The sequence below is a fragment of the Ostrinia nubilalis genome, chromosome 14 (assembly GCF_963855985.1).
Source record: "Ostrinia nubilalis chromosome 14, ilOstNubi1.1, whole genome shotgun sequence".
In the NCBI taxonomy this organism is placed as follows: domain Eukaryota; kingdom Metazoa; phylum Arthropoda; class Insecta; order Lepidoptera; family Crambidae; genus Ostrinia; species Ostrinia nubilalis.
In genome coordinates this window covers 6,241,897-6,313,985 of record NC_087101.1, presented here as the reverse complement: position 1 = coordinate 6,313,985, position 72,089 = coordinate 6,241,897, and the positions used below count along the sequence as shown (strand labels likewise).

The 72,089-nt window shown below is 35.4% G+C and overlaps 1 protein-coding gene across 1 annotated transcript; it reads left to right on the top strand.

The window, feature by feature from the left end:
• The first annotated feature begins 59,124 nt into the window (after positions 1-59,124).
• Positions 59,125-71,551, top strand: LOC135078034 (galactosylgalactosylxylosylprotein 3-beta-glucuronosyltransferase I-like). Its single transcript, XM_063972582.1, has 5 exons — positions 59,125-59,474; positions 59,891-60,044; positions 60,931-61,062; positions 65,343-65,564; positions 67,330-71,551. The coding sequence occupies exons 1-5, from the start codon at positions 59,287-59,289 to the stop codon at positions 67,492-67,494; spliced, it is 861 nt and encodes a 286-aa protein (XP_063828652.1). The 5' UTR covers positions 59,125-59,286; the 3' UTR covers positions 67,495-71,551.
• The last annotated feature ends 538 nt before the right edge of the window (positions 71,552-72,089 follow it).

Genomic DNA, 72,089 nt, shown 5'->3' with positions numbered 1-72,089 from the left:
GCACAAAACTCACATGAGACTATTTTTATCTCCATATTGGTTTTGGTCCACGTTCGGCAAACATAAAGCAACCTTCAACGTCATAGCGTTCATTATTTTTCAATATCCCGGCCGAGCTGCAAACTCTACCTTTTTTTTTGCATTTGGCTCCATTTTTTTCATGGAATCTTCTGTTTTGGGTTTATGCAGTTTCACATCATCCCTTTCCTGGGAAATACGGTGAAATATTTAAAAAAAAAAACAGGATTACTAGTAACTAAAAAGACCTAACAGAGGATGAGGCAATTTATTCAACTATATGTATTGGTCGAAGATGGAGATCAGTTTAGAAAATGTAGAGAAGGCTTAAAATAATTATTTCGTCTCATCTCATGAATTCTCTAAGTATTACAAACCCTGTTATTTCAATTTGTCATAGCAATCATTACGACTAGTTGTTATTGTATAAACACTTCATTTGTTTTACTAACTAATGATAATATCCATCGTGACACTGTCATAATGTTTCAGATGTGACTGTGACAAAACAGTTAATGAAAATGTTTTTCTATTGAAAACATAAATAAATGAAATGTCTTGAATCAGACCGGAATATTATGGTTTCAGTACTTAAGACGACAGCATATCAAGCTTACATAGAGTGGTAACGTTGATGAATTAGTTTGTGTAACCTTTATTTAGATACTTATCAAAAGTGGATAGACATTTGAACGAAATCAATTTCTTAAGAATATTCAATATGTAGATATGTACCTGTAAAATCTGTTCAAAACTTACGTCAGATTTCAGCTTTATCAGAGGCCCTATTAATATGTACGAGTATATACAGTACAGTCACCAACACCTTAGACAAATTTGAGTTTCAAAATCGTACCTTATTACAACTACCACAGTGAAGGTTAACATGCCGCTGGATGTACATTTGCGGCAAATCCTATTCATACAAATATTCCCTTTGTTTTTAGTAAATTAGGTGTAATGCACAACGCCGTGAGTCGGAGGAAATTGAATAGAGATCTACTTAAATGTACCCTCAGGGTGGGAGTGCCTGCTATGATAGAAAGCCTTACGTTACGTGGGACGGATATCAATAGTGTATGTCTTTATTTGAGCGTGTGGTTGGGCTTAAATCAAACGGGAATTTCAGAATTAACCTGTTTGTATTGCTATTAGTTCTAAATTTGACCAAGAGATGGCACTGTTTCGTTTTACTTCGCGATATCGTTTAATTATTAATCCTTGACAATATTACTTAGTAACTGACGATAAATATCCCTCCTCAGTAGCTAGTTTTAATTTTTACTGAGTTCATATTGATTTCATGGTAATTGTTTTGTTTTGAGACTATCAGTGTAGTAAATAAATACTGTTTCATGTCACAAGCCAAATGTCTAGTTGTTGGAATAGCTCTGTGTGTTGTACCTTTTGTGACATGTTTTCTTACTTGTTACTCCTACATGCTTTGCTTATTTTGTTTATCTAAAGAACTCTACACACTAAGCCTGTCGACAGCCAGGCTACTCAGTGTCGGTAGCTTTAGGTAGGTTTTTTAAAAGAATCATGTCGACGACTTATACTTTTTATGACGAAAATCATGTCGGCGGGTTCGCTGTAGAGTCTATGTAGACTGCATTAATTTCTTGGTTTATTATAAAACCGACATCGCTTCAAGACGTTATGTTGTGGTGGTTGCACCTAGGTGAAAGATATTTCAATTTCCAAGCTTGCTGTGAGCCAGGAAATTATAAATAAAAAAGTGCTTTGCATAATGTTTTTAATTTGCTGTGGCGACGGTAAATGGGTAAAGTATTTTATGCTCACAATTTTCAGGGAACGTTCAATTTTCCTTGGTCCCTGCGTCTTTGGGTTTCTAAGTAGGTAAATGGTTTAAAATGTACTGTTATTAATTTAGTAACTTGTCGCAGAAACCTTATTCTATCTCATTAATTTGCATCCATGATAACAAATTGAATTAAACGTAAGCTGTAATAACTTGGTTAATTATACGCATAAAAATTATTGCAATGTCCCCAAGTTGAGTATCAGGGATAAAAAGTTTTATTTGTACCCTTTTTGTCTTATTACGAGAGGGCCAAAAATGGGCCTTTTCATTTTACGATCCCAACAATTGTGATGAGACCTCTATAAGAAAAGCTTCTAATATACGCGAGACCGGACCACGTTATTAGGTATTAGACCATTGGGTGTCGTGTTCCGTACTCTTTAAAGGCTGATTTACACGCATGTAGATAACTAAATTTTAACTTAACTTTAAGTGATTAATTGCATGTAAACACAGAATTTACTAGCAAGTTGAAATTTAGTCAACAATTAAATTTTAACTTGAAACATGTCTGTGTTTGCATGCAATTTAATCACTTAAAATTAAGTTAAAATGTATTAATTTTTCCAAGCTTTTCTTACGGTCCCCTCTCGGGCTATAACTTTCATTAATAAGAATTTTCATGTAAATTACAAAAATTAATCCTATCAATAGCAATGCTTATTCATTTTTTACCACATAATAAACCATAGCACAGATAACAAAAATCATAGTAATACTTAATTGAACATTGAGGACGGTAACTGCGCTGACAACATGATTTTTTGCCGATCTTATTTCAAGTAAATACCTAAGGGACATTCAACGAAACACAATAAATGGTATCTCCTGATTGGATCCACGAGATTCGGTCCAGTTTGTGAGAAACATTTCTACCTTTTAATTTTGCAATTTTTCTCCCTTCGTTCAATAACGAACGCTGAGAAACAAGCAAAAGCTACAATGTTTTGTTTTCTTCAGGTTTATTAAAAATATCATTGATGGCGGCATTTTTAACATTACAAGTTTGAAGTTTAGGTTATGTTATTTAACTTATCATTTTAAAATGATTCTGGTAACAATTAACTGGTAAAATTTTTTGAACTGGCTCAAGAAAAGTGACTCAAGGGGCACTGTTCAGCCTATACCAATGTGCGCACTTTATGTCCATACTGATTACAGCCCGCCCCAACTGTCGGCCGATAAAAAGTCGATAGTCTGCGGCTAGACTTAGTCTTGTTTCCAATTGTAATCCTATCTCATCTTTAATAACCAACTCAGCACATTTGTATCCTAACGTACTATATCTGGGGGCACGGCAGTGCCCCCGCCAAGTCGAGCGCGAAGCAAACACTGCCGTACCATCCTTTACTGGAACCATTTCGCCGCATTTTCAGGCCCCTATTTGAGAACCTCTGGATTAGACCAGAACGCAAAAATTTTCGTCATCTAGTTAGCTATAATCATATACTTAAAATCCAAAATTTCACGTCTGTAGGTAGTTTAGTTCCGAAGTTAAGCGAAAGCAAAGTTTCGCATTTATGACACTCACTCACTGATGATCATCAAAATAGAACTAGTACTTCCCATAAACTCAGAGAGCTGAAAGGTACAGAGTTAGGGTTTAATGGCCACATAAAGGGAAAACTATAAAAACTAGGAAAATCGAAGATCTGGAGTAACACCACATTCATAATCAATACTACTAGCGCCACACCGGCCACCGTGGTGTTCGCCTGTACCGCTCACCGCTAGATGGCGCTAGCACTTTAAGCGTCGTTTTTCTGCACCGCGGTTTCCAGATTTTTTTCCTTTCTAGACCCCCCCGTCGATTAAGTTGAATGTTGTGTAATTTAAAGGACATTGTCAGAAACCGCCTTAGATTCCTGGGCACAGCAGTAAAGTATCAAAATTAATCTCTTACTTTTTGAATACTTAAATATTAATTAGATTGTAACGGACACTTGAGGATTAAAAAATGAAATAATAAAAGTATTTTATATGTATTCCATAATACTATGACGACATCCGGACATTTTAGGGCGTGGCCTGCTCCATATCCTATGAAGTTCCATAATTTGTGTCGATAAAATCTATGTAAAATCGGCACAAGGCAATGCCGTACTTCATTGTTAGGAATCCATGTAATAGTGATGTTGACTGCGGTCATCATAGACAATAAGATACCGATCTTGTAAATAAAATAAATCGTCCAAATTGCTACAGTATGACTAGATTTTAATTAAAAGTTAAAAATATATTGCACGATACTACAAGAAGCTATCTAATGTGTCCAACTGGTCGAAGGTCATGAATAAAATAAAAAGAATTGTGATCATAACACTGAATATAGACAATGACAACAATATGGGATCATCTTTAATATATCTGTTACAGTTTCAAAATTCGATGAAAAATCCAATGCCGCTTAAAGTGAGAGAAATGTCTAAAGTTCTAATAGAATTGAAAGTTTTATTCGCTCAAAATGCTTATAACAATAATTGGTAATACATTTCAAATATTAAGTACCTTTATAATGTATCTGTTACGGCTAAAGATAGGTGTGAACATAAACTTAAGATTAGCCGGCTAAACTTAAGTTTATCTTTGATGAGGTGTTAATGTTAGTTTCTTCTATCCTTAGCCGGCTAAACTTAAGTGTAACCGCAGGCCCTTGGCTAAAAATGTAGAAGGAAATTGAAAAGGAAACAATGTAATAATGTTTACTATTTTGACACGAAAACTTTAATAAAAATAATCACTTTGATTACACATCGCACCCTTAATAATGAATGGGCACAACTCCAAAATTCGGTTTTTTGGGAAAAGCCAAAAAACCAATCGGCGGATCGCGGTTTTTTACATAATTGGCTCTAAAATCTTTATTTTATCAGCTACAACTTTCAAATTAAGCATACTTCATCACTGGTATCTGTTATATAATTTGACATGAGACATTTTTGAAAATATTGATTATGAGTATGTAAAAAAATTGTTTAAAAAAATATTTCAAAGTTAGGCCTTTATTTTACTATTTCTGTTGTTGTGATTTTGGGTATTACTTGTACTTGTGCCCATCTAATCCTTAGGCTGAATTGTTTTATATGGAATATTCCCTAATATTGCTCTCTAATATTTAAAAATAAGTGTATTATTCGATTTTTATATTGATTTACGCCCAATAACATTGGGGACAGTTATTGTGCGGTATAGTAGCTTATAGCCAATTCAGTATAAGAGTAGGGTGCTGAATACTAGAAAATTATTAGATATGTCGAATTAGATTAAAATAAAGACTATTAGCTATTTCTCTGAGAAAACCGACATGAAAATACTAATTTTATGCATTCAAAATATTTTTACTTAGATAGGGACTCTTACCCTATAAAAAATATGCTTTTTATCAAATAAAGAAAAAACCTACAAAAACTTTTTCTGTAAGGTTTTCTGTTATGGATTTGTTCAGGATAATCACTTATTAAAGTCCAACAGCCAGTACCTTGGTATCTTTTTTCCACTATCCTGCTGTCCTGGTGGAAGGAACCGTTCTCCTTGTCCCTTACTATAATCACCCACATTATGTGGGAATCAGTGTGCTTACCATGAGTTTACGTTAGGTGTGCTCGCTAGCGACTGCGTAAAAAAATGACATTTAAATGTATGACATATTGTGCAGCGCCCCTAGCGGCTACTTTAAAGAAATAAAATCTTCATAGAATTTTTTGACGTATTCGCTAGCGAGCTCACCTAACGTAAACTCATGGTAAACACACAGTTCAAATGGCTATTGTAAAAAATACAATTTAATACTCAAATTGGCGTGTGTAATTTTTTAAGGATTTTAGCACAATTTTGAACACAAGAATATCTATTCTGGTGTTCTAACATTCCCCAAAAAATATTTTACTACTAAAGCACCTTAGCCATGCTTCAGATTCAATTTGTGTTATATGGTTTACAAATACAGTCTTTTATAAGAGCACGGATTTGCTGTCCATCGAAGATAGCTGCTTTTAATTTTTCCGTACTCATCATCATTTTGCTTTTGATCATTTTAATGATTAGAAAGCTCAATACATATCTTTGGCCCTCCAAATAGAAGCCCTTTACGTCCTGCTTGACTTCAGTATTGCAAAGAGTCTAGGTACACAAGGTTTACGACGATATTGGACACCCAATATTTATTATTTTGTACAATTTTTATCCCAGAGTATGCTTGGTTTGTTATCACAAACTCCGTGATCTTTTTTCTTTGCTTTTGTGTACAATATTTGCCAAATATTAATAAAAACTGGTGTTAACACAAGATTACATTACGAACTCACATTTTTAAGACAAAAAGCACTTTAGAACTTAAATTTAGACAAACTGAAAATTTCAAGGTCTAATAGCTGATCAGTAAAGTTGTAGTAACTTAATACGTGAAAAGATAATTTTAAAATAAATTCGATGTATCCTCAGTCCTCAGAATCTGAGTGATTAATTAGCATCAATTTATGTGACCGTAATAAATTAAAGAATATAATTATAAATTATAACACTAACATATTATTATTAAAGTAATTCACCTTTTGGCTGACTAGTGCGTTTATTCATGAAATAAACAAAGAATAAAGCCAACCCGAGCCCCGAGCGAACGTTAATAGCCTTAACACGTAGGTATGTCTCTTATTTTATAAATCATTAGTTTATTTGTCGGGAAGTATTTCATAACCACCGCTTTATTTCTTAGCATCGCGATAAAACATTCTAAGGCTCCTAATCAACCAATAGGTATGAAAATTAATACCAAGAAGCAAATTACTTTTATAGGAGAGTTATAAATTTAACTACAAACACCCATCCATGGTCCGCCTAACTAAAGTTAAAGTTATATTTTATAATTTTCTATGATTAACGGGACTTTATCAATGTAATAAAAATGAAAATGTAACATATTATTAGAAATATATGGAATTAATTAGACTTAGCTCACTAACACTTACTTAAAAGTTTGTCACACAAAGGCACAACTCCAAATTGGACCACAGTCGCGGGGGCCGGATTCGACAAATATCGGCATGTCTCTGATTCAGCCCTTCTAGCGGGAAGATAGATGAAAGTATGGAAGGGGCACAAAATGTAGAACTCTTTAATCTGATCATTGTTTTCGATTTCTGTGAAAGCCATCTTGTAGAACTGACGAAAATATGCCTCTCTAGTACAAAAAGTAAAAAACCAAAAATTTTGAGTTGTGCCCCTATATTATTAAGGGTGCGACATGTACTTTTATGTACCTATGTAGGTATTCAAAATTACAATTATTACAATAACAAATTATTAATTACTTAAACCAATATCTACCTAATCATTAAAATAAAATAATAAGGAACCATTTGGTCATTACAGAATCTTCTGTAGGTATTTATAATTACAAAATAAAAGTGCACGCGCGTTGCCTCCCCACCGCCCCCTCAAGCCCTCCGCCGGGTCCGCCGGCCTGGCGCGCCCATCGAACACATTTTTAGCCGTTTCGTTTTGGCTAATGTGCACATTAGCCGGCTAAAGATGGAATATCACGACGCAAACTAACATGTTATCGAACTTTAGCTGCTTCTCGAAGATAAACTTAAGTTTAGCCGGCTAATCTTAAGTTTATGTTCACAACTATCTTTAGCCGTAACATATCTATAGAACCAAAATGATATCCTCTCAGCTTGGAAAGGGAAAACCCAGGATTGGGAGAGCGCTCCAGGCAATTTTTAGAACATTTCATAGGTGGTAGTAAATAATATTTATTTTATTATTAAAATTGAATATTTTGATATTGATAAAATTGAATATATCTTTCGATTCAAATACCGAATATTTTTCAATCGATAATAATTATCGAGAATTGTTAATAATATTCAATTAAAAGTTGTTCAATCCCTAGTCATGCATAGACTAAGACGGTAACCATGGAGATAGTTAGTTTGGTAAGTCACGTGTTAAATGTCAAGAGTGGAAAGTAAACATAGGATTCATGTTATTTATTTACGTGCAACATGGACCTATAAAAAAAGTCGGACGGATTCTCATCAACAAAATACTGTGACATTAGGATACACCAGCTTGCCTGTACGTACAGGCCGGCACGCACACATTCACACCCTGATACACCACTTTGAGTGCAAACTTCACACAGTTGACACATTTAAGCAGCGAAAAAACAACACGAATACGACATGTCTTGTGTGATGAAATTGTGTAAAAACCGTTCTGTTCGAACAAACAAAAATTAAAGAATCACATTTCACAGGCAAAATAATAATCCAATCACTTATTTCGCGACATTAAAATATTGAAATTAATTGAAATCAAACGTCATTCACTCGAAAAAATAATACGCCAAAGACCAGTGTTCTCAGTTATTTACGTGGGAAAATTATCCGAAATATGGGAAATTAATAATAATTTTAGGACTTTTTAGTTATTTATTACGCATACTATGGAAATAAGATAATTTATCATAATAATTGTGTTTTAATGGGATATATTTTCATAGGCAAATTTGATCTTTCCCAAAAATGTGGAACTGCAAAATTCAAATTTTCTTACATTGATTGCAAGTCAGTGTCAGGATGTATGTTAAAAAAAATCTATCAGAGATAATAATAATATATTGATGATGCAAGATTATGATTATAATGTACACAAGATTCGTAATTTGTAACTGCGTGAATCATTTTTGATCAACATTATGTACATAACTACATACCCTGACACACTGACTTGCAAACAATGTAAGAAAATTTGAACATTGAAAATTTCGCACCTACCTCAATGCATTCACCTTTCATCCTTTTAAAATGGCACGGAATAATTCTGTCTACATTTCCAAGTGACATCTGCCGATCTATGTTTTTCTTAAAATAAATGGGTAAAATGTTTTGGCTAACATGGCATCCCTAAATTCACTCACACAATAGACAAACGCCATAATTTTGAGTCACAGTTTTGTGTTAGCGCGAGTTCCGTCCGCCTTTGGGGCCGTCCATAAATTACGTCATCGATTTTTTCAGATTTTAGACCCCCCCCCCCCTACAATCATCCTATCGTCATTTCTTAATGACACCCCCCCCCCCCCCCCTTCTCCCAAAATTGACGTCATTACCAGTTTGACAAAATTAAAACATTGCAGAGAGAAAAATAGGGTATTATATGATTAAAACACTTGGTTATAGAATCACCTTTTATTATTTTTTCTTTGGCAATAATCATTGATATAATATAATATAAAAGTAAAAAATAGGGAATAAAAATATTATATATTATTATTCCCTATTTTTACTTTTCTTTGGATAACTCCCACGGAGTTTTCACCCATTCTTTTAAATTCTGGATCACGGGTAATATCTCCGTATCCTCCCGATATACGTTTTGGCTCGATTCATCCACGTCTTCAACCCACTCAACGTCGAGTGCCTGTCCCGTTACGCCGTCATGCAACTGTTGAAGGACTTCTATTCCTCGCCGTCCCAAGATTCGAGCACTACGACGAGTAGTAGGGAATTTAGTGCAATGATTTGTATGGAGACCCCTCCACTTTGGTATAGAAGGCTCATTTTTGCACCAGTTGTTCAGTGGCGGGGCAAGACCTAAATTTGATGTGGGCAAGACAGATTTCGCGAGGTCTTGTTCTGTGGCGACCTGAAGACGGATTTTATGAAATAATAAAAAAAAACGGGTCAATGGTCTATTCATTGACAGTTTCTGATTTCTTGATTCAGTGATTATTTTTAAAGGAATTGTGCGCCAAAGAATAATGTTTGTCACTTAAAACCGTGTTGTTGCTTAATTTTGTGTCTGATTATGGCTGAATTTGTTTGGAAAAAAAAATTTAACTACATTGTTTAGCTATCAATAATTTATATTTATTTAATAGTATTTATAAGTTGAATTTGACATGTGAGCAAAATTTTTGATGCGCGAGGCCCCTTGTTCCGCGAGGCCGTAGGCGGTGGCCCACGTCGCCTACGCCTTACGCCGCCACTGCAGTTGTTCTTTGGGTGCTCCTGAGTAGATTTCCGTCGGTAGACATCGGGAGCCCCCCCTGTGGTAGCAGGGGGAGGGGGGGCAAGTTTCCTTCTGCCGCGCTTCACTTTAAGGCCCATATCTTCAAAACTATGGGTATTAGGGCAAGTGTGGTGTCATTTTCGGATAATTAAAGGATGGCGAATTCATTTCTAGAACAAACTTTTTGCCTTTTCATACAAAAAAATAGAAATATGGAGTAAAATTCACAAAAACCAAAAAGTATTTTTTTAAATAAACGTCGTTTACTTTTAAACCACTGGAGATAATCTAAAAAAAAAAATATGTCCTGAAAGCTACATTTATCAGGATTATAAATATGCACAATTGTATGGTACTTTTTTTGAAAAAAGTAGGTGAAAAAAATTTTTTCTTCAGGACACAGCGGGCGAATTTTAATGCCCGTCGGAAAAAAAAATTATTTTATCCATGAATTCATACTATTTGGTTAATAAGCAAGTAAAGATTATTATTTTAGAATTTATTTAGAGTTCCTGGCACATCATGCTACCATGATTTGTATTTTTTCTTCAATTAATTTTGAACTCTATGTGTAAGACATAAGGTTGAAAATAGTTTAAATACATTTTATTATTGAAAATATCATAAAAAGAAAGCACTAAATAAAGAACTTGAATTTGTCTAAACGTCTAATGATTATTATTATTATTATTATTTTAATTAACATTTTTATTTCTACATACTATTGTACCAGTGATAACGGAAAGGTAAGTGTGAGGAAAGAGAGGATTGATATTATCATAGTACGGGAGATTATATTTAGCACAAAGGCTACGGCTGTGACCATTATAGTTGTTTTTTCAGACAGCACCAGCTTCTGCACTACTTCTTTCCAGGCAAGCTTCGGCAGCTACGGGCAATTGGTCCATGTAGGCTCCATGTTGCTATCGATTCTGGTCCACCCCCAACCAGTCGGGTAAAGGGAAGACTGAGTCGGTTGCTTGCAACTGACCCTATACGCGAACCCCTTGAACCAACTAAATTTTAAATAATTTGAAAAAATCATAAGGACATAATTACTGCCCTTGATATACTGATACAAAACTGCCTAGGTCGGTGGGCACTTACAGCACTCGTTCATAGTCAAGCATGTAGTAATAAACACAGTGAACGTTTAAGGAGGTTTGCTACAGTATTTCAAGCTGAATTCTACGCTATAATTATGTGTGCATTAAAAACAGGGGTGTAAGAAACGCAATATTTACATCCGTAGGCAGCACTCAAATAAAACCATCGCCTCAGTGAAGGTTGAGTCTAGAATTAGGTATTCTAGATGCAATCTTAAAGATGAACAAACTCTGAAGGCATGATAAAGTGTCCCTAATGTGGGATACCTGGACATACACGGATCGAATGCAATGAGAGAGCCGACAGTCTAGCGAGACAAGGGTCAGAGACGATACCTATTGGGTCAGAACTGATAGTAGGTACCTTTATCTAAAAGCTTAGGTACCTCATGGCCATAATATGGCCATATCCAAGAATAACAGGGCTGAATGGGAAAGCTCCAACGATATAAGCCTCTCCAAATCATTCCTAAAGGGAAATACAGGGTCATGAAGAAAACTTTTCAAAGGTATGCCCAAGCAATTACAGGTACGCAAACTGGGCATTATGGAACGAATCACATGTCCCAAAAAATGGGCCTAACAACAGAAGCTCTCGAGCATGTGGAATACAATGTGGAGTCCATGAAACACTTAATACTGTAAGGATGGGTCTGCTTAGGTCAGGATATCCGGCATCAGAAGACTATTAGGTAGCTTTCACTCAAACGCTTAATTCACTTTACTAATGGATAGGATTATTTTGGATGATAGGGAATAAAAAAGGGAGAATAAAGATCCTAATGGGTCGCTGTGGACTACGCTTAGGTGTGACCCTACATAAAATAACCCAGACAGCTTTGTATCAGCATTGGCTACTGGCAGTATATCAAGGGGTTAGCGTATAGGATCAGTTGCAAGCAACCGACTCAGTCTTCCCTTTATCCGACTGGTTGGGTGTGGACCAGTCGATAGCAACATGGAGCCTACATGGACCGATTTGCCCGTAGCTGCCGAAGCTTGCCTGGAAATGGTGAGATGTAAGTGCAAGAAGTAGTGCAGAAGCTGGTGCTGTCTGAAAAAACAACTATAATGGTCACAGCCGTAGCCTTTGTGTTAAAAATAATCTCCCGTACTATGATAATAATCAATCCTCACTTTCCTCACACTTACCTTTCCGTTATCACTGCAGTGTACCATGGTACAATAGTATGTAGAAATAAAAATGTTAATTAAAATAATAATAATAATCATTAGACGTTTAGACAAATTCAAGTTCTTTATTTAGTGCTTTCTTCTTATGATATTTTCATTAATACAATGTAATTAAACTATTTTCAACCTTATGTCTTACACATAGAGTTCAAAATTAATTGAAGAAAAAATACAAATCATGGTAGCATGATGTGCCAGGAACTCTAAATAAATTCTAAAATAATAATCTTTACTTGCTTATTAACCAAATAGTATGAATTCATGGATAAAATAAATATTTTTTTCCGACGCGCATTAAAATTCGCCCGCTGTGTCCTGAAGAAAAATTTTTTTTCACCTACTTTTTTCAAAAAAAGTACCATACAATGGTACATATTTATAATCCTGATAAATGTAGCTTTCATGACATATTTTTTTTATTAGATTATCTCCAGTGGTTTAAAAGTAAACGACGTTTATTTTTAAAAATACTTTTTGGTTTTTGTGAATTTTACTCCATATTTCTATTTTTTTGTATGAAAAGGCAAAAAGTTTGTTCTAGAAATGAATTCGCCATCCTTTAATTATCCGAAAATGACACCAGACTTGCCCTTATACCCATAGTTTTGAAGATATGGGCCTTAAAGTGAAGCGCGGCAGAAGGAAACTTGCCCCCCCTCCCCCTGCTACCACAGGGGGGGCTCCCGATGTCTACCGACGGAAATCTACTCAGGAGCACCCAAAGAACAACTGGTGCAAAAATGAGCCTTCTATACCAAAGTGGAGGGGTTCTTGCACTAAATTCCCTACTAGAGGGGCCGCAGGACCTCCAGGTTCCTGTTCCATTAAACACTGAAACAAAAAAAAAAGACTATATTAAGCACTTTATCGCTAAAAATACTTTTTTGTACCTATGTAAAACAATACCTGATCCGGGGAACCGTGTACATAATCTTTTATATTCTTTTTGTGCTCCTTCATGGAGGTTTTTGAAGCAAAGTAAGTACCACATTTCGAACAGCATCTTTCTATTAGCTCGCCTTGTAACGTAGGACAGTAGAAGTCATATGGAAGTTTCTTAAAATGTCCAAGAGGTACTTCCACTTTCAGTGCTAACTGAAGGTAAAGAGGACAGAAGCTGGCGTCCTCTTTTAAAGGAGGCGCTGCTTCCAGATTTGATGTAAGCAGCAGGGGTGGCGGCATAAATCCATCAGGGAGGATCTTGCGTAATTTGCTACGTGACATTGTGCAGCAAGCCAGATCTGAGCATTTGGAAATCTGTAACATATATTGAGACTCCATAACGTGCTTGGTGTACCATTCAGGTCCAGGATGGGTGCCAATCTCCGGATCTGGTTTATCTGGACAGATATACTCTGCCACTACGCTTTCCCCGTCTATGACCATCTCGTTCCAAACGTTAGCAAGCGTTTCCCCAGCACATTTAAAATTCTTTTTCTCTAAAGCGACGTCTGTAGTGCGCCGCTGGGTATCGAGATGACTGCCAAATTTATCGTGTGGAATTATTAATCCTGCAAGCTGGTGACTGAGTGGTGCCATTCTCCTTTCAACACGGTTAAACGCACTGCGTCCAGGTGCATTGCATGCTATTGCAATATAGTCCAAATTGTGGTCCAAAAAATGTCGCACAGCGTAGGCAATGACTTTTTGGTAACGGGGATTTTCGTCAGGACCTCCGTCAACAGTGAAAATCAGCACTGGCTTCACCACACCCGAGGGTGTTTTCAAAATACTCTTAAAGTTGTCAAGAGTCAATAATCTCTCGAAGTCTTGGGCGTGTGTTGCTGCAGTTGAAGACGAGTGTTTTCCACTCCTAATTGCTATGTATGTTGGGCCGCTATAGGACACTCCGTCAGGCTGGCCAATCGGCTTTGTTTCATTAACCCGGCATCCGGCATAGACACTTGGGATCAACTTGTGTCCGGGTCCGACAACGAAGGTATGGTCTGGTAGGCGGACTAAGTAGTCCATATGCATCATGAAAGGTGCTTGCTTGTTAGCAGCAGTTAGGCCGATTGGTACCCTTGCTTTGTCGTCCTGAGATATAAAAGCTGAATCATCTCCAAGCAGAGATGCAAGACATTCCAGTCTTCGGATGGAAGCGACGCAGAACGCAGTATCTGGGTGAGACTTATGATAATCTTCTTGAGCTCGAATCAAACGCACTGGAGCTGTTTTAACATGTCTTTTGCCCTCCAATGATCTGGATTTGCAGGGTATGAGTCTTATATATGTAGCTGAGCGGGAAATCTCAAAACCTACATCAGTTAGTTTTTTGTGTAGGTCATCCAACGTGCGACAAGAACGAATAATCTCGCTTCTACGTTTCTCATCCACTGAACTTCCATACATGGCGATTTCGGTAATAGTTTTTATTAAATTGTCTTCATTTTCCAGCCGTGGGCGACCGGGATGCTCGTGTAAAGTTATTATCGATTCTGATCCAGGATTTGTAGCTACCAAAGCTTGAAAAGCTTCTTTTTTCTTTTTCCTATATTTTTTTGATGCTTTTTGGTTACTTTTTAGTTTCTCTAAATTCATAGTTTCCTTTTTTATTGATTTCTTCGCCTCCTGAAGCTCAGCATATCCACTTTCAGTCAGTAGTCCCCGATTTTCGGACTGTTCCAATTTGCTAATTGTTACTTGCAATGCAGCTATGCGAATCTTGCTTGCATCTTCTGCGTGGGCCTTGTAGGTACGCGATTTCTTCGTAGTGCTGCTCTCATCCTCATCAGATGATAGAGTTTGATGAACCCTTTTCTGTTGGCGAGCCCCTTTAATGTCGTCATCCGAAATGTTGACCGCATACCCTTGCTGAGGGCTACCACAATCAGCACCGATTGTGAGTGGAAGAATAGCTTCTTTGGATCCACCCTGAAATAAAAATCATTCTAGGATCAAATACTGAACAGTATAACAGTTCTCAAGATCTTGGGCAAAGCAACTGGATAGTTAAGTCTATTTGAAAGAATTCAAAATTATTTACAGGTTGGGCTATAGCGTTATCTTCCAGCACAGTTGAAGATCCGAGCGAGGAGGTAGTTGGGAGCAGTGAGGACGAAGGAATCGATGCTAGGGACTCGCCAGAGAACGGCGCTATTGAAGTGCTTGCTTTTGCTTTATCCTGAAAAACCCAAAATTAATCAAGGTCATGTTAAATAGGTCAGTCTATAATTCTCAGAATATACTTTAGGCCAGTTTTCAAAATTCTGTTGGTCTGTGGTGTAAGATTGAACGGTTCCGAACAATTATTATCTGGAACAGTTTCATCATAAAATCATAATTTATAACACATTAATGTACGTTCAATCGCTTAGTTTGAAAGAAAATATTGGGTTGAGAGGCTCTTATTTCTTTTGAACAGTCTAATACGTAAAAATAAAATATTTAAATTTTTTTTAGACTAGCTTTCAGTGGTACTATTATACTATGTTTAAAATTAATACTAATATTATTCTATTATACTATGTTTATCAGGGATAACGTCGGCTTGTAAAGGTAAAAAATTTTTTTAAATTGGTCCAGTAGTTTCAAAGTATATTTGGTACAAACAATCAAATCTTTTTTTACCTTTACAATACCTTTATAATATGAGTAATTTTTGACTTACTTTCTGTCGTGAAAAAAAAGACGTAATGCTTTTGTTTTCCTTGATGGCCGGTAGGTAAATCTATTAGTAGGTCCGAAATTTTCCTTTCTGCTGCATTAGCAAGTTCCGTCCGCTGTTTCTTTGGGTCAAATTCACTCTTCAGTTTACGCCATATTTCATCGCAAAGCTTTTGTGCGGCTTGAGGGGTTTTATCAAAATAACGTCTCTTCACAGCAGAAAACAATCGCTGGTGCACTTTTTGTAAGTCAATAACCATCGCGGATCGACTATAGTAATAAATAGGAGTGAAAATAGTTTTCTGATTTTGTTTAACTTTGCGTTAAACGCGTGATGACAAAATCTGCGCGGATAAACGTGTTGCATCGTTCACGTTCGTACTCAGATTGACAGCGAGCGCAGGCCGCACACAAAGGAAGCCGACTTAGGCCTCAGCCGCGAGTTTAGCGGGCAGCGGGGCGGGAGCGGCGGCGGCGCGGGAGCGGGGCGGGCAACGCAGACCCGTTCTCGAAACAAGCGGGCAGCTCGCGCGGCGCTTTAGCGGCGAAGTGTTGTGTTCGGGGTTGTGTTGTCGAGATATTTGTTTTTATTCGCAAACGAAATGTCTGAACGACGGCGACAATTTTATTTCGATTCAATTTATTCCTAACGCTCGATTTATTGTGGGCAAAAGAAGGAGTGCGCTGCCCGCTCGTTGCCCGCTCCCGCGCCGCTGTTTTCGAGAACCGGTCTATTTGATTTTACGCATAAGATCCTGCCGCTACCGCGCCGCCGCCGCTCCCGCCCCGCTGCCCGCTAAACTCGAGGCTGAGGCTTTATAGTATAAAACAAAGTCGCTTTCGCTGTCTGTCCCTATGTATGCTTAGATCTTTAAAACTAAGCAACGGATTTTGATGCGGTTTTTTAAAATATAGAGTGATTCTTAAGGAAGGTTTATATGTATAATACATGTAAAGTACGACGGGCGAAGCCGGGGCGGGCAGCTAGTATTATATGTAATATTATTGTTAGAGTATTTTATCTGTAGTTATTACTGTATTTGTGTACATCTATGTTGCATTATGTATGTTTATTATGAGTTATTTTAGTATTGTACGCGCCTTAGCCGCCTCTCACATTTGCAGTCTCACTTACTAGGTGTGCTGGAAGAAATTTCTTTTTAGAAATAAACTTTTTGTACGTGAACAATAAACTATAAATAAATAAATAATAATGACGTCAATTTCGAAACACCCCCCCCCCCCCCCTATCTATCATTTACCGTCATCCGCAGACCAACCCCCCCCCCCCCCCTAATTTAGAATGACGTAATATATGGACGGCCCCTTTTTTTATAGGTCCATGACGTGCAAAATGTAAGTAAGTAAATCATAAAAGTGGAACGCCGAGCTATTTCCAAAACCCGTCCAATATTATAATACAATTTGGCTGCGACAACTACAATACAGAACATCTCCCAAATCGATGTGCATAAAATAATATAATACAATACTAGTAAGTAAGAGGTTATGATAACAATATTGCTATCAATAAGTTTATAGAATTGGTCCGCCAGGAATAATTGTTCTTACATAAAGATTTGTGTCATTTAGAACCTAGAAAGTATTATTTCGGCACTGTTGATCTAACGGCGAACAATGTATGGAGAACGAACATTGTCCTTTGGTTGATTTCGTTTATTATATCGTGAGGTTCGCTAAGGTTAAGTTATTATTAAAACAATTCTGATTCGTTGTCCATTTTAAAGGTCGCTTTGTTTAATATCGTAAAAAAAATGTCGATAATATTAAAGGACGACGACGTTAAATAATTATGCCACATTCTACAAAAAGAAGTGAAATCCCACCAAAAACATTCTGTAAAAAACTAGCCAAGTCTCGATGGAGCTGCTTGTTTATCTCTAAAAAGTAATGAAATCTAGACCAAGTCGTGCCAAGTCTATGGTTCTTTACTGCGATTTCTTTATTATTATAGTTAATGTTGTGTGACTTGGCCGTTGAACAATCTTTATAAGGATAATCAATAATCATGCGTAAGTATTATTGAAATAAGCAGCTTTATTAAGCCTACAATTGATTGGTTATTAAATCAACGTTTTCCAAGTGGCAATATTCCATCGTCAATGGGTAGAGGTTCTGGCAACAGATTGGTGCAATGGTGTCATGGAGCACCTGGTTTTGTACCCTTAAACGGCCAAGTCACACAACATTAACTATAATAATAAAAAAATCGCAGTACCATAAACCACCATAAACCATAAACCATAGACTTGGCACGACTTTGTCTAGATTTCATTACTTTTTAGAGATAAACAAGCAGCTCCATCGAGACTTGGCTATTTTTTTACAGAATGCTGTTCGGCTGTTTATTTTACGGTGAAACGTACGTAAGCTTTGATTTTATATGCAAAGTATTATCGCATTAGTTAAACTGTATTTTGTAGAGATAAAAGCGGCTGGTGTTTAAATTGAAACTTGATTTTATTAGTATTGACTCTTCTACGTATTACTTACTTACTGTGAACACAGCATAGCTACAGTAAGCAGTAGATTAAAATAGCTTTCACCCTTTCGCTTGAACAGTCAAGACAGCGCATCAGGCTGTAGCAACTAAGTAGTAACCTGAAAATAGTACTGTAACCTTGGAAATACCTGAAGTTTTACTTAATCATGCTAATTATAATAGTTTTGGCTACAAAACATATAACACAATTAAAGGTCGATGAATAAGTAATACCACTAATGCTATTTAGTTCAATCTATTCTAAATTAGTTACCTCCACCGTCTACTGTAATCAAATCAGAATGTTAACAATGACGCTTCCACCATTCACGACTAAATGCATTGAGCCCACAGTGTTGCCAAAATAGCAGCGACCAATTTAAGCGGGCGGTCCAATAAGTAGCAACACTGAAAAGCACTCAAAACATTAAATATGGACGCCCCTCGCCGATTCATATCAACTGCCGCACAAATTAATGTCTGGACGAAGCCCCTTTGCACTGAATAAGGATGTGCGTTTCAAAATAAGAATCGATTAAACGTCGCAGGTAAAACAATCGATAAAAATGTATTACGTTTGGAATTTTGGTTATTTTCTTGGATAAAAGATTATTAATATTTATTGTAATTTAAAGATTAAAGCCACTGGAAATAAAAATAAAAGCCACTGGTATATTTAAGATACTTTTAGTGCTCTTTTTCCTTTTTAGCGATCGTTTACTTAAGAAGTTAAATGTTTTACATAATAATGTTGATGTAACGAGAAAACCTTTTAAGAATTTAGAGAAAAATATATTATATATTTTTTTCTTTTTTATGCAAAACAAGGCAGGTATTTGATCACGATCGCACCTGATGTTAACACTTAAGGACTCGCTAATGGGTCTAACGGACCCAGTCCTTCAATTTTTGTGTAATAACTTTTAAGTTTTGACGTTTGCGATGTTGTCGCTCTTAGTACCTTTCCACGACACTGTAGCACGGCCAATAGCGGTCGTACTCGACAAATAGCCCACTGCATGTGGGTGCTACAGACGAAAAAGGTGTTTTTGAGTCCGCTGGACCCGGTAAATAAAGTGATTTTTTTAATGTTCTATACTAATTTCTCATTAATTGTTAATTAGTATAAGTAGGCAAATCATAGTACTTTACGAAAATATACAAGGCATTTTTTTAAATAATTAATTACAGAAATTTTCAAAAATAACCTTAATTTTACCAAAAAACCTTCAATTTCTTAAATAAGTTGTTATTTTAGAAAAAGGCAATAAATATTACCATTTGATTTACTATTGTCTTTGTTTATATCATATTATCCTTCTAATGAAGTAGTTTTCACTTTTACTAAGTGTTTTTGAAAAATACATAGGATTTTATATACTGGGTCTAGCGCACCCGGTAGCGAGTATGGATGTTACAAATTAAGGCGCGAGTCCTTAAGTGTTAAGTGGGATGCAGTCTAGTATATACTCTTCCTCTTTGCTCTTCCCGTACCTATCTTTAAGATCTTGTATAAAAAAATTGTAGTACCATTTACAAACGAAAGACGATTTCCTTAAAAATACGTCATATTTCATAAACATCGATATGTTATGTTGACTTCACTAATGAAAACAAACGATAAATATCAAATTCCGTCCCATACTGTTCAGCAAGTCCTGTATCGAACATTTCATATTAGTTTCTGTCGGTCGGGAACGAAAATATAATTTAGTTTGCGGTTACTAAAGGTCACTGTAGACGTAACTAGAACTTAGTATTTGCGAAAACTGAGGTACATTTAGGTAATTTACTCGTACTGCGTTAGACAGTTTTGCAGACTTTTATACAATGTTGTTAGTTTAAAAAATGGTAATTAAACGAATGTTAAGTAAATAAACTAGGGCACAAAAATCAGAGCATGTTGCTTCATTGTACAAATTAATATTCAATTAAACCTATTTTTGTGTTATGTAACTTATTATGTTGTGGTTGACAAAATAAATAGTTTCATTAAATATCAGGCTTATTTATTGTACTTAAATTAATAAAATTTGTTTATTCTCCGATAAAGTGAAAACAAAAACTCTTTGCTTCATTATTTTAAAGCGATTCCCTGGATTTTACGAGTACAGCGCACATTAAATGATGAACGAAAAGCGCGTAATTTACGTGCATTACGAACTCTATGTTGGTGTATTAAGAGTCACTATATTGTTTTAAAAGTAAATTTTAAAATGTAGCAACGCTGAATAATGTTTAAATCTATTTATTACAGGGTTTCGAAGAGTTATACTGAACGCCGACATCCGTACAATGGCATACGACCTACAACGGCGTGAATTTCTTCAAAATACGCCTACCTATTGGGAAATTCGAATCAATGTCAATTTGTATTAGGTCCAATTTCGCCTGTCCTCCCTGCGAGCAACTCCAAAAAAAGTGATTACATGGCAATTTATTGTGGATCTTTTTTCACCTACAATTTGAGCAAAGATATGCCGAGCTGATTTTGCATCTAGAATGAAAAAATGCTGATTCATTGTGAATTTGCTGAATATAATATAAAAGGATAAAGCCAAAATTATATGAGACAACTCAAAATTAGAAGTGACAACAATGATGTTAATGTTAACTAAAGACACTTTGGTGTCTTTACTAAGTCAGTTGTTTAAGACGGAAAACGCAGCTGTTTGTATTTAAAAAATCCACATCATCTTACCGGATTTTTGCTATTCAACTTTTTTAATCCTCAGACAACGCTTTGTACAGAAGAACTATAAAGTAGGTAACTTAGTACAATAAAACCTAACGGGCAAAGCATTTACTGAATTCACAAGACGCACACAATAGGGGTCGAGGGAAAATTGAAAAACCCTGTAATTTCCACGTGACACACACGAATGGCGTACTTTTGTATAACCTTACTATTTCCAAACGTAAGTACTTAAGTTACATTCTTAGAAAGTACTGCTAAGTATCTACTTTGAAAGTTGAGAATGGTTCGATAAATCTCATCAGGAATGTCTGAGAATTAAGATGACTGGCTTTCTGAAGATTTTTCAACAAAGTTTACGAAACTGTTCAGTTAGTTTGCGTTAGATATAAGTTTTTTTAATGTATGACCTTATTTAGTTATTAAATTTTTAGCGTTAAGAGTCGCATCTCAAACTAATTTGAAAATTATAAATAACTTAGGCAGTTCGATTTTTTCAAGTTATTTATAATATGACCTTATTGTCAAAAAGTTCAAAGATAAATATTTATTTGGTTTAAGTACAGCGAAATATTTAATCCTAAACTAAATTCTCTGAAATATTTTACCAGTTGGTTAGTCTTTACAGTTCTTTATCTATACTTGTAATGTGACATTAATAATTAATTTAGTTTTCAATAAAATATCTCATACATTTTCTCTCGTAGCGTCGTAGCATTACTACGAGAACTACGAGTGATAATTTCGTAGCTACGAAAGATTGTAGTAGGTACGTAGCTGTACCACATAGTAATGCTGTACGTACATTGGATTGGAACATAGTTAGGAAGGTCTTCTTCTTCTTATCCATTACGCTCTTGGCAGAGCGGTCGTGGTCACGTTGAGGCGTTGTTCACATCGGTTGTATAGGCGGATACAACTCTCCGCACAATCTCCCTCCATCTCTCTCTATTGGGAGACTGTCTGGTGCAGTCACATAAGTTAGGAAGGTGCATTTATTGCAGGTTTTAATTTACTCTTCTGCAATCAACCCGTAAATAGCTTCATAATAACCGGCTACCCGTTCGGCCATGATTAACGGAACTCCGTAGTAAAACCTATTTAACTAGAGTGACCTTTAATTAAATTGTGAACTCTGTTGATGAAGTTCTGTTCAAACTGTTTCTTTATGTTTATTAAGCTGAAATAAACTGGTATTAATTTTAATAGTTTCACTTCTCTTTGACTGTATGTTCATAGAGATTTATTCATTTCAATCAATGAGTTATTATTATAATAGATTATTCGTGATTTTAATTTGTTACAAAATTAATTAGCTTTGTTAACCCATATCACTTCTAATCACTCTGCGAATAAATTGTAATGCATAAAGTTTTAAGTATATTAAGCTTTCAAGTAACATTAATATTCGAGTGTACAAATCATTAATTTTAATTAGTTTTAGTGTAAAATAACAAATGTTATTTTAGACTCTTTGATTAAAATATCTAACAATAGAAATACCAAGTCTCGTTATGTAAAAAATAATAAGTGAAAAAGAACTCTAGCGAATAAATAATTAACGTCACAGTGAATTCACGGACAAAATGTTCACAAAATTGTAGTGACGTATCAAACGAGAATGTTTTTCGTGAACTACGAAGCTCTTTTGTGCTGAAAATGATTGAAAATCAAAGAGCGAGTTTTAAAACAACGTCACTGTTGTTAATGACATGTTCATAAAATCAAGGTTCCAAATATTAATTTGCTTTTAAGTCAAAAAAGACGATGTTCTACAGTCCATAATATATCAGATTGTACATTTTGTTGAAAAATAACACCTATTACTACTTACATAAAATGCCAAGGTGGGTCATAATGTGCTGTCGTTTGTACACACGACAGCACATCAGGCTACCCATTTTTGTTGCAAACTCGCCCCTATTACAACTGCACAAGCACCCACAGTGGTTACCTTGACGTGCCGTCGTCTGTACCTACTATACAATAACCACATCTATCTTAGGCTGAGTTGCACCACCTTATTTTAACCGTAACAGTGACAATAACCGTGGCTTTTTGTTTGGAGTTTGACAGATTTTTGACGTTTGTCAAAGTTAAAGTAAGTTGGTGTAACCCAGCCTAAGTGATTGAGAGATCATTGTCGCGGCACTAGAAATGTACGCAGTTTTCTTGTATTCTTTCCCATTCACTCGATTCATATTAGACGGTTGTCAGTGAATTCAGAACAGCTGAAGTGGCATAGAGTCAAGTACGGTAGGTACTTAGGCAAAGACTTGATGGTTGGTAAGTCCTTCAGTATAAAGTATGCTAATGTAATGGAACTTTACTGATTACTTTACTTTGATTGATTACGAGTCGTTCTGTCGTAAATCATGAAATACTATAAAGTACATGATTTTTAGATGAGAGCGGAAATAATTATCTAGGTCCACCTTCCATTTACTTTTGGAATATAACACATTTTAATGATGCATTAGTAAAACTTGTTTCAAACGTATCAGTTTTTATTGAGATTATCCCTTTTTCGCAAGAAAAGGGATCCTTAATCCTTATCCCATGTTTTGTATCTCTATAGCAAAATATAAGTATTAAGTTCTGATATTCCATTCCATAAAAGGACACTCACAGTTCTCTAGAAATACTAGCAATACTATTTTCAATGTATCATATTTGAATTATGTATTTGCAATTTTATTTACATCTGACGGATGCGCGGTGCACGAAACTCAATTGTATGCGATGGATTGGTAAGGAAATTGCGTGGAACTGGGGCAACGTAGTCTGACTATAACTGCTGGTTTTATTTAAATATTTCTAGTCAGTTATCTATACTAATATTACAAATGCGAAAGTAACTCTGTCTGTCTGTCTGTCTGTCTCTATTTCACACCTAAACCACTGAACCGGTTTTGATGAAAGGCATAGAGATAGTTTGAGTCCCGGGAAAGGACAGAATAGTTTTTATCCCGGTTTTTGAAACAGGGACGCGCGCGTTAAAGTTAAGGCCGGGTAGCAGTGAAAATGGCGAAAATGAGGTTTTCATTTTTCATTTTTGAGGTACTAAACAGTAAAATTAAAGGCTAAGATTTTATTTGGGCATAGTTGAGGATATTTTCTAGGGCTATTAACGGATGGAAACACGATTTGATGAAGTTGACTCGATAGAATAAATTCCCAAAGTTACCTCTATTCGTTTTCTATTTATGGTTTTATTTTTTAAATAAGCGATTTGAGATTCTGAATCTTTTACTAAACTAAAGTTCAGAAATAACTTGAGGGCTTTTAACGGATGAAATTTTTATATTGCCTCTTATTTAGTTACTATGTTAAAAAATGTGGAAAAAATCGCCCATGACGGCTTGGACAATCTCAATCAGTCGCGCGGTGGCGCTTACGGAGGACGGACGCGTGTCAGTTTTTTGGTCGTGACAGTTCGCGATTTGTCAATATTTTTGACAATGATGACTTTGATGAGTCACAGTATAATAACATCAGTGTTACTGGAGAAAGCTAAAATTTTTGATAATTAAGAATTATGAATTTTGTCTACTATTGAAATTTAAATCGTTGGTATCCTTTTAAACTAAGACCCTACTCATGATACATAGTACATTCCTCAAATATGAGACAAAACCAATGAGTTAAAATTACATTTTAATAGTACCTACATACAATCGTCTTACACTCTTTAGAAGAGCACAATGACACAAATAAATAATAAAAATTAGGTCAAATATAGGGGCAGCTGCACGTCACTGAAAGACGATTCTGTACTCGGCATCTGGGCTGGAGAACATGAATCCTTGCTTACAGATGCAGATGTAAATAGAGTTATAACTGGACAAATTTTACATGAAATGTTTAACAGAAATCAGTTAAAAGACACATACATGGAATACCAATAAGGTTGCGGAGGGAAAGCTACCTATTATAAACTAGCGGCAGCCCGCGACTTCGTTTTACCCCCGTTAGATATGATGTTTTACCTCGTTGTTGATAGATGGCGTTTCACGGCTTCCCCCGAATGAATATTTACGAACGTCATACCGTAGTTTGTCCAGTGCTGTAGATTTTAACCAATGACGATAGATGGCGCTTTTTAGACACGTCTTATTTATTTATTGAAATTTATTTGCCACATATCGTCATAATGTTAATCTGGGTTATAAACAATAATACCTACTGTGAAGTTTCAACAAAATCCGTTCAGTAGTTTTTGCGTGAAAGAGTAACAAACATCCAGACATCATGACATCTAGACACCCAAACTTTCGCCTTTATAATATTAGTAGGATATTTCACAATCCAAACTAATGATATTATTTACTATTTAGCATTTACTTACAGTAAATATTAGTTTGGATTGTGAAATATTTAAAATAAAAAAAGAATAAAACAAAATAGGGTTTCAAATTACCTATCTATATCTAATATTATAAAGAGGTAAAGTTTGTGTGTTTGTATATTTGTTAAATTGTAAGGGGTAATCTCGGGATCTACTGAACCGATTTAAAAAAAATCTTTCACCAATAGAAAGCCACATTATATCTGAGTGTAATAGGTTATATAAAAACCGAAAAATTCCACGCGGGTGAAGCGGCGGGCGGAAAGCTAGTTTATTTATAATTAAGAAAGAGCATAATTATTAAAGTCGAAGTCAAACATTCTTTATTTGTGTGGACCTATATTAACGAGAGATTACAAGGCGTCAAATATTTCAAGAAAAAAATTAAAAACTATATTATAAAGCTAAATTTTGCTCTCATGGAGCCTTTACCTACTCTGACAAATTAAGACTTAGAGAAGAAACTAATAATAAAACCATTTAACTGTCCTGCAATGAAAAGCTTGATCGGGTACAACACCTCAAGTTATTTCAGAACTTGATTTCATTAAAAGACTCCGAATATCAAATCACTTAGGTATCTAAAGTCAAACGATTCTGAAATGTCAAGTGGCATAAAGTTGGGACTAATGAATAACCCATTAAGATAGTAGCGCCCTCCTGTCAATGACATACCTGGAACGATAGAGTATTGGACAACTAATGAAAATGCTTTGTCCTAAATGACTGACGGATATCGTAGAGACCTGAAAGTTGGAAGGTGTGTTCTTTGTATGACGTAGGCATCTCATAAGAAAAGATTTTCCGAAATAGGGTCATGAAATGAAGGTGGTGAAAAAAGGGGGCAAAGTTTGTATGGGACAAAGTGATTCCTTGGTTCAATCTACTTGAAATTTAGTTTAACAATTCCTTAATATAATTCATGAAAGACGTAGAAAGTAGATGTAGACGGGTAGAAAGTAATTTTGGCAGTCATTTTCTTCGAAGTTGATATCAATACTACTTAGTGCCTTTGATTTAATTACTTTTTATTTTTACGAGTGTTTGAAAACTCCATGTCAGATTGTGTTCAATGTCAAGTGAAATCTCAAATTGAAATGTCTCAATCTCAATGAGGAGACTTTGTATTTATTCCTAGAATTCCCCTAACACCGTCAAATTGCCCTTTCGAATTCAAGACAGTGCAGTTTCCCATCAGTCTGCTTCGTAATGACTATAAACAAAGCTCAAAGTCAAACTCTAGGGACCTCTGCTTAAACTCCCATGAGTGCACAGAGGTAAGCAGGTAACCGCGTGTGATGCTCATAGTAATTTTCGATACAGAACCCCGTACATACGTCATACATATTATAGAAAGAAAACACCCAGACCAATACAAACAAATATGTTTCTGCAATTTTAGTATGATATTTTTATTTATTAATAAACAAAGAGACTGAACAAAATTAATGCGTGTTCTGATTAATGTTATTAACCACATGCAAAGCGTCGTGAATTGCAACAACTATAATTTACTAGCTTTCCGCCCGCGGCTTCGCCCGCGTGGAATTTTGTCTGTCACAGAAAAACATTATCGCGCGCGTCCCTGTTTCAAAAACCGGGATAAAAACTATCCTATGTTCTTTCCCGGGACTCAAACTATCTCTATGCCAAATTTCATCAAAATCGGTTGCGAGGTTTAAGCGGGAAAGCGTAACAGACAGACAGACAGACAGAGTTACTTTCGCATTTATAATATTAGTTGGGATTATCCAAGCTCTAATTAATCGCTACTAAGAGTAACTTATCATAAAATGTTTTTCCAGTCGCTCAAGCTTCCAAGGGCCTACCGATAGGTCGGGTGACGTAATCTTGAAATTTTTTAAGCCGGCGCAGAACTTCCAGAAGGTCAGACGACGCCACGGCCACTTTGAACCGTGTTTACTTCTGCAGTTATATTTCATATTTATTCGATTCTAGAATATATTCCCAAAAAGTCTGTAAGGTGTTTTAATTTGTATCACTTGGATATGATTTGTATTAGAAAGTGTTGTGAGTGTGACGCTTGAAGGGAAGGAAGTCAACCTAACCTAACCAACTGCGTATTTCTATACTGTGTAGCTGGAAATTGTGGCGGGAGCTCTTTGGCGCGCTGTCTTCGGCGAAAAATTGCGCGCGCAGATTTTGACAGCGCGAAATACCTACTTTAGCCGAAATACCAAGCCTTAAGGCGAAGCCGCGGGCGGTAAGCTAGTTTTGATATAACTCCAAAATTTTTATGGTAAAAGTAATGTTTAGTGTTATGATTAAAAAAACAAAGCTCTCATGGTTAAAACAAAGAAAGATAATATTATGTTTGCAACAAAAGTAGTATGATTTAAATTTTATTATTATCAAGCATGGTTTTACATTTCTTTTCGTAATGTTATTTGGTTACTGTATAATTTTATAGCATTAATAGGTTTAAGTTAGGGTTTCTGATTTCTCGACCAATTTTTTTTCTCGAGTTTCGGGAATTCTCGAGGCCAAAGTCTCGAGTTTTCTCGGGTCTCGAGTCTTGTAATTAAAACTGTTAAAATCGGTTAAAATTTAATAAAAACACAGGTTTTTTTTATCTAATATACCTACTTTTATTGCACAACAATCAATATTAGAATTTAGTACCACTTTATTTGGGTAAGGAAAGAAACAAAAAATAAAATCTTCATTCATAATTAATATTAACTAATAATAATCATAATTTAGTAATTAAGTAAAGGAACAAAAATCATAAAATCGCGTGTACTTTACCTAAGGATAAATAACAATAAAAATCTGGAGCTACAATTGAATCACTTGTTTTCCAAAGAACACAAGTCCAAATTAATAGCAAAATTACGATAATAAACAAAAAAACAATTTAATAAATTTTTAAACTTAAAGATAACGACTTGAATAAACGTATTTACGAGTACCTAAACTAACAAACAGTTAACAAATTTTTCAGTCTTTAAATCAGTCAGTTAAACAAACATAATAAATTACAGCATACTCGTAGATGAACATTATTAGTTTCGATTGAGATCATTACTTGCAAACAAATTAGTTAAAAAAGAAAAGACTAGGCCAGCCTAAAAGCAACGTTAACCTATTTAATAATTAAAAACTTCCTTTTGTCTAAGAAAATAGGCTTTCAAGAATATTAAAGCTTCAAAATCGAAACTCGAGAATTCTCGAGCTCCGGTAATTTTTTTCTCGTCTCGAATGAAGCCAAATTTCTCGAGTTTTCTCGAGTTCGAGAAAGCTCGAGCAGAAACCCTAGTTTAAGTGCAATTGAGATAATACTTATTTATAAACTTTTTGTCTCAAAACATATTTCTAAACTTAAAGAAAGTCCTTTATGTTCAGTCAGTCTTAAGTCATGACATGAAAATTGGACTTAACAGGCCCTTTATATCCATATAACCTTGGCTGTAATAAATTGTCGGGTAACTGTCCCCAAAGTTGTCATCATTATAGGACTAAGGCGAAACGGGTCCGATTAATAATGCTCTCACAGCAATTTAACTAAAGCCGTCTTTAATTAAAATCATATTTTTTATCAGTTTCATTATACAAATACCTACGGCATTCATTTGGTTACCTTCATTGACTCAATCTGAGACATCTGTGCCTAGATTGAAAAGTCCCCATCTTCTAAAGAAAACCGTTTCTATACTTGGAATCTTGCAATTTAATACAAAGATAAGGAAAATTAACCTTATTTAATTAAGGGCTGCATTAAAAGTAATATAAACTGAACCAAAAGTAATTTTATTTTTCGTAGCGTTAGTATTACCCAAGGCTTGGTATTTCTGCTAAAGTAGGTATTTCGCGCTGTCAAAATCTGCGCGCGCAATACTTCGCCGAAGACAGCGCGCCAAAGAGCTCTCGCGGCTACACAGTATAGAAATACGCAGTTTAGAAATACGCAGTTGGTTAGGTTAGGTTGACTTCCTTCCGTTCAAGCGTCACACTCACAGCACTTTCTAATACAAATCATATCCAAGTGATACAAATTAAAACAACTTTCAAAATTTTTGGGAATATATTTTAGAATCGAATAAATATAGAATATAACTGCCAAAGTAAACACGGTTCAAAGAGGCGTGGCGTCACCCGACCTTGCGGAAGTTCCGCGCCGGCTAAAAGAATTTCAAGATTACGTCACCCGACCTATCGGTAGATCCTCGGGAGCTTGAGCGATTGGAAAAACATTTTATGATCAGTTACTCGTAGTAGCGATTATTTAGAGCTTGGATAATAAATTATAGTTGTTGCAATTCACGAAACTTTGCGAGATGGTTAATTACATTAATCAGTACACGCATCAATTTTGTTCAGTCTTTTTGTTTATTAATAAATAAAAATATCATACTAAAATTGCATACATATTTGTTTGTATTGGTCTGGGTGTTTTCTTTCCATAATTTATGTATAACGTATGTACGGGGCTCTGTATCGAAAATCACTATGAGCAATGAGCATCACACACGGTTTTTAAATGTTGCAAAATTTTTATAAATGTTGTGCTTTAGAGAGTCGAGAGTATAGCAGATAATTAGTCCGTCGTGAGCAGAAATTTGTCCACTAATAGCAAAATTCGTTCAAATTATAGTTTTAAAGTTATTAGGAAAAAACAGATTTTGCTGGGGTAATGTTTGAAACATTACCCTGGCAAATTTTTTTTTAAAGTCGTTCTATCCCGGAACCAAATACATGGATAGATAGCTCTTGTTGCGTAGTAATTTGTCCACGAATAGCAAAATTTGTTCGTGTTCCGGTTCTCAAGTTATTTAGAATTTTGCTGGGGTAATGTTTTGTGATGTCCCAGATCTCGTAAATGGCTCAACGCAGAAATTTGAAAAAAAATACCAATGATAGACCTTAATATGTCCAAATTAGTTCAAACATTAGTCATTGATTTGAATGATAAACACCAGTGTAATTAAAAGATTTCGAAAATCAGATAAAACGGATTTGTGAGTAAACCAGTACTCTTACAATCGAATAAAAAGGTGTAGCATGTACCCCTGGTACACTTTTATAACCACAGTAAATATAAATGATGTGGCTTTGCGCAAAAGAGAGATTTCAATAAATCTAATTTATTTTAACAGTCTTACTTTCGTGGCCGAATACGCGATTCCCTTATAACAAGGGATAATGGCATACAATGGACAAATTAAAATGTTCCTTGAATAAGCTATCCTGTTAATTTCAGCTTTATATTATATTACGACTTATAAGAAAGTTATCGAACTGCAAAAAAATATCAGGAATTCTTCTATAAGCCGACCAAATTATAAAGGTTACAAAAAAGTGACCGTTCCATACATAAGGCTTGCCATCTTAAATGAACGGTAGGTATAATATCGAGGTTTCGTCAATACAGTTGCGAACAAAGGTGTTTGTGTAGTGTAGTTGAGTTGAGAGGTCAGATTATTGAAATAATAAAACGAACATTTTATTATTTAAATACATTTTAAAAATAATTTACATTACAGATAACAATGAGAGGATGACATTGCAAGGTGGTGCCAGTCCAGTCTTAAATCCGTTGATATATGCTGCATCTGCCATGTTTTTGGCTAAAAGATTCTTCTATCTTGCAGCTTAGACTTTTATTACAGACCTTAGACAGTATTTTTGGAAAACTTTTACGCATGGTGGAGGAAGGGACGCTCTAGAGACTCAAGTCTAGAAGGAGTTACATGAACTCCAAGTTTTAAATCCGTTGACATCTGCTGCATCTGCCATCTTTTTGGCTAGAAGATTCTTCTATCTTGCAGCTTAGACCTTTAGCTACAGACCTTAGACAGTATTTTTGTGAAAATTCTTACTCATGGTGGAAGAAGGGACGCTCTAGACACTCAAGTCTACAAGGAGTCACATGAACTCCAGTTTTAAATCCGTTGACATCTGCTGCATCTGCCATCTTTTTGGCTAGAAGATTCTTCTATCTTACAGCTTAGACCTTTAGCTACAGACCTTAGACAGTATTTTTTATTATTTATTTGTGTCAGTGTGCTCTTCTAAAGAGTGTAAGACGATTGTATGTAGGTACTATTAAAATGTAATTTTAACTCATTGGTTTTGTCACATTTGAGGAATGTACTATGTATCATGAGTAGAGTCTTCGTTTAAAAGGATGCGAACGATTTAAATTTCAATAGGTAGACAAAATTGATAATTCTTAATTATCAAAAATTTAAGCTTTCTCCAGTAACACTGATATTATTATACTGTGACTCATGAAAGTCATCATTGTCAAAAATATTGACAAATCGCGAACTGTCACGGCCAAAAAACTGACACGCGTCCGTCCTCCGTAAGCGCCACCGCGCGACTGATTGAGATTGTCCAAGCCGTCATGGACGATTTTTTCCACATTTTTTAACATAGTAACTAAATAAGACGCAATATAAAAATTTCATCCGTTAAAAGCCCTCAAGTTATTTCTGAACTTTAGTTTAGTAAAAGATTTAGAATCTCAAATCGCTTATTTTAAAAATAAAACCATAAATAGAAAACGAATAGAGGTAACTTTGGGAATTTATTCTATCGAGTCAACTTCATCAAATCGTGTTTCCATCCGTTAATAGCCCTAGAAAATATCCTCAACTATGCCCAATAAAAATCTTAGCCTTTAATTTTACTGTTTAGTACCTCAAAAATGAAAAATGAAAACCTCATTTTCGCCATTTTCTCTGCTACCCGGCCTTAATATTGCGTTTAAATCAGCCTTGCTTGCTAATTATTTTCGCGGATTAATGTACCTATACCCGTGAGCCATTTTCTTTTAAATATTTTCTCCTAAGTCTTTTGCAGTGAAAACTTGCTTTGAGATGATACTTCTGCTTCACAAAGGAGAAATGTGTACGATACATAAGCTCCTTAGAAAGTTCTAGTATCCTTGCGATAGAAAGTGCAAGTTCTACTTGATGGACCGATAAACTGATAAGTGGTGCGCACTGTTTGGATTTAGACCATGCTAGAGCTAAGCAGAGGAAAGTATAATAATAGTAATATTATGGGCAGATAGTACGCAGAACTGACGGCCGATGGGGCAGCAAGGTTCTGGAGTAGAGGCCGCGTACCAGAAAACGCAGCGTGGATGTTCACCCACAAGGTGGACCGACGACATCATAAAGGTAGCAGGAAGGCACTAGACGCAGGCCGCTACTAACCGGGCAACATGGAAAGCATTGGGGGAGGCCTACCTATGTCCAGCCCTGGACGTGCTATGGCTGAGATGATGACGATGATGATGAGTAATATTTTGGAACTAAACCATTTTTTATCTTTTGTTTTATCAAATTAAGGCTGAGTTGCACCACTTAACTTTGACAGTAAATTTAACGATAACCGGTGCTTTTTGTATGGAGTTTGACAGATTTTTGACGTTTGTCAAAGTTAAAGTAAGATGGTGCAACCCACCCTAAGTATCTTATTACCTCTTTTCAGTGGATCCAAATCGAAAGTGCTAAATCCTAGCTAGACCGGATTTGTATTGCGGCCATTAGGAAGGAGCGTGCACACGCGACGCACTCGTGATAACAATAACAATGGGGCTATGCCACAGTGTATAGGAATGCAGTAGCATATCGTGGTTGATGACGTCAGAAGATAATTTAAAGATTAAGGTCGTGGTCTTCAGGAGTAGTGATTATGGGTGGATGATTCTTGACTTACGCCATCTCGTCATCTTTCATTGTTTGTCAACTCGATGCAGTGGATCCCCCTACTCTACCTACGGCAGTTAGCAGGGGCTACAGCAGTTTTAATCTGGTCAGTCCATGACGCGGCCTCCACTTTGAAAATCCTCACGAAAATGTAGCGATACTTTTAGATATTTAACATCATTGTACCTTTCGTTTACTTGCTGAATTCAAACTTCATAAGTCTAGGTCTACGGTGCCGCTCTGTGGATATATTTTTTGTACCTACAGTGTACTTAAGCGTAGTGTTGTAATTTAGGATTTCACTGCAGACAGATAATACTGAGTTTATTTTAGCTGTAGCTAAACGGCCAAGCCCCTAAGGAGACGTGAGCTGAAAATTTCAAACTGCCCTATGAGTTTTAGTAAGATATCATATCATATTTTTGTTAGAGTAGAAATAGTTTCCTACCGCTTAACTTTAGTACGAATGTAGCTCTTATTATAGTTACGTTTTTCAATGATTTCTTGTGTATTAATATATTAAACTTCCCTTTAAAACCACTAGGTAAGAGAGGTGCTACACGGGCGCTGTGGCGGCGCAACGTCAACGCCCGTGTGCCATCTCTTCAAGCTGAATATGCTTGTGTTGGTAGTAGATTCAACACTAATCCAGCAGACGATGCGGATTAAACTAGCGTCCCCTCAAATCGGCAGTTCGATGCGTAAGCCATACTTTTTTCAAAGGTCCTAAGTCAAATGTGCCAAATACTGAATATACCACATTTATGATGAACGAAATCGGATGAAGCTTTTATTGTATTTATTTATTTATACTTTTGCACATACAACTGTACAGTGGCGGACTTAATGTCAGGTGGCATTATCTGTCAGTCAACCACAGGTCGAGTAGAGAGACTAAGGCGGTGCAATAAATATGACGTTTAGTTAATATACTTACACAGCATTAGATAAAATAAATAACATAAGAATACATACCTATTAATATAATTATACGAGCATTTTGATATAAAATGTCTAATATTGCGTTAAAATAGTCGAATTTCGAAACGTGATGCGTTAAAATATGAACTAAAATGTAATTACAGTCTCCATTGTTGTTTCGAATATAATTTCCAGCCACTAAAAGCGTACAGTCGCGTTACAAGAAACCTTACACAACTAATTGCGAGTGAAACACAACGCCCTTAATAGGCACACACATCTCATAAAACGCGTCGTGAATTATTGAGCCTAAGCTAAGTACACGTTCTATCCCCGTCTGTACTGCATTAACAATAAACATTTTACTCGCGACTGTACAACAGAAACGAGATACAATTTTTCCTCTTGATGACGAGGAGATAAAGTTCAAAATTGGAACCAATTTGTTTTAGTCGTTTAAGGGTAAGCGTCCACTGGATCATTAAGAGTCGTTTCAAACAATATCTTTTTTATGTGTTATGGCTTTGTTACAGAATTTCGAGCTGGATATGACGTCCAACATAGTGATGCTCACACGAAATGGTTATTTTAATCGGATATAATCAGTTTTTCAAGCATTTCAATACTTTTTCAACGAAACTGCCATCCATTGAAAATTGATATTTTTACCAACGTTAAAAATGAGTGAGATAATATTCTGCTCCCAATAATTCCAAAACAAATGAGCGTTGCGGTGGCAGGCCGTTTTCTGCGGTCGTGCCACCACAAAATAAGCTGCAGTAAAGTAACTTCAAGTGGTAATGGGGTATGGGTAGCGCATAAATCGCAAAGTTGGAATAAACTGATGGCTGCTGCGGCAGAAAAGTTTTTGAACGAAGACTATTCGGCAAAAAGCGTTGCGTAGATCTACAACCACACACCTAAGTGCTAGAACCGTGCGTGATTCAGTGTCCTTACCATGAGTTTACGTTAGGTGTAGATGTAAGTACTGGCTAGCGACTGCGTAAAAAAATGACATTAAATGTATGACATATTGTGCAGCGTCCCTAGCGGCTACTTTCTAGAAATACAATCTTCATAGATTTTGACGTATACCTAACGTAAACTCATGGTAAGTATTGTATTTTGAATAACCAATCAGATTCCTTTATTTTCACATGTCCTCTCAGCTTAGCTTCGGTTCGGAAATCCGATTGGTTTATTCAAAACACGTCTGCACTCCGCTTTAGTGGAAAAATGGGCCTAAGACTAATAATAGATCTCCTACGTGCTGTTTTATAAAATCCTTCCGATGTGAGTGCACACCTCCCTTTAAGACGAAGCAGATTCGTTATAACAGACAGGTGAAATTAGGCATGTGACGCCGTTGATTCATATTAACAATATCGCGGATTAGGTCTCGGGGCGTCATAACTTTCGGCTTCCAGATGTCAAGCTCGTGAAGTTAATAAAACATGGTTTGAGAAATTAAAAAGCTTTATTTTTAAACTCATATTTTTAGAAATGGACATGTTTTTAGCTACATAATAAACGATGATAATATACGATTACAGAATTTTAGTTTACGGTATTGTTTTAAAAGCAGCTATGTAATTTGTATGCTATCTCTACTTAGCGGAAAACGCAGCGTGGGACGTCCACCCACAAGGTGGACCGACGACATCATAAAGGTAGCGGGGAAGCGCTGGACGCAGGCCGCTACCAATCGATCAACTTGGAAAGCATTGGGAGAGGTCTATGTTCAGAAGTGGACGTCCTATGGCTGAAATGATGATGATGATAGCTCAATGGTGTTATTTTTTAAACCAAAAAGGGAACGCTTGGTTATAAAATAATATTTTTAATATTTAAGGTAATTTATAATGCAATTATTTGAATAATCTATTCCGGTGAATCTTCAAAAAAAGATAAAAAGTTTTACAAAGAAAACAGGCCAAGGTTTGATATCTCCAAGGCTTCAAATTACAATCACGAAAAATCTCAAAGGGCAGAAAGAAGCCATAGCTATTACATTAATTTACTTGCTTTCTCCTTCATCGCGTAATTCATTACCGAGGGTCGCTATAATTATGTAGAATACAACAAGATCCGATTTTAATTAGTATGGCATTTCCTTCTTCTTGGTCCTTACCATGAGTTCAAAACGTCATCACTAGCGAGTGCGTCAAAAAAAAAATCTACGAAAATTTCAAATAACAACTAAGGGCGCGTCTGTCATTTTATGATATTTTTTACGCAGTCGTTAACAAAAACACCTAATCTGTAAGTAAGCTCATGGTAAGCACACAGTTCTTTCTTGACAAACTAAAAAAATTGTTTTAAGTTTCGAGTGACCAGTGTGTGGGTTTCTTTATGACGTAAATAAACTAAGAAGAAGTGGACCTAGATTCTATAAGCAACTCAATGACGTAGGCCGGAAATCGAATACACAGATAGATAATGGCGTCAAGCCTGTTGTAAGAGCTACAAGAAGCTGTATAAAACATTGGTTTTATTACCGTTTAAACCTAATTTATTTTAATAGAAAACTTCATTAGAACAATATTATGATTTATATTTAGAACAAGGTGTTCGCTTTCACAAAAGGTATTGGAGGCCTATTCTTAGAAATTTCTAGAAATATGTACAAAGCAATTACAGGTACAAACAAAAGACATTCTAATGTAAATTATTTACAGGATAAAGTTAGTCAGCTTACAAACACTAAACTATACTTTAACTAGAGTACCTAATTGAAGAAAGTCTAAAACTAATATATTCAATTAAATGTCATTTACTTCATTCTAAACTTCATTACATAGTTAATCGGTTACATCGTTAAACCGGTCTGAGTAAAATTTAATAGAGTGGGACATAGTAGAGCGCGTCCAAATATTTGCAGTTCGACTAAATTTTGTAAATATACCCTCCACTCACTTATTAAATTCAAACTCTGTGATAGGTACAGCCAGGTTTTTTCATAGCAAACATGTTATTTATTTAGCTTTCGTTCAAACGCTAAGGTGCGCCCTAAATCTATACATATAAAGCGAAATACCATTCGGGTATTTCTCATCGCCACGGTTCTCATCGTCACCTTCGTGGCGAATTTTATTTCTAACTTATTTCCACTTTTTGTAAACAAAAATTGTAGCGCTTGATGTACAGATTGTATTCTCAGTAAATCAGTCAAATAGTGAGTCTCGTTTGGAAGCTTTAACGTTTTTAATTTTTTGATGCCACGAAAGTGATTCTACACTTCACAGCAAAATTTTTTTCAAACTTTACTACTGTAAATGACTCCTAAGTGTTTATAAAACATATATTTTGTCTTATTTTCGTAGATAAATAGCAATAACATAATATAAATAGGTACCTACTTAAATACAAGATAAAATTTTACCGATTAGGTCACAGACCTACTAAGTTACAAGATTCTACGCAATTGGTTTTAAGGGTGACACTGGTGGCATTCTGAAATGCTAAAGAAGCAAAACACGGATTATCAGTACCTCAATAAAAAAGAACTCTAACTGATTATCAGTCCCTCAACAAAAATATATTTTTTATTTAGGCCAGAGGGCCTCGTATTTTTGTTGTACAACTTTGAACTCAAACTTCAGATTAAATTTATCTTACAAACAGATACACAGTCACATATACAGACATACATACAGTCATACAGATAGACAACAAAAATACGAGGCCCTTATTTATTTATTGATGTACTGATCTCTACTTTACCACGTATAATTATTATTATTAAAATATTGTAAAAACATAAACACCAGTCACTATATTTTAAAATAAACCAAAGCAAGAAATCACTTTCGTGGCCTAAAATCACCTTCGTGTATAAAACACCACGAAGGTGATGCCACGAAGGTGACGAAAATTTTAGTTTTTTATGAATTATCCTTAAATTTGAATTTAACGGTTCAAGTCGAATACTACACAAATAAGCCTAACATGTTAGGTTTTCAATCGCAAAGTTTCAATTAAATTGTTCAAATTTTAGAGGTAGAAAATATTGTTCAAGCAAGCGACGGTATGTCTATGGACAATCACTAAAAGCTACGTATTTCTTTCGCAGAGCGACGATCGACCTATCTCACCTCCCCAATGGTCGAAGCGTGACTGACGTTAACCTAATAGAACGCTGTGATTGGTTGCTGGTGTTCGGTTTAACGGCAATCTTGTATTATTACTCAAAATTTTAGGTACCTAAAATCGTGTGACCAACGTATTTCGCTTTCTCAATTCAAAATAATTATAAGAAGATATTTTTTTGACTATTGTGTGGAAAGTATATTTAATTACGATGATTTTAGTATATGCTACACACAAATTGAATGAAAATTGTGAATGCAGTAACCAAATGTTTCATTGCAACCGAAGGTGTGACACGATGAGAACGCGAAAAATGACCCCGTTTTTTTATCGTTTCATGTGATTTTTTCGTATTATTTTTGCTTCTATTACGATAAAATTTATTTTGTATGTAGCTAAATAAATATTTTATCATCTGATTTCAAAGGTATTGTTCTAACTTATACCGTTTATGAACTATTATTGTGTGACCATCAAATTTGAGTGTAAATGAGAAGTACCCATTCACTAATTAGGTAATCACGAAATCTCAGAAACTATAACACCTAAAAACTTTTGACATGTAGGTTCCATAAAAGGTAAGAACGGATTTTACGGAACTCCACCCCTAAGGGAGTAAAACGGGGTCCACGCGTAAGAAGTCGCTGGCGGCCGCTAGTGCAAAATAAACGGTGTGGTCAGGTACCAAGATGTCCCATATGTACCTTACAGTAATAATAATATATTACATGAAAATATAGGATAAAATTCTTGCACTGCTCAGTGTTCAATGTACATTCAAAATGGTATTTCGGTGATGGACATAAAAAATACTCTGTCTTGGACAATAAATTAGTAGGCTCGGCAACTTTTTATCGAAATACAAAGATGAAGTCACAAGTAAATACTCGTTTAAAATAAGGTACTTAACAATCTCAAGAAGTTAGACCTCAAACAACGAAAAGCCACAAACTCGGCGTAAATATAACTTCAAACCGTCACGATATCGTCTACCTCCGGAGTGAGTACTTCGTAATTTCATCCCGGTGTATCACGTTAATGCGAAATATAAAGTATGCATACTTTTGATTAGCAAGGAGATTGAGTTAGAAGTTTCGCGAGACTTGTGTGAAGTGTTCTTAATATCGTAAAGATTACAAGGCGCTTGGAAATTTCATAGCATTTCATACGCTTACGTTAACAAGCTGAGCCGATTTTGTGAGGAGAAATTATAAATAGATGCTCGTTTTGTTTTGAAATATTTGGTGCTGTATACTTTTAGTTATTGGCTAGTATTAGGTAAATTAAATTTTAGGTTGCCGTGTGGTTCAGACTTAGTGCTTCCAAGGGCTTGTTATGATTTAGTTGTTCTCCTCTCCTGCCGAATTCAGCAAAATGTTCCCACAATACATGAGGATAATAACTATAGTTACATTTACTTCCCACTATGCCATCTTTTTTCACATGCGATCTTTATAAGACCCTTAAGGTATTCACATTGCTAAAAGTCAAAGATAAGGAAGAGAAAAATAATTCTGGGCATAGGGTTAAACAGTAATTAACTATCTAAAAATAGTTATTTAATTTTTAGCGTTAAGAGTCGCATCTCAAACTAATTTGAAAATTATAAAGTTCATCCAGTGTCTAAGTAGCTCAGCTGGAAGAGCAGTCGCCCGGCAAGCGGAAGGTCGTGGGTTCAATTCCTGCCTTAGGCAGTTCGATTTTTTCAAGTTATTTATAATTATCTAAAAATAATTTACAAATCCACAAACGTTAGTCTCTGCCTCGCACAGTTACGATGCATGCTCAAATAAACATACTAAAGTCGATTGGAGTTGTTTGCACGTACGCCCTCCAATCTCAAGCTAATTTTCTCGCAGAGAGTGTCCTACATATTTGTACAGTGAGCAGCATTCATATATTTTTCTTATTCCCTTACAGCTAAGGGCGAAAATGAGTTTTGTCGATGTTGTACGGATATCGTATCACGATTCACGCTCCTCACATTCTCACGCACATTTATGTCCTTATCGGACTGAATGTCACGTCAAGTCAATAGTATTGTCTAATTGATTTGATTTGCCTACGCAATCCGTTTGAGGTCACTTTGGTTTCGCTGAATGAAAAGTTGCGAATAGGCCTGGTTACATTAACTTGACATATTCGTATGTAGCATTCTCAAGCACCTTAAATTTACATTTAAATGTTATCAGCTGGCTAAAAAAATAATAAGATAAAAGGGGCCAGTCTTCAAGGCGCGAGTAAATAGGCACCTGTTTGTGCCTAGGTACATACGAGTACCATCCTAGACTGCACCTCACTTCACATTAGGTGTAAAATTATTGTAGTCAAATACATACCTGCTCTGTTCTGCGACATGTTGTCAAAAGTCTTCGTGTGTGGAGTTCGTAAACAAAGACAATAGATATTCTTTAATTTATAAAAGTACTATATTTTACATGGATGCTTACTTCAATTTGTATTTTCACCTCCAAGATTTTTCACCTTTTTAATACATCAGAAATTCCCTTGATTCTGTATTTTTGCGTAGATGATACTCAATTTGAATTTCCCTCCGAGCATTGTATTGTGCCTTGTGGCGAATTTTAAATCAAAATACTTCACAATGCATGTCTAATCATGAAGATGTTTTAAGTAATTAATATTTTTGATTAAACGATAATTATCAGAACATATACTAGTGAAGTTTTTTTACAGTAGGATTAGGTATACGTACTCAGTTACGAATACAGAGTCAGTTTAATTAAATAATGTTCAAAATTTTAAGAATATCTAAGAACGACACTTTCATTGCTTACCAATGTCAAAGTCGAAAATAAATTGGAGAATATTTTTTACTACAAAATACATAGATCTCCTCTCTCTCCTTTTTAGGGTTCCGTAGTCCTAACAAGGAACCCTTATTTTGAGTCGGTTAATAAGATGCGACAGTATTCATATTGATGTGCGTCTGTTGTACTCGTACTTTCTCGTCTGTACAGGCCGAAATGCCCTTAAAATGATCTCGCATTCTAAAATTAATCTCGTAATGTCTCATGACATTATTAGCTGTATTACTCGTCTAGACTGCTTTTATCAGAAAAATAACTTAAATTCTTCGAAACTTCAAGTAATTTCAACAATAATAACGCCGTCGGTGACTCCTCTCGTTAATTGAAAACTTGCTAAAAATTTATCATTAAATGCTACAGTAAGAAAAATATACACGATTTGTTTTTCTAATCGCTTGGATGTTATGGAGTAAAGAAATAATTGGGGGAGGCCTATGTTCAGCAGTGGACGTCCTATGGCTGAAATGATGATGGTGATGAAAGAAATAATTAAGTAATTTCGATGTTTGTGAAAATCATTATTTAAACGTAATTTGTTATTTTAATACCGAAACTAAATTGACGATTTTTGTTTTCTTTTTTAATTCTAATTAAGAAAATATCTACAAATATTTTTATGAGTAGCGATTGTTGTAACCATACAGAATACAAACATACGCCCGTAATTCCCAATTACACATTACTATGAGGTCTAACAGTGGACGCACAGGGTAACACACAAACCAATCACAGCGCTACATTAAATGGTGAGCGTCCGATTTGCTGCTTCACTTAAGCAAGCATCGTTTGTGAATACTGTTAAAATCAAAATCAAAATCAAAAAATATTTATTCAGTTTAGACCACAAGTGGCACTTATGAACGTCAAAATTAGTTACGAGTTAGTTACATCCGAATTCAGATCGTGAATGCCATGTATATGTCGCAGGCAAATTGTATGATTCCGCATTTTACAAACGGCGTCGTCAGTTTACAAACGCTCGCTGTTCTGTGAAATGCCGAAGGCAAATTGGCGACTCGTTCAATTGATAAAATTTCGACTATGATTGTTGCAATAGGGTGACCATCATAAAACACATGTTGGATAAATCGGACCTTATTCCAGTAATTCAAATTCTATTCAAATAGACAATATCGATCTTTAATTTGGTACTGAATTTTGTCTCGACTACCATGTCCACTGTCCCTATGAATATCTAACAATATTTATTTATTTGATCACTAACAAGGTTACACTTTAGCGTTCACATATCATAATAGTCTTCCATAGGTATGTTTTCCGTTGGGCTCTCAGGGCTGTCTTTTTTCAGAATAAGATAGTCCACATGGCCAATACTCGCACATCATATTTTTTATACCATATAACATTCCGCAGCAGTCCTCCGAGCACCAGATCCCATTGTCACCTTAGCGTTTTTTACATGCCTGATAACCTCAAAAACGTTTTCATTTGTCCACGGCTTTTTCACTGCTCCTATTTTTGAATCGTAAAATAAATGTCTTTAAAACAATAGTTTTTTGTGAAAAGTCCTTTGAATACGTAGAATTTGCACTGTTTTCAATATTTTTCTGTATCACAACACCACTACTCGACGCCATTTTTCTTGTTTTGATTGGCAGCGCCTCGCGTGGTAAGAAAAAGAACTAAATTCTTCAATTTGCCGCGGCATTTTGTAAACGGCGATTGAATTGGCTATCATATTTTGTGGCATATTATAAAGTGCCAAGGCAATTTACATTTTGCCTTCGGCATTTCGTAGAACAGCGAGCGTTTGTGAACTGACGACGCCGTTTGTAAAATGCGGAATCATACAATTTGCCTGCGACATATACAACAACATCTAAGTTGCTTAATTTACAAAGAATAGTGCTAACCCCTTTTGGGTACGCAACCCTGAAACTGATTTCAATCCTTTCCTTGCATAATGATTTTCATGTTGTCTGTTTTCATTAGTTACCGGCCCAGGCATGGGCCTGGTACTAGTGTTGCCGATGCGTAGGAGATTATCGATAATTCTACCGATATTATGCTCCGGAAAAAATATGATACAAAACCACTGAACCTTAATAGTTGTAGTGTACTAAGACATCGATACTATCGATGGTTATGAACCTAAGCCTAATTAGTTATAACGCTAATATACCTAATTACGATTACAATGAATAAAATCTACCGCAGAAAAAATACACAAAAGGTTAAGCTAAATTCTATGTTGATTACAAATCCCTCAGACTAGCGAACACAAAGTTTCAAAAATGTTCAAAACCACTACGACAGTTTAAACTGCCAGCGTAGTCTTATAGCTTCGTTAATCCAATCGTCCTATTTATTAGCAATTCTGCTGGTTATCAAAGCTTTATCGATATTGGATTATCGACACCGCACCAACACTCCCGCTGTCCGGGTGGGCGCGCCCGGGACAAATGTGGAACATTTGGGATGACCTTTTTTCATGCACGGTGCGTTATTATGTATGTAACAATAGAAGGGACGAGGATCATGTGTGAGCGATGCCCGTTATAACTAACTGCCCGACTACATAATGGATCTTTAAATTTTAATGACTAGCTTGAATGTCGATCAGAAGACATTTTTGGAGCTTTCGAATCTCAATTTGTATATGAAATCGTTTAGGAACCCCTACATCTACATCTATGTGAATATGAAGTTACAGGTCTACACTTGCTGAAATTTTACTCATAGAACTGCTTACATATGTAAAAGTGCTTTTTAAAGCCTATTTGCAGAAATAAATGAGTTTTATGAGTTTTCATATTAATAATTCGTCGTGTTAAATTATGTTACGTTTATAATAATTACGGATAGTAATTATTCAGTTCAGTTCTAAGTGTGTTGGAAAAATTGATCATTTAGCCTACCACGTCCCTTCGCTGTCAATCACATTTATGGGGTTTAATAAATGCGTAAAATGTAAAATATAATGGATTGTTTGTAAATCGTATACAGTTTCGTATCCGCAAAATACGAATTGCATTACCAACGCAAAAATATGTAAAGCTTTAAAATAAATTTTTGCGATTCGTGCTCGGACAAGTGAAATTAATATTTAATATCTTCGCAATCATATGCTCAGTGGATGCCCGTCAAATAAGATGAAATTATTCATTTTTCCATGGCTCGACGACGTTACGGAATATTTATAAAATTCCTGACTGAATACCAGTCCTGATTTGGAGGATACGGACAGCATAATAATATTTATTACCTTCGATATTTGACAGAAATAATTCGTTGATGGCCACCTAAATATATTTCAAACATCTATAGATAAAGTAGTCCACTTTATTATTAGCTGATGTTACCGTATTTCGGGTCAGATTTGACCTGAGCAGTAGTAGTACTGAATAATTAAACAATATAGGTAGATACTATCAGATATAAAGAGCACATATTTACACCAATATGATTCACTTTAGGCCTGAGTTCGATTCAAAATACTAGGTGATGCTGCTAAAATAATAGCAACCTGCTGAAAGTTTGCAGAAATTTTGAAAGGTCCTTTCACCTTGACACCGTTTATTTGCAAGTTTTAATAGTCCAAAATAAGCATACAACACCATGGTGGCAGCATTTTTACCTAAAGTGGCGGTCTCTTGATTATACTGAGGGTAGTACAATTCCGTTTGAAGTTGTAATTAAATCTGAATAGGAGCACAATCCTGAAACCGCGGTCAAGTACAAACCCGGCTGTAATAAAAAACCGTGTTGACACGATATAATTTATTTTCATCGTGAATCCAATTACATACAGCGACTGTATAATTAAATTTTGTGCGATACACATGGCGTAAAACTCGATAAAACGCCTTCTCACACAGCCACATAAATATTGAAGTAGACGAAGAGCAGATCTGTGGAGTGGAGTCTAAAATGTGAATGTATAGCGTCAGAACTTTAGATTATAAAGTAATTACAAAAAAGCATCTATTACAATTAAATGAGAAGGCACAGTTTTTAGCTTTGTTTGATACTGACGATTTATAGTGACCGTATAGTGCGATTTATGATCAGGATCAAAAGAGTCGTTAGGGAATGGCATATCCAAATCACTTTGGGTATCCAGTTTTAGAAACGGGTAAGATTTCTAGAAGATATCGTCAGGGACCTCTAAGGGATGACAGAAGGGGAAAAACAAATGACTGAAAGGCTACCAACTCATAGCTAGTAGACTAAGAAAATGACAGTACCTAATGGTCTTTTTAGATCAGTTTTTAGATTCAGATAGCTGAATTGAATTGATTGATTTATCATGCAATAGCTCTATAGCTATAATCGAATCGAAATTAAAATATTAGACTTCCAAATCAACGTTGGAGTCTACGTTTGAAATGGTCTATGGCTTCGCACTTCCCATTTTTTGCGGGTCACGTTTGTGTATATTTGACCTATTTTTAAAAGGTTTACTCACGAACGATTAGATACGCGCTGTGACGAGAAATTGTCGCAATGTGAGGTTATTAAAATATGCTTATTTGACTCCATGTAGCTTTTGATGATAAATTATTTGTATTCTATTAAATATCGCCACATTTTTATTCGTGTACGCAGAAAGCACTTCTTTCTTCTTTCTCTTCTTCTCTTTCAACATGTAAAATCCATTAAATATCTTATCACCATTTTTTTCAAAGCTTTGTTCTATCAAAACGTTTTAAAACATTTTCCTATGCCAAGTTTGGCATGCTTCTCATAATCTTTTAAAACAAGGACCAACCCCTGAAAAGAAAACGAACAGATAATGGAACATTGGAAAACGCCATTTGAGTTTTCAAAGCCGCAGACGGTCATAATAATTAATTCAGTTCCATTAGATTGAAAACTGGGAGAAAGTGCACCGAACCATCGTATATCTGATTAACTGAACATAAAGATGATCGAGTACGTGAGCCAATCTTTCGAACCCTTTATAGAATTATCTTCACATGAACTAGACACACAGACTATGTGATGAATCTGTGGTAACTTCAAAGTAAATTTGTACGTACAGACGACGACGAAACGTGCTAAACACTGTGTCATCTTTAGGTATTTGGAATAGAGGCAATTTTGCTACAAAACTGTTTAAGGCTGACGACTGTACAATAATATCCAACGTTCTTGTTTTAATCCTCAAATCGATCGTTGTGGTGAATGGGTATTAGAGTGTTATGTAGACCCTTAATGTAATTTTGATGAAGTCTACATTCTGAAAGTTTGAATTACAATTACTATGATTCATGAAACTTGTGTTTATTTTTCCCTCTCTTTTCTGATGTAACCATGAGATTTTCGCGCTAATGTTCCATTTCACCATTCAATGCATGTCATGCGTTATGGTATTCAATAGAATCAAAATCATATTCGGGTTTGCATGAATAAATATTAATGAATAGCCAAATGCAAAGTCATTTACTAACGTGGGGTCGTTTCAGCGAATTGAAATTGATGGAGCTGGTGTCAGTGGGTTTTCCTGAAACTAAAGTTTTTATGTTGACTATGAATGTTTGTTATGAGTTTTGAGACTAGATTATTTAAAGGGAGAGAAATGTGTAGTTGCAGCTTCTATGAGTAAAATACTTGTCACCTTCACCCACCCTTTGGATTGCCTAACTAAAATTTTATACTAAAGAGAATCTACTACAATATGATAAATGTCCTTCCGAGTATTTGATGCGGACACACAACTTAATACAAAATGAGGTCACAGTAAAAAGCTTAACTAAAATGCAATAAGTGGATAAACAAAGTTCATGAAATAACATACATTTCCTCGATAAATAGAGAATTTATTTTGCCTTAGCTTCATCTCTAGCTTTCAACAAGTAGGTACTCGACAAAACTGGAAAGTTAGACAGGCTGTCTGCATATTTTCGTAGTGGTTTTCGGCAAGTTTCGATAAACTCCTCTTAGAGAGGCTGTTGTTACTTCATCGGGTGTAGCTCAACGTATTGTGAATTTCATAGTAGACGTGGCTTTTAGTGTCTGGTACTTTGGAAGGTGTGCCACAAGGTTATTATAAAGTTGCTTTGTCAAAAGTAGGAAAGTTTTCGTTACTAAAATGTTAACAGAGAATAATAGCTGTCTGATATTTCCGTGGATGACTATAGTGTGTGGTTTGTGTAAAGTTCTATAACTGATCAAGTTACGCCCAATTAACTGTACAAAGGGGCGGCGAATGGAGACTGCGGTGGTGGAAACATGTCTTTAATTTGAAGTATACCTACACAAAATGTGGGATTTCGTGTTATGTAATTTCAAAATGAGTTGTCGTGTACGCTATGCAAATACTTCTGTGTTAACATTTTGCCACTCCCACGTAGAATTTTCCAAATTGGAACTAAATATTTAGAAAGCACAAGGCAATTAACTCAACCATAAAATTATTGTATAGTCACCCATACACAACATGTAGTAACTTAAATAATTTTGGAACCATTTTTCACATTACTATATCTGAGAAAACTACATAAGTCGCTTCTGTTGAACGACTTGTCGTGCAGGGGAAAGTTGAGGGCACAAGAGCACGCGACAGGTCGCCCATGCGCTGGACTGACCAGGTCAAAACTGCACTCAATGGTCTACTCCACGAGTGCACAAGAAAGGCTGCAGTGCGGGAGGAATGGCGACGGATTGTGAGGCTTGCCACCGGACCGGGCGTGACGACCACGACCACTCTGGCAAGAGTGTAGCGACCAAGAAGAAGACATACTACGAAATCATCGTACTATGCTCATGTCATACCTAAGCTGCGTCCGTTTCCGCCTAGTTGTAACTATAAGAATATCTGTCATGATCACTTGACAGCTCCATATCAGCAACGACTAAACAACTCACACAAGGAAATTACAATTTCCCTATTAACTCTTCTGCTTTTATTTACCTACAGGATTTATCCGTAAATTGTTTCTGGTACATTGCACCATGACGGGTCTTATAAATCATGATTGTTTGGTAAATTTGGGCCCCATGTGGCCCTCCCTTCTCACCATTTAATATTTATGGCAAGTGGACAATTTTGCCGCGTTTAAAGATTTATGAGTTCTGGTACCCTGTAATTGTGAGGCTGAAAATTCAATAGCCTTTGCTTTTAAAAAATAAAGAAATTCAAAAGGTCCTTTACGTACAAAGGTATTTTAGGTAGGTTCGATAGTCATCAAACAAAAATCTACTTTTTACCCGACTTCTTACCATCCATTGGTGTCACTAGCATGGCAAATTAAAACTAGGAATATAATTTAGGCTTTATGACACTGTGACTTGGAAATATTTATTCTTTCGGTGGGTTTGTCATAATCACATTTTCAATTTTCGATACAAGACCAAATCGACGTTTTTAGAAATCAGTAAGCACGCGTCGAACCGTTTTGAAATTGTGTTCTGTATGTAAAAACTGTTCTTATTCGTGTAATGAAGATTACCGCAAAAGAACGACAACAGTAAATTTTCTGAATCCTCCTGAAAAAGTGTAGTAAGTCAACCGCTAAAATGTTGGTACGCGAAACAAAAAGTGCTTATATTTACGTACGAAAAAATGATATTTGTGAACTACGTCCCCGCGTCCCAGCGCTCTTTCGTTGTGACACAAATATATGGTAGTAATATGCTAACCGTACCGATCCTTCCTACTTGGGTAAGGGTTGTCAGAGCCGTGTGATGAATAAAAGTCTAGTTAGAGCTAGATTTTGTACAAAAAATAAGATTCTGAGCTTAGGAGGGCACGTTAAGGTTGCACATGCTGGTTTTTTGATAGAGGCACTTAGGCTGCAATGTTTCGGAAATTGTTGTGTATATAGCCTGACCAGGAACATAAAAACCCTCGCCATGTTGCGGAAAACTAATGGTACTAATTTCTTTTAATGGCAACAGTAACTGAAAACTTCATTGACATGTCACCTTGCATGTCAGTCTATTGCTGTCAAAGTGTAAACAAACTTTATTTTAAATGTGCGCAATTGATTTTGTGAATTAAATTGCTAAAATCTTTTTATAGTCGTGAAAGAAAAGTGGTTCACAATGTGTTAAAGTATTTGTCGAAGAGAAATACTAAGGGTTCGGACAATATTTTCAGTGAATAATGTTTCCGACAAAGGTTGTCAAATTGACTGACATGTTTATCGTATAGTACAGTCCACTATGAAAATTAGCTGTGGTTTGTTTCAACTACCTATTTTAATTTTTTTTTGTCACTTTCTAAGTATTGAATTTTATGGAATTGGGAATGAAGTACCGAGTTTGAAGCGTTCATAAGCAGACATTGCAGTTGAATATTCAAGTTCTGAATTTGATTATTGATGAATAATAAAATAAATCCTACTAGCTCGATTGATGGTTTAATTTAATTTATTTAAACCAGGTTACCTATAATAATATTTTTTCGTTAATTTATGAAAATATCAAATTAGCCCGTAATCCTAAATCCTGATACATAAAGTTAGCCTATTAATTTAACACAGGTACGACTGTACTCAGTGTTGCACTATCAAATGCAATTGACGCGCCTCTATGCCAGGGTTTTTATGTTCCTGGTCAGGCTATACCTGTAATTAGCAAACATATTTAAACTAAAACCCTGATAATGGGCTGTGACTATTGTTTTTACAATCCTAACTATAGACAGAAGAAGAAAAAGAATCATGTTGAAAATCTGTGTGGTCTGCTCCAGTCAGTCAGCTCAAGGTGAAGAGTTTATAGAGTTCGAAGAGTAAAGCCAGTTTATTACAAAGTACCTAACCGATAAAAAAAATATTAGATTTTTTTGCTATAAATATGGCAACCCTACTTGTACGTGTGTTAGCGCAACAGGCAAGTGCGGGCTGAGGGCCAAAGCACGAGCACTCGTAAAACAAATCTTTCATCGTGGGTATGGCGATGGCTTGATGATTATTATACCCAACAGGGCAAAAATAATAGGATATCTCATCAATTCAGACCTATGTTTTATTATTTATGACTGCCTTCAAAAGAAGGAGGATGTTCTCAGTATTGTTGTTTTTTTTTATTACAGTCCAACTTTCTTTGGTTGAGAATTAAACACACTGGATTAAGAAATTTCAGCGTTTTTACTCAATTTTCAATTTCAGCGTTTTTGCTTAAGTGTAATTAATTTTGTCTTAAGGCGCTACATTGACTTTATAATCTAACTTTAAATTGAATCAACACACGCAGTATACCACTCTCAGCAGAATATATTCCAGCACTCTCGTACCTTTACCTAACTTACCTAAGTAAAGTACTAACAGATGCTACAAATCCTTTCGTCGAGTATATTAATTTAGGACTCGAATAAATCACAGACAGGAGCCATTTTCTAGATTTCACATCTTGACTACACCAAAAACCGCTCATTCATATCTTTCGGCTGGCTTCTAGACAGTTAGTGAAATTTATGATCTGGGTATATGGATTAAGGCATACAATTTAGATTCAGGTCATTTTATCTTACGGCAATTTTACTTTCATCCAATCTAATATTGTCTTTATTGGAAAAGAAATACGATTCCGTGCTTCGGTGGGTATATCATTAAGCTTTTAAGCCGTTCGATAGAGCTTTGTTAGACTCCTATCGCGGCTCATAAAGTTTGTCACAAGCTCGATCTAAGCTTTACATCGTTAACTAAGACCTATTGTTGGTTTACGATGACATCAGACACTCAATCTGTCGTCAAGTTGAGACATAAATTATACAACAAAAGTAATGACCAATTAAAATAAATTGCTTTCTTGTATTGCAAGTTATTCGGTCTTCAGTTAAATCAAAATCAAGTATTTGTGTGTTTTACTGTCTTTTAATAAGTCGTAAAATAACTTCTTGTAAAATAACTTCTTTCTGTAACGGTACGTATTAATAGGAGTCGTTAATAACAAATGTTCGCTGCTGACGATTTAATTGGCAAGTTATTTCGTACATTTTTATAAAAAAATCAAACCGATTTATTTTCATGCGTATACTCGTACGTAAAAATAGTAGGTACCTACCTAGTAGGTATACTATTAGACCCTAGCCCTTCACACACTTAATTTAGGAAACACCTCTTTCTTGCTTCACGTATGATCAGATAAGCCCCCGTCGAATTGCCAGAATACATCAGATTCGGCCCCATCAAGTTGCTTTTTGGTCCATTACACACTGATTCTAGCCAGACCTCGAAATACGCAAGAGAATCCAAAAATATCATGTAAAAATACAGTTCAGTATTTTAAATAGAATACTTAATGTTTTCTTTGTTGAGAAATTAAATTAAGCATGTCGCTCTCAACAAGAACTTTATTCATTTTAAGATCGACTATTACCTATTTATTTTTAACTATAGAATGGTTATTAATATTTAATCTACAATAGAGCCTTTTTATTTATGTTTCTAAATGAGCAAGCTCTTAAAATTCAATTTAATGAGGAAAGAGTGGATTCAATTTATTTTTGAATAGAAAAACAAATTTTATCTTTAATTCTTTTACAAAAAAATGTTTATGTCAAACGTTACGGGTTAATAACACGGTTTTTCCACAAAAGGAACATTTTCCAGCATATACTTGAATTCTCCGAAAGACATTCCTAGCATTTGGACAATTCCTCGGAAAACAAGCGTACTTTATTTAGTTTGGGAATGTTGACTCCTGCGTTCTTTGAAAAGGTTTTATAACTCTCTAAATTTATTTTGCTTGAAATCTCTTTACTAAATTTAGCATTCTGAAAGCTTTTTGAAAAAGGTTAGTCATTTTAATTCATAATTTAACAGTCATCTTGTTATACCTATCAAGCTACTTACTTTCTTTCATAATTAAACATTTTGTACTTAAATATTTTATCATTATAAAAGTTTTCGTTTCAGCAATCGTCATGCGGGCCGAAATTATCATAAGCGACATCATTATTAAATATTTCAAGTTGTACCATAATTTAAACACCCCTAGTGCTACAAAATCTGCAACATCTTAAATAAAACAATACACGCAGTTTCTTTATGAAGCAAAATTACTTAATAATAACAAAATAGCCATTTAAAAAGTTAATTCTAACACTTACCAAGAAATCAGGAGCACTTCACGCCACAACTGCGTTACAGCGCCGTAGAATATTTATTTAAATACAGAAACGGATACAAACATTTATTACAAGTAAAGTAGTCAACAGATAACACAGATACGAGTATTTAACAACAGTTTTTAAATATTTCAAAAGTTACAACAAGTTAACCGCGAGCTCGCATCATTTAGTCGTCCGTAACAACAATAACACCAGGAAGACAGGGCGAAGCGTATTCAGGGGTGGGAAGAAGGCAGAGCTAAGAGTAGGCATCACAGGTGGTTCGGAGAGAATAGTGTGAAAGAAAAAAAAATGAGAAAAGCAGAAGTCGCGCGCGTCTCGGTTCGAGTTGAGATGTGGTGTGAAAGTCTGAAGATTCAACAAGTGGTTCGCGAAGGCGGGCGGCGCGGGTGAGCGCGAGACCTCTCGGCGGGAAGGTTCGCCCGCCAGTGCCGAGCTGGGGCTCTAAACGCGCGTGTGTGCGCGCTCTAGGCCAAGCTCAGCCTTCATTGTTGGCCGCACCGCTGTGTGCGGGCCTGTGCACAGCGACGCGCCTGTGTGCGCCGTGACGCGCCTACGGGTCTGCTCAGGTGAGCCCCGGCCCGGCCCCAGCCAGCTCGTCCCTATCTTTACAATGAAATGCCTCGTACCTGCGTGCTACATTAGCGAACGCATGTACTCAGCCATTGTTCTATTCTGTATTACTTTCAAACGCCCAGATATTGTTAGACGCGCCGCTCTCTGAAACTTTCGCATGCCTCTACGTAGCTTCGGCACATATTTATTTAGTTGCCGGCTGGTACCCGAATAGCGCGCATAGTTCGCATTACGATCTAGCAAATTTTATATTAATTTAGCTTGTTTAATTAAACAGAGGTGGAGTTAATTACATTATTACGCGGCTGTCAGCGGATAAGGCTTTTGGTTAATATGTATAGGAAGGTAAATTAGTGAGCTTATGATATTCAAGACGTATGAAGCTGTGTAGGTAACGTTTAATAGAGATTAATTCATTATAGAGATAGTATGACAATAGTAGGTTAACAAGCCTTCTGAAATAAGGCGATTTATAGGGACTTTTATGGATAGCACAATGTGAAAATTAAAGTTACAACATTATTCATCATAATTAATGTATTTTTTGGTAGCAAATTGACATTAGTGTCAAGTATAATGTTTGCCCAAGTGACAAGCAATTAGCTTCCCTGCCTACTACGGCGCTACGGAAACGCGTAGCATGTGTAGCGACTACGACGAATGACTACGGTAACACTGCCCCGAACTCATACTACGAAGTTAGTAGCATATAATATTACTGCTGTGGTCATCACCGAGGATGCTTTCAAGCTATTGGAATGTTATTATGCTTTAGAATATGCCTGCATTTAAATATTAATAAATCCATTAGAACTTAAACATTTCCTTACCTGAATACTGAATACAAACAAAACATTAAAATCAGTTAAAAATGTAGGAAAGAAAAGTTCTGACAATCAAAGTTAATGTGACGAGCACGTGTCATGAATGCTTTATTAGCAAAGCGAGTTTTATCCTGTAACCTGTTGCCGGAAGAAACTCTAAGCTTCTTGGAAAGTGACAACACTTATTACGTTTTTACGAGAGACAGTTTTATGGATCTTCCGTCATTAGTAAGTTCCATCAAACTGGACGGAAGAGGAGTAGCGGTTCACCATAAAGCTGTCACGTCCCTCACACACTGACCTTCTTTGCTTGCTCGCGGTTTATGTCCATTTTAGGCTATTTATAGCTCATCCTCTTTACATTATTGGAAGCAAGTTGATCCTTAAACTCTGATTAATATTCTTCCAAGCTCTAAATTATCATCTACTAATACATATTAGTATCCCCTAATAGATACTGTAAGAAAATGTGACGATCTCAATAGAACCGATACCGGTCGCAGTGATATAGGACTCCAGTGAACTAGAATAGCCGCTCAACAAAATAAAAAAAAGCTCTAAGTTCAACTTTCTTTCGGGCCTTCTCAACCTTCACCGTCAAAGTTCTTTAGCTGTTTTAGGGCGAACAATTGAGAACAACAGGTGGGAATTGTCCTGTTCCGAAGTAGGTCACGTGCAAACGTAGACCTACTTTAATTCACTCCATTATGATTACGTAAGCGTTGCGTATAATTACACGAGCCTACGACTGTTCTACATAATAACAGACAATCTTCGTGCCCATTTGCATCATAAACCCAAGTGACGAGGCACAGCTAGTTTTAGTCGGAGACTTATTCACTGCACCTTCTTCGCTTGTATTATTTAAAATCTTTATTATGTTAATGAAAATAGAAACAAAATAAATCATCATCATCATCATCATCAATAGCCATAGGCCTCCCCCAATGTTTTCCATGTTGCCCGGTTGGTAGCGGCCTGCGTCCAGCGCCTATCTGCTACCTTTATGATGTCGTACGGTCCACCTTGTGGGTGGACATCCCACGCTACGTTTTCAGGTAGGTACGCGGCCACCACTCCAGAACCTTGCTGCCGTCCGTAAAAATAAATGTATTCTTAAAATATTGCTTAAATTGCGGGAAGCACCTTTGTCTAGCTGTGGATTTCCTTAGGCTAAAAAGAACAAAATTGTATTTATGATAAAACATGATCAAAGTACAATAAATGCACTGAAACTTTATTATTTCTTTTATCGGGAGTATCAGGACTACTGTGGAGGTCACGAAAATCAAATGGCTCAATATACCGACACGAGTTACTGTTAACGTGCCCTCAAAAACGCAGATTCATATTTTTTCTAAAATACTTGTAAATTGATACACGCCCGTATTCACAAACATTACTATGAGGTCTCACAGGGCGCGTGGACGCACTGGGTGACACAAGAACCAATAACAGAGCTCTATTCAACGCTGTGCGTTCAATTTACTGCTTCACTTAAGCAAGCATCGTTTATGAATACAGGCGTTTGTATCGTAAGTATATCAAATATCAGCAACCGCTGGAGGATCATGCAAATTATCATATTAAAATTCCCAAGAAGACGGCTGGGTTTACCAAAACATAACAATAACAATGGGATTATCCTCAATGTCAAAAACAAAACTTGGTATTATGTAATTTAATAATCTTTACATAATTAACCTGGTAGCAATTTAGGTTGTGAACATATTTTTCACTACATAGTAGGTAAAAAAAAAGTCGCTGTAAGGTAAACGGCTACTAGTTCGTGATAGTACGTAAGTTCGTAAGTTTTTTTTCTAGCTCAAGTAATAAGCAAATGGAGTATTATTTATAAAAATTCTTCATTACTACAAAAACTCTATTATTTAAGCTATCTAAAAAACCAAGTACCAACATTGTGGCGCCAAAAATGAGAGCAATACGAAGCTTCAAACTCTCAGAGAGCCAAAAACAGCCGTGCGGCTTGCAAAGGTTGCTCTCACCGTAAGGTTAGCGCTCCAACTTCTTAAGCTTATAAAAAGGCGAAGGAACGTCCATTTAAATAAAACTTGTAATAGTGGTTTCATGTGATCCTTGACAATTGATTTGGCTTAGAAAAAAGTTATATGAAAACGTAGAATTCCTTTAAAATTGCGATTAATTGACTCACGAAATAGCGTACATATTATTTTTCGGGTGTCCACGATTTCGTGACACTACCGATTCAAGGATATTATGGATAACATTTTGATGCTTGGTTTTTAAGTAATTATTTATAATAATTTAAATGTAAGTTATGAAACAAATAATGCATTTATTTAAGTTTCTCGTGACCTAAATTCGGTATATGTTTCGTTCACTAGAATTTATATGACACGAGTTTAAAGTTCACATAAATGGCCAATTTTAAGATAAATTAGCATAAGTAGTACCAGCATAATTTTGGTTTTATTTCGATTTGTTTTATTTATCTTTGTTTATTTGTATTGTATATGGGATAGATAATAGTTAATTGACACATTTTGACAATAATCCATGAATTTTACTTGGGGAATTTGGAATAATCAGTATCACGAAACAAGGAACCGTATTATTGTTACTTTTTTCCAAGTTCGTGATATATAAAATGTATGGTGTTAGGTACTTTTATGACACACACCATCAAAGAAATCGACATATTTTTTAGTTTTTAATACTTACCTACCTAAGAAATTAATTAATTACTTACTTTTTATTATGAGTCATTGGCGTATCTGGGGTTATTTTCAGGGGGGGGGGCTACCCTCACTTAAAACAGCTCCAGGGGTGGGATTATGGGGAGAGGGGGGGGGGGTTTACAAATCAAAATTTTATGGGTACGAAGGGGGGGGGGGTTAAGCCCCCCCCCACATTTCTAATGGTTAATATAAATATTTTCACATATCGCTAGAAATAACAAATCTAAATTTTATGGGTACGAGGGGGGGGGGGTTAAGTTCCCCCCCCCCCCTACATTTCTAATGGTTATATAAATATTTTCACATATTGTTAGAATTAACAAATCAAAATATTATACTAGACACATTATTTCTTATGAATATTTTAGGTAAGTAATATCGTCAATTTCACATAATTATTTTATTCTAAATTTTTATTATCGTTTTTAAATTTATTAAACCCTTAACCATTAATAAAATATCCTAACTATATGCATAAAACCTTATCCCGAAATAGGGGACATGAGTTCACGAACTTAGAAACAGAGCAAAATTTTGTCACGAAACAGGATCCAAACAAGAGGTCCGCAGAACAATTAATATAAAAAAAAGTTCAAACTATGTAACTATAAATTATGTATTAACTTACTGTCAAAAGACCAAAGTTTAGCATACAAAAGCTTTCATACCGATATCATGCTTGGTTATTTTTAAATAAAATGTTAAAGTCGTAAGAGCCTTAATATACCGAAGTAGGGGGCACTTACCTTATGTCTCTATTTATGCTTAGATCTTTAGAAATACGCAACGGATTTTGATGCGGTTTTTTTTTTACTGAGTGACTCAAGAGAAAGGTTTAAATATGTATAAAAGAAGCCGGGAACCGTGCAACCGTGCGAAGCCGGGGCTGGCCTCTAGTTTAAAATAAAACAAACTCACAGCATATACTACGGTATCTATCATTGTTTATCCATAAAATGCTGCCCTGTGACCTGTACTTAATAAAACATTTAATTGTTTTGGTAACCGAACAAATAGTAAACTAAACAGGGCCCGGTTCCCAGAATAACCTTTGACATTAATTAATATCGTAGGTTGAGATGCGTGTAGTAAGCAGACAATAGAAAATCAATTAATCCCGGCATAACAGCTCGCGTGAGTGGCAAGGTACTCGTATTAATCATCATCAACAATTCATCATCAAGTTACTTAGGTAACTACTTAGCATTTACTGCGATTGTCTTTCAATCTTTGAATCGGTAGGTAACCCCAAAATCCTGGGGGGTACCAGGGGGTGCCTTAGGACTTATGACGAGGGGAGGGGGGTGATCGCCCCGGATGCCGACCCATGCTACGCCGCCACTGTGCTGATGCATATGCATTAAAGTGCTGTTTATTTATACCTACATAAAGTTTTGGTAAAATCTCCTGGTTAGTGTGTGATAGGGCCTTGTTTTTGTGCTTACGTAGATGTTTATAATTTTTATGAAACGTTGAAGTTAGCGTAAACTTTTACAAAAATTATGATAATTTAGTTTTGATGCATTAATAGCACCATCTGTTGGATTAATTTCTAAACAAGTATCCAAATAAGCGCAAAATTAATTTAATTTCGTCATGACAGCCTAGATGGCGCCCTGTTTGTAGCATAGTGATGTTCCGATTATTAGCTCAAAAAAAGTGAGCTCTACATTCGATCACATAATACAGGTGTCTCAAAATTAGCACGTCACACTGGACTGGCACTAGAGGTAACTAAGACGCATCGAACAAGCTTAATTTATGTCCACAGAAAAGTTTCATAAGTTTTAAGATTTACTATGACCAATTTTATTCATTATTTCCATAGAAAGTTTGATGAGTTTTGAAAAAAGACTCATGTTAGTAAGACATAAATATTTGCCAATATAAAATAATACAATAATAATATTTAAAGATATCTACTTAATTAACCTAAACTGAACCTAATTTAAAAATAAAAAATAAAATAAAATACATGGCAATTACTTTACAATTAGTTATTTTTAAAAATGGACTTATTTGATACTTGTTAGATGCGTCTTATGCTCATTTACCAGAGGTGTCAGTGTGACGTGCAAATTTTGAGACACCCTGTATATTTTGTGAAATCCACATTTATTGCCAGAAATCTTTTAGGGCTCATTTTTAAACGTATGAAAGCGATGTCAAGTCAAAAACATGGCAACATTTTACAAAATTGCCTTCAATTTAATTGTATTTCCATTTTCAGAGGCTAATCTCCTAATGAGGGATTTGGCCCTCCCGTCTACGTATTGCCATCTGGCGGATTTTTCAATCGCGAAAACCCTCATTGTAATAATTTTGTTAATTTTTTAGTATCCAAATCAGCTTAGTAAACAAATAAATCACAACTTGCAACCAACTGTATTTAAAATTTGCCGGGGCAAATTATTGTTTACTAATACAATACACTACTTTTTTATTCTCTCAAGAACTTTATATAAATAAATAAATGTCACAGTAGATTTTATTTGCTTTTAAATTTTAAAATAATTTTATTCTCTTTTTTCTTTTATTTAATTTATACAGGTATTTTTCGTTGTGCTCAGTCAGTGTAACAGCTGAGCTCCTGAGCTCAGTATGTATGTTACATCACTGGGCGTCCATTCGACAAGTCGACGTCATTCATCATCTCAGTCATCCAGTGTTGCCAGAAGGTTACTTTTGTAACCTTTTAGGTTACTTTTGAACTGCATTGGTTACTTTGGTTACTTTTAGGTGATTTTTCAGAAATTGTAGAATTAACTTTTACAGGTTAATCAGTAAAAAATATTAATAGTGACAATTTAAAAATTATGTCATAAACTGCATTTAAACATGAATTAGATTATTATTTGTTAAAAAAATGAGATTTAGCGAATGTTTTTCGATAATAAAACGCAAATCCATGAAACGTTTTTATACGACCGCGACCGGTCACATTTCGGTCTTCATGGAATGGTAAAAATTTTAAATTTAGGTAAACGATCGATGATCAATTGTATTCATTTTCCATCCATGAACCCCGGAATGAAGGTTACTTTTTATTCAAAAAGGTTAAATTTTTTCATATTTCTGGTAATTTCTGACAAGACCCGACTGGCAACACTGCAGTCATCTGTCATTTCATGTCATTTGGCGTAAATCGAAAGCCGCAATTGCGGTTAAAACTCGTAATTTGTCCTGGAAATAAAGAACAATAATGTATTCATTACACCGGCAAAACTGAGCTCAATCAGGCGTTGTGCAATAACAGTGAATTCACACCGTTAATAGTTTTGTGACAATAAAATGCCTTTTGTTAATATCAAGAAGCAATATTTAGCGATCGCGATGTTGATTTTCGTACTGTTATTCTTCTTCAATAGCAAGCCTACTTTCCAATGCCAGTTTAATCCAGAAGTGGCGACGTTTCTGCCTACGATCTATGGAATTACGCCGACTTATGCCAGGCTAGCCCAGAAAGCAGATTTGACGAGGTAAAGTTTTGTATAATCGTGAGTTTTCTGCCCTTGGTGAAATCGATTATTTTACTTCATATGTTTGGCCAGAGTAAAATTTGGCAATGAATCTGGGTGCAGACGTGATTAATTTAATTAGTTTCGTCGTTTTGTACAAATACTTGCATGCTTTGCCAGGTTTAATATTGAATTCAGAAGTATTAATTTATGTTTTCTGTCTTCTACAACCATTAATCATAACTAATAAATTAAATTGTGAATGGGCTTAAATCCTACAGTCTTTGTTTCATCTTGTGAATCAGAAGTTATTTTTAACATTTTTATTTAAATTTTTAAGGAAACATTCTTCCATTTTAAATGCTAGGTAATAAATACACATTTAATATTATGTTAGGTACTTTTTCACAACTTTCACGTGGAATATCTGCCTTCAGGTTATCACAAACTCTGATGCTAGTGAAGAACTTTCACTGGATTGTCATCGAAGACTCCGAAACAAAGACAAAACTGGTTGAAAATCTCCTTCGGGAGTCAACTCTCAAATATACACACCTCAATGTTAAGACACACAAGGCTAAACACTCAACGGTAAGTTTTTCGTGTTATTATAAAGCATAAGGCCCTGATATGTGTTTTGATAAATTTAATTATTCAGGAAACCAGGAAATTTGATTGGTTATTTAAAACACTTCTATGCCCCGCTCCGCCTTGGTGGAAAGAGGACCTAATAATGCAAATAGTTTACGATTAAAGACAGAACAATAATGGTATACTTAGTGCCAAAAGTTGGATAAAGATATGAAAACGCAATTGGCTAGATAATAACTATGATTGTTTTCTTTTATTTACTTACAACAATGAATATTTCAGGTTTTGGACATCAATGTATGTCTGTTCAAAACAAAGTTTTTCAACACTAGTTGGTATTGTGTATGTTGGAAAATTATTTTATTTGTTAAAATTTTGGTAGCTATGCTTGGAATTGCCTTAAATTCACATCTGTTTTTCTCAAAAGTCCATCACAAAAAACATAATTTTGTTTATTTTCTAAACAAACATACCTACAATGTGAATTTTGAGCAATTATTGAAAATAATAACTACATAACATTGGCTGTAGAGTTTTGTAATTTAGTTCAATTTTCTAATATGAATGAAACCTTATTGGTTTGATGATAATATGTACCTAACGATTTTATTTTGATTGTGAGTGTTTAATGAACTAATATTAAATGTAGGCTTTGTGCCAAAAATGCAATAAACAAATGTCTTTAATAGCCAAATAGATAAATCAATAATATTATTATAAATTAACACTGAAATATTTTGTCTGCAGTTCTTAACTCAACTATACTGATAACATTGTTATAGAATGTAGTTAAATATTACTGACGACCAATAAATTATGCGATATAGGACAAGAAATTTGTAATTTTGTGAAACTTTTTACTTTAAAATACTATTTCATATTTCAGGCAAGTGGCGTTGAGCAAAGGAATGTGGCTCTAGAATGGTTACGGGAACATTTAGCTAAGATCGAGGACAAAAGGGGTGTGGTCTACTTTATGGACGATGATAACACATATTCGCTGAAGGTGTTCGATGAGGTGAGTCCATTTTAATAATATTACTTAAATTCGTTGCGGGTTTGGACAGTTAGCTATCTCTCAAGATTAGTCAACCTTCACTGGTTGGGTTTTGTTGGAGGCCAAGCTGTAGATCCTGCCTATACAGGAATTGCAGTGGTGAAAAAAAGTGGTGGGATTAGTCCTGTTGAGTAATTGAGTATTTAATAAGTCCACCCTTCCTCTAATTTCTTCTGTAAAATATTTTTTATGGACTAACATCATAGTTTTACTTTCTAGCTATACTGGTAAGTATACAAATAACTACAACTTTATTTTAAAGTTCAACAAGTTCAACAAACTTCCTTTGATATAAAATCAGGATGCACTTGTCATTTATTTACAAACGGAGCAATTTATCAATATTGTGTTTATTTGAGAACTGTTTATTATCATCGTGAAACAATGCAAACATCAAATTGATGTGTTGTAAAGTTATCAATATCTTATAACAACAATGCTCTCCAATTTCTGGATACTTGTACTATGCGAGATTTGGTAAACATTTTATTCATAACTAGCTTTTGCCCGCGGTTTCTCCCGCGTGAAATTTAGTTTGTCACAGATCGTCATAAATTATAGCCTATATGTTAATCTGGGTTATAAACAGTAATACTGTAAAGTTTCAACAAAATCCGTTTAGTAGTTTTTGCGTGAAAGAGTAACAAACATCCAGACATCCAGACATCATGACATCCAAACTTTCGCATTTATAATATTAGTTGGATAATTTATGGATTACTAGCTTTTTGCCTACGGCTTAGCCTGCGGGAAATTTAGCTTGTTACAAATCGTTATAAATTATTCTGATGTAGAAAAAACAATACTGTAAAGTTTCATCAAAATCCGCTCAGTAGTTTTTGCGTGAAAGAGTAAAAAATATACATCCATACAAACAAACAAAAAAATGCAGTTATTATTAGTAGGATATAATACAAATTAATGTGAGGAATGAGGGTTTCCTTGAAAAATACATATTATTACGCGTAAAATAATTGACTAATTTATATTCACCGCAGATATTAGTCACTCAACTAATGTTCTTCGGTTTTGTGACAATAGAGTTTGAATTATTAACAATTATTCCTTGTATTATTAACCTAAATACATCAATAGCATTAAAACGTGAAGTAAATTAAAAAATATCCCCCTGAGTCCATCATGCATCATCACTTTTATTTAACTGTGAATAAAGATTTTTTTTTTATTTTTATTTATTGAGAATTTAACTAACTGAGCTTAGTTCTGCTAAAATATGCTAGATATACAGAGAAAGTATCTAGTCTATACTAATATTATAAAGCTGAAGAGTTTGTTTGTTTGTTTGTTTGGTTGTTTGGTTGAACGCGCTAATCTCAGGAACTACTGGACCGATTTGAAAAATTCTTTTTGTGTTGGATAGCCCGTTAGTTCCTGAATGCTTTAGGCTATTTATCATCACGCTAAGACCAATAGGAGCGGAGCACCAATCAAGAATATTTCAAATCAGTGAATTTTTTCCTTTTGAGAGCTGATGCTGCGTAAACGGTTAAAGTTTCGCAAAAATCATGTATGACAGGATTGTTCTCCTTTAAAAGTTCTTTAAAAAAGTCCGCGGTAGCATATGTCTATCTTTTAAGGTTGGCTCATAGTAACCATTTTCATGCAAAAAAAAATCTGTTTTAAAATAAATATGCATTATTTGCGAAGGTGTTTTTATAAACATGATATTAATCCTTATCCAAATAAATAAATTATTCACCACAAGTATTTAATTTTAAACATTCTTGCCCTTTACACCATTCGATTTCAATAAATATCTTAGGAGATATCGCAGTTTTAAAATCACATCGCAGCAAAATAATGATCAAGTACTACGCGCGCTACTGATGGATCAATGCACAGCCTAAACCGCTGATCGTAAAGACCTGAAACTTGGACGGTGTGTTCTTTGTATGACGTAAGCATCTGATAAGAAAGGTTTTTCCAAAATTCTACCCCTAAGGAGGTAAAAAGGAGGGGCAAAGTTTGTATGAAATAACGAGAGTCCTTCGTCCAATCTACTTAAAATTTTGCATAAGCATTCTATAACAGAATTAATGGAAGACGTGTTTCGTATTTTAGTGAAATGCACCCCCTAACTATGTTAAAAAGGGGTAGAAAGTTATTTTAGTGGTGATTTGCTTCAAAGTTGATATTAATTACTCATTAGTGCATTTTTTTACAATCATGACGTCATGTTAACGACTACCATACTCTAGGGGCCTCCACTTAACCTCGGAGTGGGTGCCCGCTGCGTGCGCTCGCCCAACAATGCATAGTAATGCATGAAAGTCATGCCGCGGGCACCTGCTTGCGCTGTATACATAAACTCATTTTTGCGCGAGAGTTTTGGCGGAGGCCCTTGAGGTAGTGGGAGTAGTCTTGAGGAAAAGCTCCTTCTCCCACGGCCAGTGGCATGCTGGAAGCTTGGTGATTCTAGCACCCGTAGGAAAATATAAAAAAAAGTTTACCAATAATACTGCGGTAGGTGTAATTTCGATTTCGTTGTAAAAAAATAATACCACCGAGTAACTTTCACCGGATCAAAGGCCGAGCTGCATATTCATAAAATATAAGAAAAAAATATTTTCATGTTTATTTAACCTGATTTTTATATTTTAAAAGTATTCAAACATTTAGAAAATAACGTTAAAACATTTAAAAATAATCGTATGAGAACGTTTTCGACTTCTCCGCGGACGAAGTCGCGGGCAAAAGCTATTTGTAAAATAATTAGACTAAATTATTAAAAGTGCCTACCCAAAGTCATTATTCCACGCGGACGAAGTCGCGGGCACAGCTAGTTATAAGAATATTTCTGCATAGCAATAAATAAGTATTTAAATTGCCATTGAAAGAGATGAGGCCAACCTTGACACTGCTTGCGTCGCGTCGCAACTTTATTAGTAGTAACTGCACTGACCTTAGTGTTCGTTTGCGCGTTATTTTTACCCATGGAATGTCATTCTTTCAAATGTTTCGTATATTTACACTTTTGTAATGTTAATTGTAAATACATTTACCGTAATATGCCTAAACAATTTCTCAATGGATCAGTTGATATAACAGAGATACCAGTCTTGCCATGGAAATAAAGACAGACATTGAGATGTCTAATTATAACTATCCTACTTAAATAAAACATCGGGTTACTTACGCCCATATCGAATGCCAATCGATCGAAAATCAAAATAATGATCGAACTCTATTAATCGAAAATTCAAAACAATCGAACGTTCAACATATCGATTTATTTTCATGACATGTCACTGTAAATTCTTGTAGATTTCTTTGGTTTCGTTAGAAATTCATCTTTATATTGAAACATTACCTGTCTGTCGCCATAACAACAATGTAACAGCATTGTTGTGTTTCGGCAGTTAAAGGTAGTAAAGTAAGATAGCCAGTTCCTCCGTGGTTGAGGATTCCGGGTAAAGCTCGCTTCCACCTTCGGCCTGATCATCACTTACCATCAGGTGAGACACAGGCCAAGAGCTTCCTCGTTGTGGATAAAAAAAAATTAACACACCTTTGTTTGACTTTCACCTACAAGTACATTACCTACAATAGGCATTTTCATCCATGCTTTTTAAAAATACATAAGCCCTTGGGTACATGTAGGACTTTGTCCACTCTTTATTAATACTTTTCTAGAAGATAATGACCAAAATATATCAACAGCCAATAAGTTAGTAAAAGCAGGCCTGTTCATCTCCGCGAATTTACATCGAAAACAAAACACTCACGATGGCCCACCTACAGGATACTATTCGACAAGGCCTCACATACGAGCGAACATTGACTCACGCACGCGTATTCTTGTGTATGATGGAAGAAAATAAAGAAAATGGTGTACTAAATACTGTGCAGTATTTAACTGCCTAAATAATAATAAAAACACATAATGTACTTTTTTAAGTTGCCTCAAGACACTGAGAGGTAAATAAGTAGTTAATATTATTCATGATAATTCATGCTAAATCATGTATTTCCTCCGCCATTTTCCGCAGTTTGGCACCTCACGTCACATCATTTTACCGAAGTCAGCCCTATAGCTTCGGCGCAGTGCCGATCACTGACGTTTGTCAACAAAATGGTGCTTGACTCTTGAGACAGGCTAAATTACACCATATTGTTAATGAAATTGAGCATATTTTTTTTAAATACCTTCGCGAAGTAAAACTTCTGTACGTAGTACTTATTATTATTCTGTAGTAAAAGTATTTTTAAACATTTTCCAGATGCGCAAAGTCAAGAAAGTCGGCGTGTGGCCAGTAGGCATAGTCGGTGGTATGCGAGTGGAGATGCCTCTGGTCAAAGACGGCAAGGTCACCGGTTACAACGCCGCGTGGAAGCCCTTCAGACCCTTCCCTATCGATATGGCAGGGTTTGCTATTAACGCAACCCTGTTTTTGGATGTACCAACGGCCAAATTTTCGAGGAAAGTGCAGTCCGGATTTCAGGTGCGTTGGAATTTTGTATTCTGTACTTCATTTACACATGATGATTTGTTTTTAGCCATCCAAGACACTGCGGTATTTGACTTAGGTGACGTTTCATCAGAGGAAGAAATTTTCTCCCTTTCAAATTGTTAGGTGTCGAAATCCGCAAATATTCGGATGATCGCCGTGAAACTGTGGCTTGGAAGTGTCAGATCATCCGAAATATGATTATTCTAATTAAATACTAATAACGGAAAAGACAAAGGTAAGATTAAATTATTTAAAAAAAAAGTCATATTTTGCGGATGATTCGAGACCTATTATTATTATTATTGGTTTTGGGCCTTCATTTGCGCCAGCTCGACCAGGTTTGATCTATTGTGGCAGCCCTTGTCTTTAGAGTTCACTGCTTAGTCCCGTTGAGTCTATAAATTTCCAGATTCTTTGGAGCGTGATATCTGCTATCTCATCCGGGTGCATGATGTGTCGCCCGAGATGGATACTTCTTTTGCTCATAAGCGGGAAGCATGAGCAAAGAACATGCATGGCCGTTTCTTCTTCTGTATGGCAGAATCTGCACAGAGTTTCCTCGGTCATGTTCATGTTTGATTTGTGTTTGTTTAGTTTGCAGTGGCCGAGATTCGAGACCTAACAATTTGAAAGGGAGACAATTCATCCTCGGATGAAACGTCGCCTAAGCCCGGTATTTAAGGTGGGGATCGCTGGAAGCACGTGCCCCCCTAGACAAGTGGCAGTACGTGACAACAGTTAAACGCATAATTTCTAAATGGTTTCACGGAGCGAAGTAACTACATTCAATAGGAAGAGAATAGTTTTCGAAGTTGCAACTGACACGTTTTGCACTTGTCTAGGAGGGCAGCTTGGGGACAGTCGTTGTATAAATCCGTGGGAGAGGCCTTTGTCCAGCAGTGGACGTCATTTGAATGAATCAATTGGATGTAACTTTTTGGTAGAACGTAGGGCTTGTGCCACTGTATTTAGCTTAACGTGCTGTCGTCCGTAGGTATACCGCGACCGTAAAAAAATGGATTCAGCTTATCATAACGTGCTTTATTACAAACGTTATTATATTCATAACAATTTGTATTTTAATCGTACTGTTAGTCCACTGATGACTATCAACACTAATATTCTGACTTTCGAATTGTTTGTTTTGTTGCGGGTTTGACGTAGATTGTGCACTTCGAAAAATGCGCACTATTTTCATGCATGCGAGGTGCACATTCTGCGTTAAACCCATTGTTGCAATAACAATGAAATAATATTGATCATATTTAACTTCCAAATTATTTTAACTACGATATTGCTTATCTCGTCCTGTCCTTGACTGACATTCTAAACTCACTGCCTAAATAAACAATGTTTTTTTTTATTTATCGTTCCATTCCCAATCAGCATTCAAATCACTAAAACTATGTTGTATGTATTTTTATGTTCATAGTTAACTACTGATAAAAATACACTCACTATTCTAATAATTAGTAAATAGACGATTGATTTGGCGCAATGAATGAAGACTACTACAAATAAATGAATTAAAAATACTTACGCCCAATAAAACATGTTTTTGCTCATATGTATTTAAAAAAATATGTTTATGCAGTCGCCTAATCGTCATCTTCTATTATTATCTATTACAACTATAAATTATAAGACCCCATATTGTAGGAATAAACAATGCAGGCGTTTGTTTTGTGACTGTAAAAGGTACAATTTTTCAAATAAAAACAACTAAAGTAATTAATCAATTTGAAATTATTTTCAGGAGAGCGAAATACTAAAGTATTTCACGACCAACAGCGAACTGGAACCATTAGCTGACAACTGCACCAAGGTATACGTCTGGCACACTCGAACTCAGAAGCCGTCCATACTCAACCCGAAGAAGCTCAAGACTCCTATCACTCCGGACGACGATATCGAGGTTTGAATTGGTAATAAATAATGCCATAAACTGTTTATCGAAATTGCAACCTCTTTTGAGGAATTTGAAAATTTTGACAATCGAATACTTGACATTTGACATGTCATTTTGATGTCAAAACGTCAAAGGCTCTGAAGTATTAACCAAAATGCATTTGGAGTACCTGTTTGTTTTTGTATGTACGAAATCAAATTGATGGTCAAATGAGGCAGCAAACAATGTCGAAAATGTTTTGATCGACAACTTAAATAAAAGATGACAGCTAACGTTTCGTCTTTATTAAAACTATAGACAGTTTTGCAATTTGCAATGTCTGCAGCATTCTAAGTTTAGCAGCTACAAGGCAATTATCAACTATTCTAATTCGTAATTTAATGCAATATGCCCCACGCGGAGAGTTACTTTTAAAAATAGCTTTTTTTATGTTTATTTATATACGATTTTTCAAATCGATGATTAGGGCTCGATATCTAGTGTAGTTCACAATGAATTAAACAAAATCAGAATATTTACTCAAACTGGGAAATATTAAGCTCTCTGTCAATGTCAGATATAAATATGGGGTCTGATTCGATAATCGTGTTGCCCATAAATAATTATGTAGTATCGATTTAATTTTCAAAATATCGATTGTACTCGATATTTTACATTTATAAACCAAGGGCTTCCTTCAATTATTTTCAATCTTGCCCTGCATATTCAATACTCGACTGTAAATGACATATTCGTATATTTAAATGATATCGCTACGGTATCGTGATTTAATCGTACCTTATAATGTATTTAGGTATGTTTAGTATTGATTACAAGGCTTAGGTAACTCAGGGATAGTGTAGCTACATAATCACGTTTACAATAACTTATACATAAGTTACAATAGGCAGCAAATAAATGTAGTGTCGCTTACGATTTTATAGGATTTTCGAATCGGTAGGCTAACTTTTTATAAACCCGACGGACTAGTAATGTTTTATAAAAATAATGTAGCGTAAACAAAATGTTACATATGTAATAATTGTTATTATAATTTCTATTTTGGCTCATGTTTTCTCTGCTCAGACCTTATTTTATAATAATTCGTATACTGTGTTTGCAAAAAAAAAAAACTTAATGCTATTTGTTTACGGTTCATTCACGTTGTTATTCGAACATACGTTGTTGTTGTCTAGAAAACTTTAAAATTAACTATTCCATTAAACGTATATGAAATTAGTTCCCTTCAAATATAAATATATTCCAATGAACTCAGTATTAGCGGTTTGTCTACTCTATTATTATTTTAAGTAATCTACTCAAGTAATAGTGTTATGCTAGATTTTATTACATAAATGTTTTATCGATATAATTTAAATTATATCTAGTTTAATGCTAGTCTTCTATGTTCTTGTTCCTTGACAATTTTTTTTCGTAAAGAACAAAATGTTTCACCTATCATAATAAGTAATTTTAGTCACAAATATTATTTATTTAGTGAAAATATAATATATTTACTTAGTTGATAGAATTATTTTATTATGCTAAATATTGTATACTTTTTGTACATTTTAGTGTTTTAATTATTTTGTATTCGTGTTTACCAAGAAGATATTTTCTGTTAAGTCTTAATTATTTCTACAGAATTATTTTTCGCTATGTGCCACTTAAGTGATTTGTTTCATATATCTAAAATTCGCATCATGTTCATTATTGCTTTTTATACATCTTTCTGAGTATTAACAAAGTAATATTTATTTGTCTGTTTTGATCTGTAAAACCTTAAAATGGACAAGTAAATCAAAGGTTACATTGATTTGATCTATTGATTAGAGAAATGTGGAATTAAACAGATTCTGTTATTGTATTATAGCGTACAGTTACCAGCAGTTTTACCTTTTGCAAAATGTGAAATTTGAATCTTACCACTAAGTCATAATGTTGAGAATTCGTTGCGGAAACTGTGAAGTGATTCAGTAATTTGTCATATTTCGGTAGATTAATACGCTGGTCTCTGTATCTTTTTATTTCTTTGCATTTATAGAAACTGCCATGTCAGTAAACTTTAAACCGCGCGCAGTATCGGACGAATTAGAATTCTATCGATTACATATTTGAAGGATATCGATTTGGAATCGAGTATCACGAGTCATTTTCACGTTCATTTCCACACGAGAAACTGTCCAGTGTAGATAATACAGTTTTAAAAAATCCTTTCCGATTCGGAAGTCGGCGTCTAGTTCTCAAATATTTTTTAAAATATGAACAACAACAGAAGCTATGAAATACACTACGAGCAGCTAAAAAAATTTAATTTTGGTCGCATACATAATTTTATATTTGAGTAATAGAATCTACTTTCGAATCCGACAGGATTTTTGCACATACTGTATTTCTCTGTGGTTTTGTTTAAAAATAACGCTTAAAAATATTTCAATGATTTTTATTGTTATCTTGTTCAATAAACTTTCATCGACTTCTGTGTCATAAATGAAATTGGCCTAAATTATAAAATTACAACGAATTTCTTTTAAAAAAATATTTGAATCTTTAGCAGCTTAGCTAATTATTGGTTATTATTCACACGCTCATTATTACTTATTAAGTTTTAATTTTAATCTTCGTTTGTTTCAAAGGAGCTGGCATGAATTGTTTAAAGGATTTGAATGAACGAACAAAATGGTATGCGAGTGATATGCAAGCATTACGTATCATGAGTGTTACAAGTTATAGTATACGCGTGATGTCTTGAGGCGGCAATTTATAGCTGATGCTAAACATTGCCGCAAGTAAGACAGAGACAGGAGACAATACCTAAGGCAAGTATACGGTCGCGGTCTCCCGTCTCTGTCGCCCTTTAGGCGGAAGAAAAAATAAAATATAACATAATTTGACTGTCTGTGTCTCTGTAATGAGTTGGTGCTAGCTTCTTTCATACAAACTGTTCATAAATGCATAATCATTAAGTAATGTAAGTGCTCAAATCAATCGGTCTAACTCTAAACAATTAAACATGTCTCCTTGTAGTTTGTACTTAAATATTTTTTAACTTCATATATTAAATATCAGCTGTACATTTCATTTACAATGACTATTATGTATTGACAACCTCAAGCAATAAGTGGTTAACAATAAATATTTAGTAATTAGTTTATAAGTTTATTTGTATAAAAATAGGTGCATTATTTTTTGGAACAAATTGTAACTAAGTACCTACAGTCAGTATGTAGGCGACAGAAAAGGTAGGTATTTCGGATAACGGCACATTAAGCTAAACAATGTAGCATCTTATTTCGTGCTAATAAATGTGATTTTGCAACAAGAGTAAATTATGCTCGTGTCTCACACCCTGTAGGCTTATTTGTAGATCTATAAAATAGGCACGTGTATTTAACTTTTCTGTCGTCTCAATCATTCATTCATTGACAAAAAACAAAAGCTAAGATGTGTTTTGACACCAGATGGCAGCTGCAGGCGATCTTGGCTTTTCAACGTGGCAGCACTTTCGCTGTGGTCCATGCCTGTTCTTGAAGTTTTAATTGGTATAGGCCGCGCAACGTGAGTTGAGGCTATGAACACAAGTAGGTATCTTTATACGCTGTCTGCGACGTCTTGCATAGTCTGAATGACAAGTGCTTTCTGTCTCGCTTGCAGACATTTAACAAGAGCAAGGTAGCTAGTGTACTCTTTATTTGAACTTGAATGTGTAATCGAGTGTAATATGTTGAGTTCTGTAAACTATGTATTGGATACGTGTTCGCCTCCACTTTCATTGAGCGACCTATACGGAAAGTCTGCTAATATTTGTGCAAATTCGTATACGAATTGAAATTGTAAGATCTGATTCGAAAACATAATGCCTTTTTCGCTGTTGCCGCCTAGGCAGGATGCGATCGGCCGTCAGCCACCAACTTGTACTACGTTTATTATTTTAAATTATATTAAGTACTGTAGCTATTTTTTTAGGGATAGGTACAGTTGGATAGGCAACTCTTTATGTGATGGATTTTTAGACTTCTATTTGTGTATTGTGTAAATACTTGGGTATGATTTTACAATACGAGATACTGAGAATAAAAGTTCTAAAGAAGTTTTCTTGTTATTATTTTACCAATTACCTACTTGCCTCGTTAGATATTGTGATTTTGTAAAAGTTCTCAGTTATGAATGATGTCATTAGATCCAGTTTCCACCAAGGCGGAGCGGATCGGAGCAGAGCGGAAAAGTGTCGAGCCGTCAAATTGTTCTATGGTCTTGGTTATGCAGTGGTTCCCAAAGTTGTCTGGGCACGACTCATCTAATGCAAGTTCCCAAACTCGGGATCCACCTATAGGAAATTTAACCATTACAAATATACATAAAATAAAGGACTTTCTATAGGCAGGGCCCACTATTGAGTGGGCGAACTAGTGGCGAACATTGGTTCGCTCGCGACCCACTACTGAGTTGCGACTCGCGACCCATAGTTTGGGAAACCCTGTTCTATAGAATTTGACAGCGGCGCGCGGCAGCGCGGGGCAGATTGGAGAAGTGGAAATAATGAAATCTGATTGGTTATTGAACAGAGTGATGCGGCAGGTACAAAAGACACTTAACTTCAGTGATATTCTATTTATTGAGAAGATAAT

Excerpts from the sequence above, each read along its gene's own strand:
- LOC135078034 (XM_063972582.1), top strand. The coding sequence starts at position 59,287 with ATGCCTTTTGTTAATATCAAGAAGCAATATTTAGCGATCGCGATGTTG. Across the intron at positions 61,063-65,342 it reads CGCTGAAGGTGTTCGATGAG|ATGCGCAAAGTCAAGAAAGT; the intron begins GTGAGTCCATTT and ends AACATTTTCCAG. Across the intron at positions 65,565-67,329 it reads AAGTGCAGTCCGGATTTCAG|GAGAGCGAAATACTAAAGTA; the intron begins GTGCGTTGGAAT and ends AATTATTTTCAG.